We start from the raw sequence: 72,089 nt of genomic DNA on the forward strand, positions 1-72,089 counted from the left end.
GATGAAAAAGAAGATGTGGAAAAAACTAGGATGACCCTGTGAAGTCCACAGATCTTGAGATGACCCTGTGAAGTCCACAGATCTTGAGGTGTCAAGGCATTTACATCCCTGCACCAATTTAGGCATGCAAAATGCCTAGCACACAACTCTGGGCGTTCAACGCCCATTTGTTGCCCATTTCTGGCGTTGAACGCCAGAACCATGCTTGTTCTGGGCGTTCAGCGCCAGCTCTTCTCCAGGGTGCAATTCTGGCGTTCAGCACCCAGATGCTGCCCATTTTGGGTGTTCAGCGCCCAGATACTGCCCATTTTGGGCGTTCAGCGCCAGAAGCATGCTCTGTTCTGGCGTTGAATGCCAGACAGGTGCTTCCTCCAGGGTGTGATTTTTCTTCCACTGTTTTTGATTCCGTTTTCAATTTTTATATTTATTTTGTGACTCCACATGATCATGAACCTAATAAAACATGAAAAACAATGAAAATTAGATAAATAAACATTGGGTTGCCTCCCAACAAGCGCTTCTTTAATGTCAATAGCTTGACAGTGGGCTCTCATGGAGCCTCACAGATGTGCAGAGCATTGTTGAGACCTCCCAACACCAAACTCAGAGTTTGGATATGGGGGTTTGACACCAAACTTAGAGTTTGGTTGTGGCCTCCCAACACCAAACTTAGAGTCTAACTATGGGGGCTTTGGTTGACTCTGCTTTGAGAGAAGCTTTTTCTGCTTCCTCTCCATGGATACAGGGAGAGATCCTTGAGTTGTAAACACAAGGTTGTCCTTATTTAATTGAAGGATCAATTCTCCTCTGTCCACATCAATCACAGCTCTTGCTGTGGCTAGGAAAGGTCTTCCTAGGATAATGGATTCATCCTCTTCCTTTCCAGTATCCAGGACTATGAAATCAGCAGGGATGTAAAGGCCTTCAACCTTTACTAACACGTCCTCTACTTGTCCATAAGCCTGTTTTCTTGAATTGTCTGCCATCTCTAATGAGTTTCTAGCAGCTTGCACCCCATAGATTCCCAGTTTCTCTATTACAGAGAGAGGCATGGGGTTTATCCCTGAACCAAGGTCACACAGAGCCTTAAAGATCATGGTGCCTATGGTACAAGGTATTGTGAACTTTCCAGGATCCTGTTTCTTCTGAGGCAATGTCAGTTGATCCAGATCACTTAGTTCATTGGTGAACAAGGGAGGTTCATCTTCCCAGGTTTCAATGCCAAATAATTTGGCATTCAGCTTCATGATTGCACCAAGGAACTTGGCAGCTTGCTCTTCAGTAACATCCTCATTCTCTTCAGAAGAGGAATACTCATCAGAGCTCATGAATGGCATAAGGAGGTTCAATGGAATCTTTATGGTCTCTAGATGAGTCTCAGATTCCTTTGGTTCCTCAGAGGGAAACTCCTTATTGATCACTGGATGTCCCAGGAGGTCTTCCCCTTGGGATTCACATCCTCTCCTTCCCTTACAGGTTCGGCCATGGTGCTTATGTCAATGGCCTTGCACTCTCCTTTTGGATTCTCTTCTGTATTGCTTGGGAGAGTACTAGGAGGGATTTCAGTGATCCTTTTACTCAGCTGGCCCACTTGTGCTTCCAAATTTCTAATGGAAGACCTTGTTTCATTCATGAAACTTACAGTGGCCTTGGATAGATTAGAAAATAAGTTTGCTAAATTAGAAGTATTTTGTTCAGAGTTCTCTGTCTGTTGCTGAGTGGATGATGGAAAAGGTTTATTATTGTTAAACATGTTTCTTCCACCATTATTAAAGCCTTGTTGAGGCCTTTGATCCTTCCATGAGAGATTTGGATGATTTCTCCATGATGAGTTATAGGTGTTTCCATAAGGTTCACCTAAGTAATTCACCTCTGCTATTGTAGGGTTTTCAGGATCATAAACTTCTTCTGCATAAGAAGCCTCTTGAGTACTGTTGGATGCAGCTTGCATTCCATTCAGACTCTGAGAAATCATATTGACTTGCTGAGTCAATATTTTCTTCTGACCCAATATGGCATTCAGAGTATCAACTTCAAGAACTCCCTTCTTCATAGCCGTCCCATTACTCACAGGATTCCTCTCAGAAGTGTACATGAACTGGTTATTAGCAACCATGTCAATGAGTTCTTGAGCTTCTGCAGGCGTTTTCTTTAGGTGAATGGATCCACCTGCAGAAGTATCCAATGACATCTTTGATAGCTCAGATAAACCATCATAGAATATATCCAGGATGGTCCATTCTGAAAGCATGTCAGAAGGACACTTTTTGTTCAGCTGCTTCTATCTTTCCCAAGCTTCATAGAGGGATTCACCTTCTTTCTGTCTGAAGGTTTGAACATCAGCTCTAAGCTTGCTCAGCTTTTGAGGAGGAAAAAACTTGGCTAAGAAAGCTGTGACCAGCTTATCCCAAGAGTTCAGGCTATCTTTGGGTTGAGAGTCCAACCACACTCTAGCTCTGTCTCTTACAGCAAAAGGGAAAAGCATGAGCCTATAGACTTCAGAATCTACTCCATTAGTCTTAACAGTATCACAGATCTACAAGAATTTAGTTAAGAACTGAAAAGGATCTTCAGATGGAAGTCCATGAAACTTGCAGTTATGCTGCATCAGAGAAACTAGCTGAGGTTTCAGCTCAAAATTGTTTGCTCCAATGGTAGGAATGGAGATGCTTCTTCCATGTAAATTGGAATTAGGTGCAGTAAAGTCACCAAGCATCCTCCTTGCATTTTTGTTGTTGGGTTCGGCTGCCATCTCCTTTACTTGTTCGAAATTTTCAATAAGGTTGTCTCTGGATTGTTGTAATTTAGCTTCTCTTAGTTTTCTCTTCAGAGTCCTTTCAGGTTCTGGATCAGCTTCAACAAGAATGCCTTTTTCTCTGTCCCTGCTCATAAGAAAGAGAAGAGAAAAAGAAAAGAAGAGGAATCCTCTATGTCACAGTAAAGAGGTTCCTTATTGTTAGTAGAAGAAGAAAAGGAATAGGGGTGAAGAAGCATGAAGAATCCAAACACAAGGGTAAGGATAGCAGAGATGTGAGATGAGGAGATGTTAGTAGATGAATAAATAAATAGAAGGAGATGAGGAAGAAGGTGAATTTTCGAAAATATTTTTGAAAAAATGTTAGTGATTTTCGAAAATAGTTTTTGAAAAATATTAGTAATTTTTGAAAATTAAGATTTAAAATTTGAAATAATTAGTTAATTAAAAGGAAATTTTGAAAAAGAGGGAGATATTTTCGAAAATTAGAGAGAGAGTTAGTTAGGTGGTTTTGAAAAAGATAAGAAACAAACAAAAAGTTAGTTAGTTAGTTGAAACAAATTTTGAAAAGATAAGGAGTTAGGAAGTTAGAGAAGATATTTTGAAATCAAGTTTTTGAAAAAGATATGATAAGAAGATATTTTGAAAAGATATGTTTGAAATTAGTTTTTGAAAAAGATTTGATTTTTAAAATCACAATTAATGACTTGATTCACAAGAAATCACAAGATATGATTTTAGAACTCAAAGTTTGAATCTTTCTTAACAAGTAAGTAACAAACTTGAAATTTTTGAATCAAAACATTAATTGTTATTGTTATTTTCAAAAATTTGATATAAAAAAATAAGAAAAAGATTTTTGAAAAATATTTTTGGAATTTTCGAAAATAACTAAGAAAAATGAAAAGGATTTGATTTTTGAAAAAGATTTTGAAAAAGATAAGATTTTTAAATTGAAAATTTGATTTGACTCATGAAAACAACTAGATTTTAAAAATTTTTGAAAAAGTCAAATCTAATTTTCAAAATTTTAAGAGAGAAAAAGGGAAAGATATTTTTTTGATTTTTGGAATTTTTATGATGAGAGAGAAAAACAAGAAAAATGATGCAATGCATGAGAATTTTAGATCAAAACATGTTATGCATGCAAGAATGCTATGAATGTCAAGATGAACACCAAGAACACTATGAAGATCATGATGAACACCAAGAACATATTTTTGAAAAATTTTTAATGCAAAGAAAACATGCAAGACACCAAACTTAGAATTCTTTAATGCTTAGACACTAAGAATTCAAGAATGCATATGAAAAACAAGAAAAGACACAAAACATGCAAATGCAAAGATCAAACAAGAAGACTTACCAAGAACAACTTGAAGATCATAAAGAACACTATGAATGCATGAATTTTCGAAAAATGCAAGATGAATATGCAATTGACACCAAACTTATAACATGACTCAAGACTCAAACAAAAATTATTTTTGATTTTTATGATTTTCTAATTTTTTTGTATTTTTTTTCGAAAACAAATGAGAAAATTTTGAAAGAGTTTTGAAAAATTTTTGCAAAGAAAACAAAAAGAAAATTACCTAATCTGAGCAACAAGATGAACCGTTAGTTGTCCAAACTCGAACAATCCCCGGCAACGGCACCAAAAACTTGGTGCGCAGAAATTGTGATTACACTTTGATTATGTAAAATTCATTGCTCTTTCTTTCCCTGGCAATGGCACCAAAAACGCGATGCCAATACCATGGTTCACAACTTCGCACAACTAACCAGCAAGTGCACTGGGTCGTCCAAGTAATACCTTACGTGAGTAAGGGTCGAATCCCACGGAGATTGTTGGTATGAAGCAAGCTATGGTCACCTTGTAAATCTCAGTCAGGCGGATATAAAATAGTAATGGAGTTTTCGAAATTAATTAATAAAATAAGGATAGAAATACTTATGTAACTCATTGGTGAGAATTTCAGATAAGCGTATGGAGATGCATTCGTTCCTCTGAACCTCTGCTTTCCTGCTATCTTCATCCAATCAATCTTACTCCTTTCTATGGCTGGCTTTATGTAAGGATGTCATCGGTGCCAATGGCTACTTTCGATCTCTCTCAGGAAAATGATCCAAATGCTCTGTCACAGCACGGCTAATCGTCTGGAGGCATCACCCTTGCCGTTGGTTGCATCCTATTCCTCTCTGTGAAAATGGTCCGATGCGCTGTCACTGCATGGCTAATCATCTTGGAGGTTCTCGATCATACTGGAATAGGATTTACTATCCTTTTGCGCCTGTCACTATGCCCAGCACTCGCGAGTTTGGAGTTCGTCACAGTCATTCAATCCCAGAGTCCTACTCGGAATACCACGGACAAGGTTTAGACTTTCCGGACCCTCATGAATGCCGCCATCAATCTAGCTTATACCACGAAGATTCTGATTAAGAGATCTAAGAGATACTCATTCAATCTAATGTAGAACGGAAGTGGTTGTCAGGCACGCGTTCATAAGGAATGATGATGATTGTCACGTTCATCACATTCAGGTTGAAGTGCGAATGAATATCTTAGAAGCGAAATAAGATGAATTGAATAGAAAACAGTAGTACTTTGCATTAATCTTTGAGGAACAGCAGAGCTCCACACCTTAATCTATGGAGTGTAGAAACTCTACCGTTGAAAATACATAAGTGATAATGGAGTTCATTGGTTTCGGCCCCAGAGGGGAACCGGAGTAACCAAGACTCTGAATACAATGATAACAAGTTCTATTTATAATAAACTAGCTACTAGGGTTTACAGAAGTAAGTAATTGATGCATAAATCCACTTTCGGGGCCCACTTGGTGTGTGCTTGGGCTGAGCTTGAAGGTTACACGTGCAGAGGCTCTTTTTGGAGTTGAACGCCAGCTTTTGTGCCATTTTGGGCGTTGAACTCCACTTTGCAACTTGTTTCTAGCGCTGGACGCCTACTTTGCTGGAAAGCCCTGGATGTCTACTTTCCAACGCAATTGAAAGCGCGCCATTTCGAGTTCTGTAGCTCCAGAAACTCTACTTTGAGTGCAGCAAGGTCAGAATCCAACAGCATTAGCAGTCCTTCTTCAACCTCTGAATCTGATTTTTGCTCAAGTCCCTCAATTTCAGCCAGAAAAAACTTGAAATCACAGAAAAACACACAAACTCATAGTAAAGTCCAGAAATGTGAATTTAACATAAAAACTAATGAAAACATCCCTAAAAGTAGCTAGATCCTACTAAAAACATACTAAAAACAATGTCAAAAAGCGTATAAATTATCCGCTCATCAATATGCCTTGATATTGGTTATGTGAATATGTGAATATTGTAGATAGTTTACTTTCTTTCAACACTTAGCTATAGTTTAGATTTCTTTTGTATGTGTGCTATGACTCCCAAGTTTGATGACTCGGTCTCAACTGAATTCTAGCTTAGCCAAGTTTTACCTTGAGATTGAAAGAACCTTGTTACACACTCGGCAAGCTAGACGGCGGTTAGATTATACGGTTAGTACTTGAGGAACATACCAAATCACTAGACGGTACCGAGAGTGACTTGGACTCCGCTACTTCCTATTCTTCTGTTGGCACTACTAATACATGTTTGCATCCTACAGGTGAGCCATACAATGTGGAGCCACGACGGATCACTTTGCATGAGCAAGGAGCTCCGGATATCATACTTCAACCTTTGCAAGCAAGGTATCCCAACCTTGATCCAAACTTTGAGTTGAAGAGTAGCTTGATAAATCTACTTCCTAAGTATCATGGGTTGCTGGATCAAGACCCCATCCGACATCTAAGAGATTTTCAAGTTTCTTGTTCTACGGCTCGAAGGCATGGAGCCGATGAGTTGGCTATTATGGTTTTTGCCTTCCTTTCTCTCTTGAAGGGCAAGCAAAGACATGATTTTATTCACAACCGGATGAGATTGTGACCAATTGGAATTTCTTGAGGAGAGAGTTTCTAGATAAATTCTTCCCACCGGATAAGACTGACTACATCTGGAAAGAGATCTCGGGTATAATGAAAAAGGACCAAGAGAGTTTGTATGAGTATTTGACTCAGTTCAAGAGGCTATTGGAATCTTGTCCACACCATGGATTGGACACTCACTTGCTCATTAGTTACTTCACCAGAGGTCTTTGTGCGAAAGATAGAAGATTGCTCACCGCTTCTAGTGGCGGTTCCCTTTCAAAAAACAAGACGGAGGGAGAAGCTTGGAAATTGATAAATGATGTTGCCGAGGCTACACAACAAGGGTGAGAAGTAATCCTCTCAAGGGTGTGGTAGAACCGTCACCTTCCGAAGCAAGCTTAACTAAGGCGCTTGGGGACATGACCACTATCCTCACGCAAATACAAAAAGATCAAAAGGAATACTACTCCATCCAAGCCATCCAAGCCCCACCTCAAATTGCTTAACTTGAAGGCCCTCCTAGAATTTGTGGTAATACCACCGCTTTTGGTGTTCTATGATTCACCTCCGAATAATGAGTAGGTAGTTCGATCCTTTTTATTCTTCTCTTCATAGTAAACTTATGGGGGGGTGCGGACCTGTGCTCTAGCACCACACATTACATCGATCAATGCCATCAAATTCAAGAGGAGTATGCCCTTGTCGTGGCCAATATGAATTATAACAACCGTCCGCCCTATCCTTCTCAAGGCCAAAACAACTACTCTCATGGTAGTAATCAAAATCAAGGGTGGAGGGATAATGCACAAGGGAGCAATCAAAACCAAAGATGGAATAACTCTTCTTCTCATTACAACAATAACCAATCTTCATCTCAATACCACCACAACAACAACAACCACCAAGCCAACCAAAATCACCACAACCAAAACCAAAACAACTACACCAAATACCAAGCACCACACCTTAGACAACAATCCAACCAATCCTCTTCATCTTCCATCAATTAATTTGATGAGCTTAGGGCCACTATGGAGAAACGGGACGAGAGCTACAAGGCTCAATTCGATACCATGGGCGCTCAATTGACCAATCTTACCGACATGATTTCGAGGATGTCCATGTCCTCCTCCAATAACACCAACCAACCCTCAAGCTCTTCTAGCCTTCCTTTCCAACCCCTTCCAAACCCCAAGGGCGGTCTCAATGCCATCACTCTACGGTCGGCGACTACATTGGAGGAGATACATCCTAGGGTCATGGAAGACATTCATAAAGAAAAGGTGGTCGTTGAAGCTCCACATAAAGAGGAGGAGGTAGACAAAAGGCATGATGAAGAAGGAGTAAGCCTTAAGGAACCCAAGAGGAAAGCTATAGTGGATAAGTCCATTCCTATCCCATTCCCTTCATTGGTGAAGAAAGCAAAGAAGACTCCAGAATTTGATTTGAACGTGCTTCAAGTGTTCAAGAAAGTTGAGGTAACCATACCACTTCTTGATGCTATCCAACAAATTCCAAAGTATGCAAAATTTCTGAAAGCTTTGTGTACACACAAGGATAGGATAGGAGAGTTGGAGACATTATCCTTGGGTAGTTCAATTTCTTCCTTGATGGAACCTATTCCAAAGAAATGTGGTGACCCTGGACCTTGTTTGGTATCTTGTTGTATTGGTGGGCACACTTTTCATGACTATATGTGTGATCTAGGAGCTTGCGTAAGCATCATGCCACTTTCTATCTTTGTGCGGTTGAATTTAGCTCCATTAAAGAAGTCGGCGGCAAAGTTTGCCTTAGCCGATAAGAATGTGATCACTGTGATGGGAATAGCGGAAGATGTACTTGTGGCAATCAAGGACTTGGTCTTTCCGGTTGACTTTTACATCCTTGAAATGCCTCCAACAGAAAATAGAAGCTCGTCTTCCGTTCTACTTGGTAGACCCTTCCTTAAGACCTCTAAATTCAAGTTAGATGCCTTCACTGGCACATATTCCTTTGAGGTTGGAGACAAGACTATCAAGTTCAATTTGGAAGAAACCATAAAGCATCCTCCCGAAGAGCATTCCATTCTCCGATGTGATGTAATCGATGAAGTGTTAGCGGAAGTACGAGAAGAAGATCACAACAAGTTATGCTACCCTATTGTTGAAGAGATGGATGACCAAGAGGATGAACAAGAGAAAGTTGTTGAAAGTGAACTCCGTGAGCTGGATGAAAAGGAACCTCAGCTTGAGGCAAAGAGTGAATTGAAGCCTCTTCCATCTCATTTGAAGTATGCTTTCTTAGAGGACAACCAAAAGTTTTCGGTCATTATTGCTAGTGAGCTTTCTATTGAATAAGAAGAAAAGCTCCTAGATGTTCTAAGAAAGTACAATAAGGCAATTGGGTGGAGCCTAGCCGATATTGTGGGGATTGACCCCCGTAAGTGCTTGCATCGTATATTTCTCCAAGAGGGAGCTAGGCCGGTTAGGCAACCGCAAAGGAGGCTCAACCCAATCATCTTTGATGTGGTAAAGAAGGAGGTCACTAGACTACTTGATGCGGGTATCATATACCGAATTTTTGACAGTGAGTGGGTGAGCCCGATCCAGGTTGTTCCCAAGAAATCGGGCATCACTGCGGTTAAAAAGGATGATGGTGAAGTGGTCACCAAGAAATTACAAAATGCATGGCGAGTGTGCATCGATTATAGAAGGTTGAATGGCGCTACAAGGAAGGACCACTACCCTTTGCCCTTTATCGATCAAATGTTAGACCGTTTGGCAGGTAAATCTCATTATTGCTTTCTTGATGGATTCACTGGTTAATTCCAAATTCACATTGCTCCTGAGGATCAAGAAAAGACCACATTCACTTGCCCTTTTGGCACCTTTGCCTACAAAAGGATGCCATTTGGACTATGTAATGCACCTGCTACTTTTCAGCGGTGTATGACCAGTGTATTTTCTGATCTAATGGAGAATTGTCTGGAAGTTTTTATGGATGACTTCAGTGTTTATGGAACTTCATTTGATTGTTGCTTAGAGAACTTGGCCAAGGTCTTAGCTAGATGTGTTGACATTAACCTTGTCTTGAATTTTGAAAAATGTCACTTTATGGTAAGACAATGCATAATGTTAAGACATGTGGTATCTAGTGAAGGCATTTCTGTAGACCCAGCCAAGGTCGATGTTATCACCACTTTTCCTCACCCCTCATCTGTGAGGGAGCTCCGCTCGTTTTTAGGACATGCAGGATTCTACAGGCGCTTTATCAAAGATTTCAGCAAAATTGCTTTGCCATTGTCGCGCCTACTCCAAAAGGATGTGGACTTTGAGTTTGACAGTGCATGTGTGAAAGCGTTTGAAGATTTAAGGAGAGTTCTCACCACAGCACCGATTGTGCGAGGCCCCAACTGGACGCTGCCATTCGAGATAATGTGCGATGCGTCGAACCATGCTGTAGGTGCCGCGCTTGCAAAGCGCAATGGTAAACTCCCTTATGTCATTGCTTACTCTTTTAAAACATTGGATGTAGCACAATCCAACTATACCACTACAGAAAAGGAACTCCTAGCTATTGTTCATGCTTTATATAAGTTCAGATCTTATTTGCTAGGTCCAAGATAGTGGTATACACGGATCATGCAGCTTTGAAATACTTGTTGACAAAGAATGAGTCAAAACCTAGACTCATACGTTGGATCTTGCATTTGCAAGAATTCGACATTGAGATTAGGGATCGGAGTGGATCTTAAAACTTGGTTGCGGATCATTTAAGCCTCGTTGATAATTTAAAATTTGAGCCATTTCCGATCAATGACTCATTCCCATTGGATAGTTTGGATGCTGTGTCGGATAGCTTTCCTTGGTTTGCCCCAATGACAAACTACTTGGTTGCAAAAATCTTCCCTCCTAACTTTTCTGAAAACCAAGGGGACAAGTTAAGGAGTAACTCCAAATACTACATTTGGGATGACCCTCACTTGTGGAAGAGGGGAGTGGACCAAGTAATTCGAAGATGTGAGCCGGAATCTGAAATTCAACCTATTCTTAAAGCTTGCCATTTGTCCGAATGTGGTGGCCACTTTGGCCCACAAAGGACAGCAAAAAAGGTGTTGGATTGTGGATTATGGTGGCCAACCTTATTAAAGGATGCTAACCAGTTCTGTGTGTCTTGCCATCAGTGTCAGAAGTCGAGAAACATGTCCCAAAGGGATGAGATACCTCAGCAACCTATGTTGTTCTGTGAGATATTTGATGTATGGGTATTGACTTTATGGGACCGTTTTTCAACTCAAGTGGGTATCTATATATTCTGTTAGCGGTTGACTACGTGTCAAAGTGGGTAGAAGCAATACCTACCCACCTTGACGACGCCAATATCGTCATTTCTTTTATTAGAAATCACATTGTATGCCGTTATGGGTCACCACGAGCAATCGTGAGCGACCAATGATCTCACTTTTGTAACAGAAAAGTAGAGGCATTGCTCAAGTGCTATCGGGTATTGCATAAGATTGCCACTGCTTATCACCCACAGACCAACGGACAAGCGGAAGTGTCTAACCGGGAGATTAAGAGAATTTTAGAGAAAGTGGTAAATACACAAAGGAAGGATTGGAGCCTCTGACTAGGAGATGCACTATGGGTGTATAGGACGGCCCACAAGACTCCGTTAGGGATGAGTCCCTTCCAGATCGTCTATGGTAAGGCATGCCACCTTTCGGTGGAAATTGAGCATAGAGCCTATTGGGCGGTAAAGCAGTGTAACATGGATTTCACCAAGGCGGGTGTGGCCAGGAAATTACAAGTAGAGGAGCTCGAGTGCTTGAGGATGGAGGCATATGAGAATGCCCGGATATACAACGAGAAGACTATGGCCTTTCACGATCACCACATCCGAAGGAAAGATTTTCAAGAAGGTGATGAGGTTCTCCTCTACAACTCGAGGCTGCAATTTATGCGTGGCAAGCTCTGTTCTAGATGGGAAGGACCCTTCAAGGTGAAAGAGATAAAGCCCTATAGAGTGGTGGAATTGTTTGACCCTCAAAGTGACACGACTTTCAAAGAGAATGGACATAGAGTGAAGAAGTACCATGGCTACAAGTCACCAAGAGAAGTGGAAGTGCTCCTACTTGAGGATGCACCAAAAGGAGAGGAAGCTTAAGCGAAGGACTGTCCAACTTAAGGACGTTAAAGAAAAGTGCTTGGTGGGAGGCACCCCACCGTGGTAAGATCTTCCTTGTGTGTACCTTCTTGCTTTTAGCTTTAGATTCTTGTGAATTTTGTGACTTCTTGATGTTGTTTATTGCTTAGGAATGCTAGTTTTATTGATTTTGTTGGACAACTAGGATATTTAGATAGATTTCATCATTTTGGTATGGATGAATTGTTGAAGTAGAGAGAATGCTATGTTTTGAATAGTGCATGAATTTGTGAGTTTTTTCTTGACTACTAGCTTAAACACCTGCCAAGAATATGTTAGGATAGCCCTTTCTATGTTGTTTAAAAAAAAAACCAAGGAAAAAGGGCATCCGCGCGCGAGCACACTGTGCGCGCGCACCGGTGGTGCATTTCTTACTCTTGGGCCAAAAACCTGATAGTCATGCCCACCTTGTGCCCACTTCATGTCAGGCACCTACGCGCCAGCGTGCATGCCGCCTGTGCGCCCCTTGCAACTTGGCCATCGACGCGCAAGTGCACTGTGCGCGCGCGCACCGATTGTGCAATATGAACTCCCTGGTACAAAAACCAGAAAGTTATGCCATAACTGTGCCTATTCTGTGCCCGCACTCACGCACAGGCGTACTTGGCGCATCAGCGCCGGTCGCCAATTCGATCAGGCACGCGTTCGCGCACTGTGCGTGTCCGTGCCGCCTGTCCTGCATGCCACTCTGGTACAAGGAAACTGAGAGTTAGGCCTACTTTGTGCCAACTCTGTCCCAGGAGCCCAACTGACTTCACGCGTGCGCACCCTAGATGCGTACGCGTCCCTCGCACAACCCTCACCGACGCGCCAGCGCGCCGTGCGCGCACGCGTCGGTCGTACGAACTAGTTTTAAAGCTTGCACGCCCTGTTTCTTCCTTCTCTCACCCTCTTTCATGTTTCTTTCTTCTTCTTTCTCCATCACTTCTCTTCTCTTCTTCTTCTTCTTCCATACTTCACCACTGTCTCCGGCCACTCACCGGCAACCACCACCACCTCCGGTGGCCCTACATCTCTTCTATCTCTTTCTCATTTTCACAACAAGAAAATTTGACCTTGATTCTTTTACACTTCTCAAGGTTTTACTTCTTCTATATCCTTCCCTTACTTTCTTTGCATATCCTCATTTTCTAGTTAGATGTTTCTTGTTGATTCACTTATTTTCTCTTTTAGTTGCATGCTTATACTACTCACTTTTTGTTTGTTTACTTTTTCCTTCTTCTTTCTTTTCCATGGATGTTGAATTTGAGTTTTCATTTGCTTTAATAGATCTTCTTGATTGTTTTTCATTATCTTTGACAGTGGATGATGTTGTGTCATGATTGATATTTCATTTTGGGCTTCTAATTGGTTGAGTATCTCATAATTACTCATTGCTTGTTAACTGCACGCAAAGTGTTCGAGGAAATGCACATATGCCATTTTGGTTTATTCTAGTCATATATCTTCAATTTAGTGCTTCCTCCTCATTCACTTGCTCTCTTCTAAGTGCATTGAATCCACTTTGCTTATTACTTGCTAATTAGATACTCATTGAACATGACTTGATCTTTGCTTTGGATGCTTGAGATTATTCTTCTCATGCCATATTGCACACTTTACTCCCTTTTGCATCCCATGCCAAGTGTTGTGACCCATGTCTCTATGATTACTTTGTTGCAATATTTTTTTTTTGGGCACTATCTTTCACTTGCATGTTTTGTTGAGATGATACTTTGGATTTAATGCTTTCCTTCTTTCCCCTCCTCTTTCAGGATGGCCACCAAGAAAGGTAAGGAGAAAGCTTCAAGGAAACCAGCCACAAAGAGGACACCCCAAAAGTCAAACTCTAAGGCGCACTCTTCATTAGGAGCCAAACCCCTATCTAAGAAGGCGAAGGCACCCGCTCCTATTGATGAAATAGAGAAGAGCAAACTGGCAAGGGATTCTTCAAGGTTCCCCAACCGCTACTGTGAACTTGTGTTCCCCGCCATGGTTGAAAGGAACTATCATGCCGATCATCTACTCGCCCTGCCGGACAAGGTGGCTCTTTGTATTCTACCCCGCATTGAATGGCAAGGATGGAAGTTTCTTCTGAGTAAACCACAGGAGGTCAACCTCTCATGGGTGGTAGAATTCTACACTAACTACCATCTTCCCTCTCTTCAATCGGTATACGTACGCCGGAAGCAAGTCTCAGTTTTAGAAGAGGCTATTCAGCAAGTGCTTAATGTCTTACCAGTACCAAGTGACATGGATGGCTACCAAGAGGTCTTACATCAGCGAGAAAAGTTTGGGTTTGATTGGGACTCGATCCTCTAAGTCATGGCTGAACCAGAGACATTTTGGACCCATGGTCGACTCCGGATGAGGCCCAAGTGCATTGACGCACGTTTCCTCCCTGTAGAAGCTAGAGCTTGGGCCCAGATCCTATCCCACTATGTGCTACCTAGCACCCACAAGTTATCCTTCACGGCGGATCTCACTTTGCTTGTTTGGTGTGTTCTCACAGAAAGACCGGTGAACATTCTGCATCTTGTTAAGCAAGCGATGGGTCTAGTCCACGCCCGTGGTAATTTGTCATTTCCAGCATTGGTATCTGATTTAGTTGCTGCTGCGGGTGTTCCTTGGGAAGACATGAACACAAAGGCTATAATTCTGGCTAAGGGCGATGTGGTCCCAAGCGGAAAATACTTACATCTTCTCGTGAACAACCCAAGCCTTGACATAGCCCTTCCATCTACTATTCCTTCCACCTTATCGTCATAACCACGTCAAAGATCCACCCATCAAAGGATAGAAGATCTCCACTGGAAGATTGATAGATATGAGCGGCGCAACCAACACCGATACACTTACATCAAGAAGCTTCTACGTTGTGTTACCCCTAGCATGGAGGAACCCGAAATATTCACATCCACCTCAATCCCAAGTGATGGGAGCTCTGATGAAGGGGATAGTGAAAGTTCCGGTCCCGACCGTCTCTTGCGCATTGTTGGTAGCACGGAGGACTATGCTAAATTCTAAGTGTGGGGAGGTCATTCTACCGATCTCCATGGGTAACAATCTCTTCCTTTCAACACCCATGGATTTATCTTTTGCATAGTAGTTAGTACATTGCATGTGTAGTTAGTCTTGCTTGTAAATACTCCTTGCATGATAGTTAGTTTCTATAGAGTTACTTGGTCAAAATAATGACTTCTTCCCTAAGAAACTGTGATTTTGGGGTACCTACCAATTTTGAAAAATTTTTTACGGTTAACTTGCTTCAAGAATGTATTTTGGAACATAGTGATTGAGCTAAGAACACAAGCATGTGAGTTTTGAGCCTATTGTGTGGTTATAACTTCTAACCACTATCCCTCATTCTTGTGTGCATTATTCTCTCTCTATGATTGTAATCCTTGCTTTGTCTAATTCTATATGTCCGTTACTTTGTGTATGAATGCATTTACATGATTGAGGCCATCATTTCAATAGTCACTTCTCCCAAATGGCCTTAACCCTTTTATCTACCATTGGTAACCAATTTTGAGCCCATGATAAACCCCTTTTGTTCTTAAATAGAGCACATCAACAACCCTAAGTGAAAAACAATTAATGTCCCTAGATTTGGATCCTTGATTAGGTTAGGTAAGTGAAGGTGTGTATCGTTCAAATGGGAGGGTGTACTTGGAAACTTGGGGTAGATGTAAAGAGGTGTATTTGTAATTGTAATTAAAAATTCTGGGATTTGGGAACATACTCATGTATTGAATGATTGAACCATATGCATTGAAACTTTTGTACATGAAACCCCGAGAAAAAGGGGACCAAAAAGGAAAAAAAAATTTATGTGTATATATGAGTATGTAAGAAAAATAAATAGGAAAAAATAGAAGAAACAAAAATATGAAAAAAAAGAGAAAACAATGAAAGGGGACAAAAATGCCCCAAGACAAAGTAATAATAACAATCATATGGGATGTGAATTGAAAAGAATGCATGACTATGCAAAAGAAAAAGTGAAACCCATAGGTGGCTAGGTATTGTATTATAGTTGTATAGGTTGTTCTATGTGTCTAGTGGAATCTTAGGTTGATCAAGGATTCAAATTTTAAGCTCACTTGACCATATACATCCTTACCTTCACCCTAGCTCCGTTACAACCCATGAATAAGACCTCATGATACTTGTAAGCATGCATTAAGTAATTGTTGATTGTCAGATGAAAGACAAATCTTGGAAAGTATGATTAGGAGAGGATTGAGTGACTGATGCCAGGGCATTTTGGCCAGTTTCACTGACCTTTTCTTTACTGTTTTAGGGTAGTTTCATGCATTTTCTTAGGAAATAAGCAAGTTTTGGGTAGAATTTCACTTACATCTTGATTCAAGCAAACATTGTGCATTTTACATGATTTCATGAGAATTATGCAAGAATTGAATGACAAATTGGATAATGCATGTCTCATGATTTGGATTAGAACTTTGCTGCACTCTATTGCTTGATTTCAGGACAAAGGAAGCAAGGAAGAACCACGTTAGCAACCACGTTAGTCTAACTAACGTAACCACTAACGTGGGACGGGAGCTAGCTTGCAACGTTAATGAGAAAAGTAATCGCCAATAACGTCCTTGAAGACATCATAGCCCACGTTAAGAGTCACGTTAACTAAGTTAACGTGAACTCTAACGTGGAAAAAGAAAATGAAGCCAACGTTAGTGACACTCACCTTTGTCACTAACGTTGGACCAAGCTCATATCGGCCACGTTAAGAGCCACGTTAACTTAGTTAACGTGGACTCTAACATGGGGAAGCAAAAGAATGGCCAACGTTAGTGACACTCACCTTTGTCACTAACGTTGGACTAAGCCACTTTGAGCCACGTTAGTTGCCACGTTAACTTAGTTAATGTCGAAGCTAACGTGGAGGGAGTAAGAATTGCCAACGTTAGTGACACTCACCTTTGTCACTAACGTTGGAATGAGCCACTATGAGCAACGTTAACTCCCACATTAACTTAATTAACGTGGAAGCTAACGTGGATGAAAGAATGATGAACCAATGTTAGTAACACTCACCTTTGTCACTAACGTTGGAGATGGCTATCACCACCACGTTAGAAGCCACGTTAACCTAGTTAACGTGAACTCTAACGTGGGAAGTAGGGGCGTTTTGAAACATTAGTGACAAAGGTAAGTGTCACTAATGTTTTCGAAGATTTGGCAAGCCTATGTTAAAGGTCACGTTAGCCACACTAACGTGAACTCTAACGTAGGGGAAAGGGAGGATTCTCAACGTTATTGGAAAAGATAAGTCCCAATAACGTGTGCAAAGGACCAAGAGGCAACGTTAGTGGTAACGTTGGTGCCACTAACGTTGAAGTTAACGTGGATCATCCTTTGGTTAGGAACGTTAGTGAAAAAGGTGACTGCTACTAACGTTCTCGAACCCACACTTTCACTTAACGTTAACGCCACTAACGTCCTAAGCTAAAAGTCCCTGCCTACTTCACACTTTCTCTCTGCAAGTAAAGCTAAGCCCACTGAAGAGGATAACTGCTTCAAACTCAAGATCCAAAGGCCCATATCCAAGATTTGAAGAACCAACTAGAAGATCAGGAGAGTAGTATATATAGGGGTAGTTTTGAATCAAAAAAGGGGGTTGGAAATTTGAGAACTACTCTCTGTATAATTTTACTTTCTCTGCACTTCTAGTTTACTTTTCATAATGTATTTTCGATCTTTGTTTTCCATTTCCAGAGCTATGAACAACTAAACCCCTTTCATTGGGTTAGGGAGCTCTGTTGTAATTTGATGGATCAATATTAGTTTTCATTATTCTTCTTCTATCTTTTCTCTTGATTTTACTAGAAAGCTTTCAATCTTCATTCAATTGGGTAGTTATCTTGGAAAAGAAGCTATTCATACTTGGATCTCTTCGGAACTTTGGAAGAGGAATGAAGAGATCATGCTAGAAATGCTTTCTCATGTTGGACCAAATTGGGGTTTGGATGGATATAGTGACATATAATCCTACCAACACTTTGACTTGGAAATACATGTGGTATAATCAGTGACCATACTTCATCTCTTCTCATGAGCAATTGACCAAGGAATTGGCTATTGATCAAGATTTGAGAGATTGAATTACCAAGAAATTGGAATTCGATCACTTAAGATTGTTTAGGAGATCAATGAATGCATTGATTGAGGAAGAGATGAAAATGAACTTGATCCGGAGAATGCAACATCTCCTAAGCCCATTGAATTCCCCATTTCTGATCTTTCCAATTCTCTTTAAATTCTGCAATCTACTTTTATGAGCATCTTCCCCATTCCCATTTAAGATTCTGCAATTTACTTTCCGCTATTTACATTCAGCTCTTTATTTCCAGCATTTACGTTTTCTGCTGTTTACTTTCCTGCCATTTAATTTTCTGCAAATCTCAAATCCAATTCTGCTTAGTTCAACTAGAACATTCCTCTAATTAAAGTTGCTTGACCAATCAATCCCTGTGGGATTCGACCTCACTCTATTGTGAGTTTTTACTTGACGACAATTCGGTATACTTGCCGAAGGAAAATTGTTGAGAGACAAGTTTCCGTGCATCAAGTTTATGGCGCCGTTGCCGGGGATTGATTTTGTATCAACAATGATTAAATTAGAGGATAACTAGATTGAGCATTTTTCTTTTGTTTGATTTAAAATTCTGTTTGAGTAATTTACTTTCAGTTTTAGTTATTTTCTCCCCTTTCCCCTACTTTTTTTTAGTTGTTTACAATTCAGTCCACTAACCCACTAACTGTTTGATATATTACATCACTCACACTAATAGTAATTCTAACAGAAATACTTTCTGCATCTATTTCCTTGCTTGTACCTTGTTGGTTGTATGACAGGGAGAAGAAGCAGGGCTTCAACTTCCTTTGATTCTAAACCTGAGAGGACCTTCCTTAGATTAAGGAGGGAAGCAAGAGGAAAACGAGTAGTTGGTGCGGAGGAAGAAGAGGAGTATTTTAAACCAAACATGGATGAAAATATGGAGAACCATCATGAAGAAGATGCTCACAACCATGGCAGAGAAGGTCTAGCAAATCATGCTGGGCATTCAAAAGCCAACCATACATGCCAACAACTTTGAACTAAAACCACAGTTCATCACCCTTGTTCAGAACAACTGTTCATTCGGAGGAGGTGTCCAAGAAGACCCCAACCAACATTTAACCACCTTCCTGAGGATATGTGATACTATGAAGTCTAACAGTGTTCATCCTGACACCTATAGACTACTCTTATTTCCCTTCTCACTCAAGGACAAGGCCTCTAAATGGCTGGAGTCCTTCCTGAAGGAGAGCTTAACAACCTGGGAAGATGTGGTGAATAAATTCTTGGCAAGATTATATCTTCCTCAAAGAATCAACAGGTTGAGAGCTGAGGTTCAAACTTTCAGGCAACAAGATGATGAGATTCTCTACAAAGCATGGGAGAGGTTTAAGAACCTGATAAGAAGGTGTCCACCAGATATGTTCAATGAATGGGTGCAACTACACATTTTCTATGAAGGCCTCTCCTATGAATCAAAGAAGGCAGTAGACCACTCATCCGGGGGATCTCTGAACAAAAAGAAGACCATTGAGGAGGCGATAGATGTCATTAAGACTGTAGCAGAGAATGACTACTTCTATGCTTCTGAAAGACGCAACACTAGAGGAGTGATGGAGCTAAACAATGTGGATCCACTGCTGGCCCAAAACAAGCTTATTACCAAGCAGCTGGCTGACCTCACCAAGAAGATGGAGAGGAACCAAGTAGCAGCAATCACCACCTCATCAACGACCCAAGAGGGGGTGAATGCAGAGGCAGAAGGTGAGCATGAACAAGCCAACTACATTGGAGACTCACCCAGGCAGACCCATGATCCATACTCCAAGACCTACAACCCTGGTTGGAGGAATCACCCAAACTTTGGGTGGGGAAATCAACAAGATCAAGGCCAAGATCAGAGACGTCACAACCCCAACAACCATGCAGCTCAACAACATTCCACACAGAGATCATATCAACACCACCCATCAACACCTCTCCACATCCATACCAAAACCAAGATAACCCTTCTCATCCATCCAATCCCAACCCACCATCATCTGATGACAGACTCTCAAGGATTGAGACTCTACTTGAAGGCATATGCAAGGAGATTCAAGATAACAAGGTGTTCAAGGAGGAGGTGCGAGCCAATATCAAGAATCAGGGAGACACCATCAAGAGGCTGGAATTTCAAGTGGGATACCTCTCCGAGCAGATTCCCAAACCTACAGACAGCTTCCCAAGTGACATAGAGAAAAATTCGAGAGGTGAAGCAAAGAAAGTAAGATGGGAAGATTGCAAGATGGTCACTATAAGTGATAAGGAGACCGAGGATAAACCAAACAAACCATTAGAACAACCTGGAGATACATCAGCAGAGAAACAGGAAGAGGAGCACCAAGCACCCAAAATTTCACAGAAGGAGCTGATAAGACTCTATGCACCTTTTCCCCAATTACTAAATGGTGGTGTAGAGAAGAGAATATACTCAAGGTTTCTTGACATATTTGCATCTCTCCATGTAAACATACCATTCATCAAGGCCCTGCAACAAATGCCCTCATACATTAAGTATATGAAGGAGCTGCTGACCAGGAAAAGCTCACTCAAAGGAGGACAAACAATAGTGACGAATAAGGAGTGCAGTGCTCTCATTCAACCAAAGTTGCCAACAAAAAAGAAGGACCCAGGGAGTTTTCACATCCCCTGTGCCATAGGAGAAACAATGTTTGACAAAGGACTCTGTGATCTGGGAGCAAGCATCAACTTAATGCCTTTATCCCTTATGAAGAGGCTGCAAATCAATGAGCTGATGCCCACAGATGTAGTCATCAGGCTGGCTGACAAAACTCAAAAACAAGCAGTAGGAGTGGTTGAAAATGTGCTGTTGAAGGTTGGAAAATACTTGCTGCCCACAGACTTTGTCATATTGGACATGGAAGAGAGTCACCTCCACCCAATCAGATTGGGAAGACCATTCCTAGCTACAGCCAGAGCACTTATAGATGTGGAGCGAGCGGAGCTAATTTTGAGGATCCATGATGAACAACTCACTTTCAATGTTTTCAAGCCCACACAAGAAACATATCAAGAGAACAAAGAACCAAGGAAAGATCACAATGAGATACTGAAGGAAGAAACGAGCACTGAAGCACAACCAGCACATCTGGGAATCCCCTTGGTTGATGAACAAGGCAATCAGCAGCTGTCACAGCTCAAGAAAAATCAGGAGGAACCTAAACCACCAGAGTAATATGAGACCAGCAACAAAATCTCCTTGGAAGAAGAGGTCACAAAGAGCAAGGCAACATCAAAAGGAACAAAGAAAAAGGCACCTAGGAGGTGATGCCAAGGCATCTTAGGCTAGTTTCACTAGCATTTTTTATGTTATTTTTAGTTGTTTTATGCATTTTCTTGAGCCTTAAGTAATCATTTGGGCCAAATAGTCATGCTTGTCTTAAATCATTCAAACATGAAGATTTTTATGCAAATTCCATGAGTTTTTAGTTATATTCCTTGAATGCTATGAATGGAAGAATTCTCATGAATTTTAGCAAGACTTTGATGCAACTGTTTGGATGATTTCAGGGAAGAAGAGGCTAGGCAAGGAAGCAACAAAATCAATAAAGGAAGCTTGAATATCACATGTGGAGTTTAAGTTCCAGTTTAAGCCTAAACTGGAGCTTAAACGCCAAAAATCATGAAGGATAAGAAATGCTGGAAATGAAGTTTAACCTCCAGTTTGACCTCAAACTGGAGGTTAAACGCCAGAATGGGAAAAGCACCAGGGAGCCATTTCCACGTTTAAGCTCCAGTTTGACCTCAAACTGGAGCTTAAACGTGTTCGACCAAGTTTTCTCCTCCAGGGTTGCTCTCTCCATTTCCACGTTTAAGCTCCAGTTTGACCTCAAACTGGAGCTTAAACGTGTTCGACCTCCAGGGCTACCTTTTCCATTTCCACGTTTAAGCTTCAGTTTAACCTTAAACTGAAGCTTAAACGTGTTATATGGAACAGCTTGACCATGCCTTCTTCAAACATAAATAACTTGAGCTACAAAACTCCAAATGAGGTGATTCAAAATGCATTGGAAAGAAGACATCTAGAGCTTTCCAAGCATATATGGCATGCATGGTGGATACTAAAAAATTGAGGGGGGAATCCAGCCCCTGAGGGGGACTTTTTAGACTTTTACTTTCACTTTTAGCTAGTTTTCCTTTTCTTTGTAATTGAATTCAGAGCTATGATTCACTAAACCCCCTTTCATTGGGTTAGGGAGCTCTATTGTAATTCAATGAATCAATAATAGTTTATCTTCTTCTTCAATCTTTTCTCTTGAATTTTGTTAGAAAGCTTCTCGATCTAATTCCATTGAGTAGTTGTCTTGGGAAAGAAACTACTCATACTTGGAATCCTTCGGAGCCTTGGGAAAGGAATGGAGGATTCATGCTAGAGAAGCTTTCTCACAGTGGATTGGATTGGGGTTTGGATGGATATTGTGACATGTAATCCTACCAAATTGTGGTTCATGAAATTGTGTGGTATAATCAGTGATCAAGCATCATCTCTTCTTATGAACATTTAAACCAAGGGATTGGGAATTTGTTTGTTTTTAGAGAGCATTGGTGAGCCAAGGAATTGGGATCCAATCATATAAGATTGCCAAGCAAAATTCAATGAACGCATTGGTTGAGGAAGAGATAAACATGTTTTGATTCGGAGATCTCAATATCTCCTATAACCCAATGAATTCCCCAATTCTGATTTCCACTTTCTCTTTACATTCTGCTACTCAATTCATGCAATCACCCCCATTCCCTTTTAATTTCAGCAATTTAGTTTCTGCTCTTTAATTCATGCAATTTAAGATTCCGCCATTTCAATTTCTTGTCATTTACTTTTCCCGCCACTTTTACATTCCGCAATACTCATCTCAATCTTGATTCCGCTCAACTAGAACACACTTCTAATCCGAATTGCTCACTCAACCAATCCTTGTGGGATTCGACCTCACTCTATTGTGAGTTTTTACTTGACGATAACCAGTGCACTTGCCGGAAGGAATTTTGCCGATCGTGCAATTTCCTAAATCGTAGCATAACTAGTTTATGTGCATCAGGAGGTGGAGGAACAAGAAGATCCCTATAGAGGACTTTTCTCCAGGGGATAAAGTGATCTCAGCTTACTTCCCAGCTATCCCCCCTGATTTTCCCACCATCCCATCTCAGCTACCTAAAGTTTTTACCATCAACAGAGTTCTCTCCTTAGAACATGTGGAGATCCTTGATGAAGCCAATGGAGATAGATTTACTGCAAGAGGGGAGGACTTGAAGCACTACCAACCACCCTGACAAAGGAAAAACGTCAAGCTAGTGACGCTAAAAGAGCGCTTCATGGGAGGCAACCCATGTTTTATATGCTTTTAGAATAGTGAATAATGCAAGAGTTCATGAAATCAAAATCAAACTTTGACATGCTCTTAAATGTATCCTTGTATACAGCACATAGTGAAGAACAAGTTTGGTGTTCAAGGCATACTAAGAGAACATAAATGTAACCCATATTATGTCACTCTTAAGGCCTTGAACAAATCCTTTACACCACATGACACCAAACTAAGTTTGGTGTCACCAATGTTGCATACATGAACATTCAGTTAGTCAGTTGGTTTGTACTCATGAATAAGCAAAATTTTTTATTTTTTTGCCGTCACTATCCATACATTTAATAATCACATTTTTGTTATTTTGTAGAAAAATTGATGGGACAATTGAAAGGAGAAGTCTCGGCCACTTCATGAAGGGGGAGTACACACTTGTCTGCAAGGGGATTGCATTGGGAATTGTTGCCATGCAACATTGGAAAAAGAACAAGCTTGGAAACTGAACCAACACCATCATAAAGTTGATGATCCTTGTACTCATTCCATGCAAAACCCCAACCGCCCATCAAACAACCACTCCATCAATCCACACCTTTCATTCACTCACCACTTCCCTATATAAGTGATTTTAGTCCCCACTCCTTCCACATCCGAAATTTCCATCCTTTGTACTTCACATTCCAACAACCAGTTCTCCAAACTTCTCATTCTCGAATTCCCACACTCTTTATTTTCTCTATACCCTATCCTAACCAACCGAATTCCTCATCTAACCATACCTTCCACCTCCTTCACACATCAACTCCTACTCATGGCATCATCAAGCTCCAAGAGGCAAAAGTGGAAGGAACCGGTGGAGAGCATTCCTTTTGATGAGAGGAGATTCAAAACTGCATTCCATGAACTTGAATTTAAATGGATAAAGCTCAAGAAGATACTGCCTGAGTTAACATTCCAAATTGACGAGGATGAGTGCCCACAGATTCGAGAGAAGATCGAACAAAGGGGTTGGCAAAGGCTTACGAACCCAGAGGGGAAGATAAATGCAAACTTCATCAAAGAGTTCTATGCAAATGTGGTTAGAGAAGACAAAACCAAGGCCCCCACCTTCAAAAGTTACGTAAGAGAGAGAGAGGTGGATTTCAGCCCCAATGCTATAACAAGGACTCTTCAGTTGAAATCACCACATTTTGATGAGCCTAGTTATCATGCAAGAATAAGCAAGAGCCCTGACAATGATGAACTCACTGAAATCGTGACCGATATATGTGTTATAGTAGCTGACTGGGAGAGGTATGCAGATCAGAGACCCCGATTCATCAAGAGAGGAGACCTCAGCCCAGAAGCCAAGGGATGGTTTGAACTCGTGAGGAGGTCTATCCTCCCGGCCACAAACAATTCTGAGGTCAACGTTACTCGAGCCACCATGGTACATTGCTTAGTACAGGGTGGAGATATCAATGTGCATGAACTTATAGCTGAGGGATTCAAGAGTCAGCTGAGAAGATTGATTCGGGTGCCAGGCTTTAGTACCCCAGCACCATCCTCAGACTGTGTATGAAAGTCAAAGTAGTCTTCGAGGACAGCAATCCAGACTGGGTAAACCCTGGGAGGTTAATTACGCTTCAGCGTCTAACTTATACGACACCTGCTCAACAACAAAGAAGACCAAATAGGGAAGTGAAAGCCAAAAGAAGGACCTCACCAAGAAGAGTCTCATCAGGAAAAACACCAACAAAGAGAATATTATGACCCAACCAACATAAACCTGAATCACATTCACGGAGCCATTGAGGAGCTAGCAAGGAGTTATATGGAGGGACAAGAACAACAACTGCACATTCAAGCTCAAAGGATGGATCGTCAAGAAGAGATCCTTTCTAATTGGATGAATCAACATGTAGAATGGCAAAAACAGCAAATGGAACACTATTCCCAGCTTACTCAAGCCATAAATCAAGTGACTGAAAGACAAGAGCGATAAGACAAGCGCCTTCAAGAACTCAATCAACGATAGCTAGCTCAGGCGAAGGCATTCAATGAGTTCAGCGTACTGAATGAAGGACGGCAACTACATAGGGAGGAGTTCTACATAAACACTCAAGCCAAGTTGAACTATATGTCTAGTCATATGCATAATCTGAACTCTGCAATCCCCAGGTACGATGAAGTCCAAAAAGAGCTAACAGAACAAGAGGAAAGGAAGGTGAAACAGCAGAAGAAAACACTGAAGAAGAAGATGGAAGACGCTGGCTTCTGGAAGAAGTTGATTGGGAAAAGCAAGGGAAGTGGGAATGCAAGCACTCAAGAAAAACACAAAGAGGACAAACAAGAAGGAGAGCAGGAGCAACTCCATGAGTAAAAGGTGGTGGAGTTCCCTCATTGTCCCATCTTTTTCAAGTTTTAAATAAGGAAAATCATGTATGAAATAGAACATGCTTCCATGGTAGTTTAGAATTTTTAATTCTGCTTTTAGTATTCTCCTTGCTTAGGTCTATGATTGCTTGTCAAATTGCCTGTTTTCAATTCCATCTTGCTTATTGTATACTTGTCCTTTTTAAGCCAAATAAAAAGAGAATGTTTGTTATAAAAGACCAGAGTGGAGTTCATATTGTGGAGTAAGTTCCTAAGTTTGTGGTATGGTAATAGATTAGCTAAGTTGGTTCACCAATAAGGTAGGAAGGCAACTATCTATCCAGAATCATATGCTTGAAACACACCCATGAGACTAGCTAAATAACAAGATCCTAATAAGAAAAAGGGAAAGAGAAAATGAAAGTTGAGAAATAAAAGAAAAAGAGTAAGAAATAAGGCTAGGCACCAAGGGTTTGAATCTTGAGGCATGTGTCTGTGGTGCTCCTGTGTAAGGGATTTACTTGGATGAATAAGCTCTTAGGGGTGCCTTATCACTTGGTAACTTGGGTTAACTAACCCGGGATTATCAGCTGAAAGTCCACTATCAAGAGTAACCCTTACTACAGAACACTTAGTAACCCAAAGAGGTGCTGGACACCAAGGTCTCAAGAAAGAAAATAAACAAACCATGTGCCTGTGGTGTGTATGTATGGGGGAAAGAGACTTGAGGGAGTAAGTCCTTAGGGGTGTCTTAACACCTAGCACCTTGAACCAACTGGTTCGAGAGTGCTGGCTGAAAGCTTATCTTAAAGAGTTGCCCCCTCACAGAGCACTTAGCCTAAGAGCACAATCAAACCCTGAAAACAACAAAAGGATCAATGAATAAAAGTCTCATAGGGAGCAATCAAGTGAGTATTCCAGGACATGATAAAGGTCTGAAAGCCAGTGAAGGAACGAACCTAAGTTGCTATGCATGAAACCACCATAAAACAAGGGCATGACTTTGATGCCGGGGCATTTTGGCTAGTTTCACTGACCTTTTCTTTACTGTTTTTAGGGTAGTTTCATGCATTTCCTTAGGAAATAAGCTAGTTTTGGGTAGATATTCACTTACATCTTGATTCAAGCATACATTGTGCATTTTACATGATTTCATAAGGATTTTGCATGAATTTAAGGACAAATTGGACGTTGCATTTCCCATGACTTGGACTAGAACTTTGATGCACTTTATTGCTTAATTTCATGACAAAGGGAGCAAAGAAGAACCACATTAGTGGCTACGTTAGTTGTACTAACGTTAACACTAACGTGGAATGGGAGTAACTTGCAAAGTTAATGAGAAAAGTGATTGCCAATAACACTCTCGAAGCCATCATTGCCCACGTTAAGAAATAGAGCCAACGTTAGTGACACTTAACATTATCACTAACGTTGAACCAAGATCATGAGTGGCCACGTTAGAGTCCACGTTAACCTGGTTAACGTGGCCTCTAACGTTAAGAAGGAAGGGGGGAGCCAACGTTAGTGACACTCAACATTGTCACTAACGTTGGCCAAAGCACATTAAGCCACGTTAACTCCCACGTTAACCTAGTTAACGTGGAAGCTAACGTGAAGGAACAAAGTGGTCGACAACGTTAGTGACACCCAACATTGTCACTAACGTTGGAAGAACACAAGCCCCCATTGAGCCACGTTGACTCCCACGTTAACCTAGTTAACGTGGAAGCTAACGTGAAGAAAGAAGGTGATCGCCAACGTTAGTGACACCCAACATTGTCACTAAGGTTGGAAGGAGCCACACATGCCACCATGAGCCACGTTAACTCCCACGTTAACTTAGTTAACGTGGAAGCTAACGTGGATAAGGGAAGGATGAGCCAACGTTAGTGACACTCAACTTTGTCACTAACGTTGGAGATGGCTAGCAAGGCCACGTTAGAAGCCACGTTAACCTAGTTAACATGGACTCTAACATGGAAAATAGGGGCAATTTGGAACGTTAGTGACAATGGTAAGTGTCACTAACGTTCTCGAAGGATGGCAAGCCTACGTTAAAAGAGCCACGTTAACTAAGTTAACGTGGGCTCTAACGTAGGGAAGGGGGAGGCTTCTCAACGTTATTGGGAAAGTTGAGTCCCAATAACGTGTGCGAAGGACATAGTGGAAACGTTAGTGGCAACGTTTGTGCGACTAACGTTGAGGTTAACGTAGCCTTTAACTTTGGTGAGGAACGTTAGTAAAAAAGGTGATTGTCACTAACGTTCTCGAACCCATATTTTCACTGAATGTTAACACCACTAACTTCCTGAGCCAAAGCCCCTGCCCACTTCATACTTTCTCTCTGCAAGTAAAAGCTAAGCCCAATGAAGAAGAGAACTGCTTCCAACTCAAGATCCAAAGGCCCAAGACTTGAAGAATCAACTAGAAGAACAGAAGAGTAGTATATATAGGAGTATCTTTGAAATATTTTAGGGAGTTGGAAATTATAGGGAGACTCTTAGCATAGAACTACTCTCTGTATTTACTATCTCTGCACTTCTAAGTTTTCATCATGTATTCTCCATCTTTGTTTTCATTTTCTAGAGCTATGAACAACTAAACCCCTGTCATTGGGTTAGGGAGCTCTGTTGTAATTTGATGGATCAATACTAGTTTTCATTATTCTTCTTCTATCTTTTCTCTTGATTTTACTTGAAAGCTTTCGATCTTCATCCAATTGAGTAGTTATCTTGAAAAAGAAGCTATTCATACTTGGATCTCTTCTGAACCTTGAAAGAGGAATGAAGAGATCAAGCTAGAAATGCTTTCTCATGCTGGACCAAATTGGGTTTGGATGGATATGTGACTATAATCCTCTCAACACTTGGTTTGGGAAATGCATGTGGTATAATCAGTGACCATACTTCATCTCTTCTCATGAGCAATTGACAAAGGAATTGGCTATTGATCAAGATTTGAGAGATTAAATTACAAGAAATTGTAATTCAATCACTTAAGATTGCCAAGGAGATCAATGAGTGCATTGATTGAGGAAGAGATGAAAATGAAATTGATCCAGAGAATGCAACATCTCCTAAGCCCAATGAACTCCCCATTTCTGATCTTACCCATTCTCTTTAATTTCTGTTATTTACTTTAATGAGGAATTCCCCTATTCCCATTTACAATTCTGCAATTTACCTTCCGTCATTTACTTTCAGATCTATAATTCTAGCATTTACTTTCCTGTCAATTACCTTCCTACCATTTTATTTTCTGCAATTCTCAACTCAAATTCTGGATTCGCTCAACTAGAACAGTCCTCTAATTAAAGTTGCTTGATCAATCAATCCTTGTGGGATTCGACCTCACTCTATTGTGAGTTTTTACTTGACGAAAAATTCGGTACATTTGCCGAAGGGAATTTGTTGTGAGACAAGTTTTCCGTGCATCAAGTTTATGGCGCCGTTGCCGGGGATTGATTGTGCATCAACAATGATTAGATTGGAGGATAACTAGATTGAGCATTTTATTTTTGTTTGATTTAAATTTCTCTTTGAGTCATTTACTTTCTGTTTTAGATAACTTCTTTTCTTCCCCCTTACTTTTTCTTTGTTATTTACTATTCATCTCACTAACCCACTAACTGTTTGATATATTGCATCACTCACACTAACAGTAATTCTGACAAATATACTTTCTGCACCTATTCTCTTTGCTTGTACTTGTTGGTTGTATGACAAGGAGAAGAAGTGGGGCTTCAACTTCCTTTGATTCTGAATCTGAGAGAACCATCCTTAGACTAAGGAGGGAGGCAAGAGAAAAATGTGTAGTTGGTGGTGAAGAAGAGGAGGAACACTTTGAGGAATACTTTGAACCAAACATGGAAGAAAACTTGGAAAAACATCATGAAGAAGAGGCTCACAACCATGGCAGAGGAGGTGGAGCAAATCATGCTGGGGAGGATAGAAGAGTTTTAGGCTCTTACATCAATCCAAACCCAGGGAACTGTGGAAGTAGCATTCAAAAGCCAACCATCCATGCCAACAATTTTGAACTAAAGCCACAGCTCATCACCCTTGTTCAGAATAACTATTCGTTCGGAGGGAGTGTCCAAGAGGACCCTAATCAATATCTAACCACCTTCCTGAGAATATGTGACACAGTGAAGTCTAATGGTGTTCATCCTGACGCCTATAGTCTGCTCTTATTTCCATTCTCACTCAAGGATAAGGCAGCTAAGTGGCTGGAGTCTTTCCCAAGGGAGAGCTTGACAACTTGGGAAGACGTGGTGAACAAATTCTTAGCAAGATTTTACCCTCCTCAACGAATCAATAGACTAAGAGCTGAGGTCCAAACTTTCAGGCAACAAGATGGTGAAACTCTATATGAAGCATGGGAGAGGTTTAAAGACTTAACAAGGAGGTGCCCACCAGATATGTTCAACGAATGGGTGCAGCTGCACATTTTCTATGAAGGGCTCTCTTATGAGTCAAAGAAGGCCGTAGACCATTCATCCGGAGGATCTTTGAACAAGAAGAAGACTATTGAGGAAGCCATAGATGTCATTGAAATAGTAGCAGAGAACGAATACTTCTATGCTTCCGAAAGAGGGAACACAAGAGGAGTAATGGAGCTAAACAATGTAGATGCTCTGCTGGCCCAAAACAAGCTCATTACCCAGCAGCTGGCTGACCTCACCAAGAAGATGGAGAGGAACCAAGTAGCAACAGTCTCCACTTCATCAACAACCCAAGAAGGAGTGAATGAAGAAGCAGAGGGTAGTCAGGAGCAAGCCAACTACATTGGGAATTTACCTAGGCAAAACCATGATCCATACTCCAAGACCTACAACCCTGGATGGAGGAATCACCCAAACTTTGGGTGGGGAAATCAACAAGACCAAAGCCTTGATCAAAGACACCTAAATCCAAACAATGCAGCCACCCAACACTTCACATCTAGACCATATCAATACCCCCATAACAACACCTCTGATGAGCGGATATTTTATACGCTTTTTGGGGTTAATTTCATATAGTTTTTAGTATGTTTTAGTTAGTTTTTAGTTTATTTTCATTAGTTTTTAGGAAAAATTCATATTTCTGGACTTTACTATGAGTTGTGTGTTTTTCTGTAATTTCAGGTATTTTTCTGGCTGAAATTGAGGGAGCTGAGCAAAAATCTGATTCAGGCTGAAAAAGGACTGCTGATGCTGTTGGATTCTGACCTCCTTGCACTCAAAGTGGATTTTCTGGAGCTACAGAACTCGAAATGGCGTGCTTCCAATTGCGTTGGAAAGTAGACATCCAGGGCTTTCCAGAAATATATAATAGTCCATACTTTTCTCAAGGATAGATGACGTAAACTGGCGTTCAACGCCAGTTCTCTGCCCAATTATGGCGTCCAGCGCCAGAAAAGGATCAAAAGCTGGAGTTGAACGCCCAAACTGGCACATAAACTGGCGTTCAACTCCACAAATGGCCTCTGCACGTGACTTGCTTAAATCTCAGCCCCAACACACACCAAGTGGGCCCCAGAAGTGGATCTCTGCATCATCCATCATAGTCTACTCACTTTTTGTAAACCTAGGCTACTAGTTTAGTATTTAAACAACTTTTAGAGACTTATTTTGTATCTCATGACATTTTAGATTTAAACTTTGTACTCTTTGACGGCATGAGTCTCTAAACTCCATTGTTGGGGGTGAGGAGCTCTGCTGTGTCTCGATGAATTAATGCAAGTATTCCTATTTTCTATTCAAACATGCGTGTTCCTATCTAAGATATTCATTCGCACTTTAACATGAATGTGATGAACGTGACAATCATCATCATTTCCCCACGAACGCGTGCCTGACAACCACCTCCGTTCTACATCAGATTGAATGAATATCTCTTAGATTCCTTAATCAGAATCTCCGTGGTATAAGCTAGATTGATGGCGGCATTCGTGAGAATCCGGAAAGTCTAAACCTTGTCTATGGTATTCCGAGTAGGATTCAGGGATTGAATGACTGTGACGAGCTTCAAACTCGCGAGTGCTGGGCGTAGTGACAGACGCAAAAGGAGGGTGAATCCTATTCCAGCATGATCAGGAACCTCAGATGATTAGCCGTGCTGTGACAGAGCATTTGGACCATTTTCACAAGAGGATGGGATGTAACCATTGACAACGGTGATGCCCCAACACACAGATTGCCATAGAAGGACGTGCGTGCGTGAATCAGAGGACAGAGGAAAGCAGAGATTCAGAAGACAAAGCATCTCCAAAACTCCAACATATTCTCCATTACTGCATAACAAGTAACCTTTAACCCATGCTCTCTTGTTTATTCGTAATTCAACTGATAAATATAATTGACTTCCTGACTAAGAATTGCAAGATAATCATAGATTGCTTCAAACCAACAATCTCTGTGGGATTCGACCCTTACTCATGTAAGGTATTACTTGGACGACCCAGTGCACTTGCTGGTTAGTGGTACGAGTTGTGAAAAGTATGATTCACAATTCGTGCACCAAGTTTTTGGCGCTGTTGCCGGGGATTGTTCGTGTTTGGACAATGATGAGCGGATAATTTATACGCTTTTTGACATTGTTTTTAGTAAGTTTTTAGTAGGATCTAGTTACTTTTAGGGATGTTTTCATTATTTTTTATGTTAAATTCACACTTCTGGACTTTACTATGAGTTTGTGTGTTTTTCTGTGATTTCAGGTATTTTCTGACTGAAATTGAGGGACTTGAGCACAAATCAGATTCAGAGGTTGAAGAAGGACTGCTGATGCTGTTGGATTCTGACCTCCTTGCATACAAAGTGGATTTTCTGGAGCTACAGAACTCGAAATGGCACGCTTCCAATTGCGTTGGAAAGTAGACATCCAGGGCTTTCCAGCAATATATAATAGTCCATACTTTGGCCAAGAATAGACGACGTAAACTGGCGTTCAACGCCAGCTTTCTGCCCAAATCTGGCGTCCAACGCCAGAAAAGGATCCAAAACCAGAGTTGAACGCCCAAACTGGCACAAAAACTGGCGTACATCTCCACAAATGGCCTCTGCACGTGGAAAGTTAAGGCTCAGCCCAAACACACACCAAGTGGGCCCCGGAAGTAGATTTATGCATCAATTACTTACTCATGTAAACCCTAGTAGCTAGTTTATTATAAATAGGACCTTTTACTATTGTATTTGGCATCCTGGATTGTATTTTGATCCTGTGATCATGTTTTGGGGGCTGGCCATCTCAGCCATGCCTGGACCTTCACTTATGTATTTTCATACGGTAGAGTTTCTACACTCCATAGATTAAGGTGTGGAGCTCTGCTGTTCCTCAAAGATTAATGCAAAGTACTACTGTTTTCTATTCAATTCATCTTATTTCGCTTCTAAGATATCCATTCGCACCCAAGAATGTGATGAAGGTGATGATTATGTGTGACGCTCATCACCATTCTCCCCTATGAACACGTGCCTGACAAACACTTCCGTTCTACATGAAATAAGCTAGAATGAATATCGCTTAGATCTCCTAACAAGAATCTTCGTGGCGTAAGCTAGAATGATGGCGGCATTCAAGAGAATCCGGAAAGTCTAAACCTTGTCTGTGGTATTCCGAGTAGGATTCAATGATTGAATGACTATGACAAGCTTCAAACTCACGATTGCTGGGCGTTAGTGACAGACGCAAAAGGAGGGTGAATCCTATTCCAGCATGATCGAGAACCGACAGATGAATAGCCGTGTCGTGACAGGGTGCGTGAGCATATTATTCACTGAGAGGAGGGGATGTAGCCACTGACAACGGTGATGCCCTTGCATAAAGCCAGCCATAGAAAGGAGTAAGACTGACTGGATGAAGATAACAGGAAAGCAGAGGTTCAGAGGAACGAAAGCATCTCCATTCGCTTATCTGAAATTCCTACCAATGATTTACATAAGTATCTCTATCCCTATTCTATTATTTAGTATTCAAAAACATCATTATCAATTTATATCTGCCTAACTGAGATTTGCAAGGTGACCATAGCTTGCTTCATACTAACAATCTCCGTGGGATTCGACCCTTACTCACGTAAGGTATTACTTGGACGACCCAATGCACTTGCTGGTTAGTTGTATCGAAGTTGTGAACCATGGTATTGGCACCATGTTCTTGGCGCCATTGCCAGGGAAAGAAAGAGCCATGAATTTTACATAATTAAAGTGTAATCACGATTACGCGTACCAAGTTGCTCACGTAACCAGGGATTGTTCGAGCCTAGACATCACAATTTCGTGCACCAAGTTTTTGGCACCGTTGCCGGGGATTGTTCGAGTTTGGACAACTGACGGTTCATCTTGTTGCTTAGATTAGGGTTCATCTTTCAAAAATTTTCTCCTTTGTTTTCGAAAAAAAAATGTTTTCAAGAATCTATTTTTCTTCAGAATTTTTAAGAATGAATTCTAGTGTTTCATGAAGCATGTTGAAGCCTGGCTGGCTGTAAAGCCATGTCTAAATTCTTTTGGACTGAAGTTTTGGCTTAAAATTGAATGAATTACACTCATATTTTGACTAAAGCTTGGCTGGCTATTAAGCCATGCCTGACCCTTTGATTGGAGCTTTAGACTAACATGGCAAGATTCTTGGAATTCATATTAAAAATTTTGGAATCCTTATTTTTCTTTTTCAAATGATTTTTGAAAAAATTAAAAGCAAATACAAAAAAATCATAAAATCATAAAAATCAAAAATATTTTTATGTTTCTTGTTTGAGTCTTGAGTCATGTTATAAGTTTGGTGTCAATTGCATGTGCATCTTGCATTTTTTTCGAAAATTCATGCATTCATAGTGTTCTTCATGATCTTCAAGTTGTTCTTGGTAAGTCTTCTTGTTTGATCTTTGCATTTGCATGTTCTGTGTCTTTTCATGTTTATCATATGCATTCTTGAATTCTTAGTGCGTAAGCATTAAAGAATTCTAAGTTTGGTGTCTTGCATGTTTTCTTTGCATTAAAAATTTTTCAAAATTGTGTCTATGATGTTCATCTTGACATTCATAGTGTTCTTGGTGTTCATCTTGACATTCATAGCATTCTTGCATGCATCACATGTTTTGATCTAAAAATTTCATGCATTGCATCTTTTTAGTATTTTTCTCTCTCATCACAAAAATTAAAAAAATAAAAAAAATATCTTTCCCTTTTTTTCTCATCAAATTCGAAAATTTGAGTTGACTTTTTCAAAAATTTTTAAAATCAAATTGTTTCTCATAAGTCAAATCAAATTTTCAATTTGAAAATCTTATCTTTTTCAAAATCTTTTTTCAAAAATCAAATCTTTTTCAAAATTCTTAGTTATTTTCGAAAATTTTAAAAATATTTTTCAAAAATCTTTTTCTTATTTTGATATCAAATTTTCGAAAATAACATAATCAATTAATGTTTTGATTCAAAAATTTGAAGTTTGTTACGTGCTTGTTAAGAAACTTTAAGTTCTAGAATCATATCTTGTGATTTCTTATGAATCAAGTCATTAATTGAGATTTTAAAAATCAAATCTTTTTCAAAACTAATTTCAAAAATATCTTCTTATCTTATTTTTTTCTAAAATATCTTTTCAAAATATCTTTTCTAACTTCCTAACTTCTTATCTTTTCAAAATTTGTTTCAACTAACTAACTAACTTTTTGTTTGTTTCTTAACTTTTTCAAAACTACCTAACTAACTCTCTCTCTCTAATTTTCGAAAATATATTCCCTCTTTTTCAAAAATTTCTTTTTAATTAACTAATTATTTTTATTTTTTATTTTTGATTTCAAAAAAATTTTCGAAAATTACTAACATTTTTCAAAAACCATTTTCGAAAATCACTAACTCTTTTTCAAAAATATTTTCGAAAATTCTCCCTCTCCCATCTCATTCTATTTATTCATTCATATCCTAACATCTCATCTCACATATCTAGCCTCCTCACAGTTGTGCTTCTTCCATTATATTACATTCTTTGTCTCCCCCTCTTCTTCTACTCACACAGGGATCCCTATACTGTGGTATAAAGGATCTCTATTATTATTATTATTTTTTTTTCTGTGCCTTCTTCTTTGTCATATGAGCAGGAGCAAGGATAAGAACATTCTTGTGGAAGCAGATCCAGAACCTGAAAGGACTCTGAAGAGAAAATTAAGAGAAGCTAAATTACAACAATCCGGAGATAACCTTTCAGAAATTTTCGAACAGGAAGAGGAGATGGCAGCCGAAAATAATAATAATGCAAGGAGAATGCTTGGTGACTTTACTGCATCTAATACCAATTTACATGGAAGAAGCATCTCCATTCCTGCCATTGGAGCAAACAACTTTGAGCTGAAACCTCAATTAATTTCTCTGATGCAGCAGAACTGCAAGTTTCATGGACTTCCATCTGAAGATCCTTTTCAGTTCTTAACTGAATTCTTGCAGATATGTGATACTGTTAAGACTAATGGAGTAGATCCTGAAGTCTACAGGCTCATGCTTTTCCCTTTTGCTGTAAGAGACAGAGCTAGAGTGTGGTTAGATTCTCAACCCAAGGATAGCCTGAACTCTTGGGATAAGCTGGTCAAGGCTTTCTTAGCCAAGTTCCTTCCTCCTCAAAAGCTGAGCAAGCTTAGAGTGGATGTTCAAACCTTCAGACAGAAAGAAGGTGAATCCCTCTATGAAGCTTGGGAAAGATACAAAGGACTGACCAAAAAGTGTCCTTCTGACATGCTTTCAGAATGGACCATCCTGGATATATTCTATGATGGTCTGTCTGAGTTATCTAAGATGTCATTGGATACCTCTACAGGTGGATCCATTCACCTGAAGAAAACACCTGCAGAAGCTCAAGAACTCATTGACATGGTTGCAAATAACCAGTTCATGTACACTTCTGAAAGGAATCCTGTGAATAATGGGACGCCTATGAAGAAGGGAGTTCTTGAGATTGATACTCTGAATACCATATTGGCTCATAATAAAATATTGACTCAGCAAGTCAATATGATTTCTCAGAGTCTGAATGGAATGCAAGTTGCATCCAACAGTACTCAAGAGGCTTCTTATGCAGAAGAAGCTTATGATCCTGAGAACCCTGCAATAGCAGAGGTAAATTATTTAGGTGAACCTTATGGAAACACCTATAACTCATCATGGAAAAATCATCCAAATTTCTCATGGAAGGATCAAAAGCCTCAACAAGGCTTTAATAATGGTGGAAGAAACAGGTTTAGCAATGGCAAGCCTTTTCCATCATCCACTCAGCAACAGACAGAGAATTCTGAGCAGAACCCATCTAGCTTAGCAAACTTAGTCTCTGATCTGTCCAAGGCCACTGTGAGTTTCATGAATGAAACAATGTCTTCCATTAGAAATTTGGAAGCACAAGTGGGCCAGCTGAGTAAAAGGATCACTGAAATCCCTCCCAGTACTCTCCCAAGCAATACAGAAGAGAATCCAAAAGGAGAGTGCAAGGCCATTGACATAAGCAAAATGGCCGAACCCAATGAGGGAGAGGAGGACGTGAATCCCAAGGAGGAAGACCTCCTGGGACGTCCAGTGACCAATAAGGAGCTTCCCTCTGAGGAACCAAAGGACTCTGAGGCTCATCTAGAGACCATAGAGATTTCATTGAACCTCCTTATGCCCTTCATGAGCTCTGATGAATATTCCTCTTCTGAAGAGAATGAGGATGTTACAGAAGAGCAAACTACTAAGTTTCTTGGTGCAATCATGAAGCTGAATGCCAAATTATTTGGCATTGATACTTGGGAAGTTGAACCTCCCTTGTTCATCAATGAACTAAGTGATCCGGATCAACTAACATTGCCTCAGAAGAGACAGGATCCTGGAAAGTTCATAATACCTTGTACTATAGGCACCATGATCTTTAAGGCTCTGTCCCTCTCTGTAATAGAGAAACTGGGAATCTATGGGGTGCAAGCTGCTAAAATCTCATTAGAGATGGCAGACAATTCAAGAAAACAGGCATATGGACAAGTAGAGGACGTGTTAATAAAGGTTGAAGGCCTTTACATCCCTGCTGATTTCATAGTCCTGGATACTGGAAAGGAAGAGGATGAATCCATCATCTTAGGAAGACCTTTCCTGGCCACAGCAAGAGCTGTGATTGATGTTGACAGAGGTGAACTAGTCCTTCAATGTAATGAGGACTCCCTTGTGTTTAAAACTCAAGGATCTCCCTCTGCAACCATGGAGAGGAAGCATGAAAAGCTTCTCTCAAAGCAGAGTCAACTCAAGCCCCCACAATCAAACTCTAAGTTTGGTGTTGGGAGGCCACAACCAAATTCTGTGTTTGGTGTTGAACTCCCATATCCAAACTCTAAGTTTGGTGTTGGAGAGTCTCAACAATGCTCTGAACATCTGTGAGGCTCCATGAGAGCCCACTGTCAAGCTATTGACATTAAAGAAGCGCTTGTTGGGAGGCAACCCAATTTTTATTTATCTAACAATATTTTTCTTAGTTATATGTCTTTATAGGTTCATGATCATGTGGAGTCACAAAATAAATATAAAAATTGAAAACGGAATCAAAAAATAGCAGAAGAAAAATCACACCCTGGAAGAGCATCTACCTGGCATTCAACGCCAGAACAAAGCATGGTTCTGGCGCTGAACGCCCAAAATGGGCAGCATCCTGGCGCTGAACGCCCAGAACAAGCATGGTTCTGGCGTTCAACGCCAGAAATGGCTACAAATGGGCGTTGAACGCCCAAAATGGGCACCAACCTGGTGCTGAACGCCCAGAGTTGTGTGCAAGGGCATTTTACATGCCTAAATTGGTGCAGGGATGTAAATGCCTTGACACCTCAGGATCTGTGGACCCCGCAGAATCATCTCAGGATCTGTGGACCCCACAGGATCCCCACCTACCTCATCATCTCTCTTTCCATTCATGATCATCCCTTCTGTTTTCCATTTACCACTCACATCCATACACCCACTACCTTCAAAATTCAACATCTCTCTCCCACCCAATCCCACCCATATGGCCGAATACACACATCCATCCATCTCCTCCATATCTTCTTCTTCTTCTTCTATTCTTTCTTCTTTTGCTCGAGGGCGAGCAACATTCTAAGTTTGGTGTGGTAAAAGCATAGCTTTTTTGTTTTTTCCATAACCATTGATGGCACCTAAGAAAGAGAGATCAAAAGCTTAACATGAATTAATGCAAGTATTCCTGTTTTCTATTCAAACATGCGTGTTCCTATCTAAGATATTCATTCACACTTTAACATGAATGTGATGAACGTGACAATCATCATCATTCCCCCACAAATGCGTGCCTGACAACCACCTCCGTTCTACATCAAATTGAATGAATATCTCTTAGATTCCTTAATCAGAATCTCCGTGGTATAAGCTAGATTGATGGCGGCATTCATGAGAATCCGGAAAGTCTAAACCTTGTCTGTGGTATTCCGAGTAGGATTCAGGGATTGAATGACTGTGATGAGCTTCAAACTCGCGAGTGCTGGGCGTAGTGACAGACGCAAAAGGAGGGTGAATCCTATTCCAGCATGATCGGGAACCTCAGATGATTAGCCGTGGTGTGACAGAGCATTTGGACCATTTTCACAAGAGGATAGGATGTAACCATTGATAACGGTGATGCCCCAACACACAGATTGCCATAGAAGGACGTGCGTGCGTGAATCAGAGGACAGAGGAAAGCAGAGATTCAGAAGACAAAGCATCTCCAAAACTCCAACATATTCTCCATTACTGCATAACAAGTAACCTTTAACCCATGCTCTCTTGTTTATTCGTAATTCAACTGATAAATATAATTGACTTCCTGACTAAGAATTGCAAGATAATCATAGATTGCTTCAAACCAACAATCACTGTGGGATTCGACCCTTACTCATGTAAGGTATTACTTGGACGACCCAGTGCACTTGCTGGTTAGTGGTACGAGTTGTGAAAAGTGTGATTCACAATTCGTGCACCAAGTTTTTGGCGCCGTTGCCGGGGATTGTTCGTGTTTGGACAACTAACGGTTTATTTTGTTGCTTAGATTAGGAAAAATTTCTCTTTTTGTTTAGAGTCTCGTATTATTGTTGTGTTAGAATCTTAGAATCCTTATTTTTTTTAAAAAATCTTTTTCAAAAAAAAAATAATTTTTCTATTGAATCCTATGCCAAACTTTAAGTTTGGTGTTTTCTTGTTGATTTTTCTGTGTTTTTCGAAAATTTATTTTGGTTTTCTAAAAATTTTAAGTTTGGTGTTCTTCCTTTGTGTTCTAGTGTTCTTGTGAATCTTCAAAGTGTTCTTAAGTTTTCCTTGTGTCTTGATCTTAAAATTTTTAAGTTTGGTGTTCCTTGGTGTTTTTCCCTCCCCATGATTTTCGAAAATAAGAAACCTCAGATCTAAAAATTTTAAATCCTGTGTGTCTTATTGTTTTTCTCTCTCCTTTAAAAATTCAGATTTTTATTTCAAAATCTCCTAACCACTTTCTCTCTCCTCACTTTTTCGAAAATCTTTTCCTCGTTTTTATTTATTTTATTTTGATTTATTTTATTTTCGAAATAAATTAATAAATAAATAAATAAAAATATTTTCTCTATTTTACATCATCTCCCCTTTCTCCATCATGGACCTAAGTGGAAATGAACAGTCCAGGAGGACTCTGGGGTCATATTCTAACCCCTCTACTGCTTCATATGGGAGTAGTATCTGCATATTCTCCATCGGAATCAGTAGCTTTGAGTTGAATCCTCAGCTCATTATCATGGTGCAGCAAAGTTGCCAGTATTCCGGTCTTCCACAGGAGGAACCTACAGAGTTTTTGGCACAATTTTTACAAATTGCTGACACAGTACATGATAAGGAAATAGATCAGGATGTCTACAGACTATTACTGTTTTCATTTGCTGTAAAAGATCAAGCTAAGAGGTGGTTAAATAACCAACCTAAGGCCAGCATAAGGACATGGAAACAGCTGACAGAAAAGTTTCTGAATCAATATTTCCCTCCAAAAAGGATGACACAGCTAAGGCTGGACATCCAAGGCTTTAAACAAGGAGATAATGAATCTCTTTATGATGCCTGGGAGAGATACAGAGAGATGCTACGAAAATGCCCCTCTGAAATGTTTTCAGAGTGGGTTCAGTTAGACATCTTCTACTATGGGCTTGCAGAAGGAGCTCAGATGTCTCTAGATTACTCAGCTGGTGGATCTATCCACATGAGAAAGACAATTGAAGAGGCTCAAGAGCTCATTGATACAGTTGCCAGGAATCAGCATCTGTACCTAAGCAGCAACCCTTCCATGAATGAAGAGGTTAAAACAGTAACTGCTGAACTCAGTCCTGTAAAACAAGCTGCTGAATTCAATCAGCAATTGAACTTTCTAACAAAGCAGCTAGCCGAATTTAAAGACAGGTTACAAGAGACAAGGATGGCTAATATACATATGGACGAACAGTTTAAGCAAACAAAGCAGTAGCTGTCAAGGCAAATAGCAGAAGAATGCCAAGCAGTTCAACTAAGAAGTGGGAGAACATTAAAGACCCCACCTCAAGGCAGCAAAAAGCTAAGAAATGAGCAAACCATCCAAAATTCACCTGAGGACAGTAAGAGCCCAGGGAAAAATATTTCTGGCGCTAAAACGCCAGAAAATTGGTGGAAGGCTGGCGCTGAACGCCCAGACCATGGCCAAAACTGGCGTTCAACTCCAGAAACAAAGCAGGACTGGCGTTCAACGCCAGAAATGGGCAAGGATCTGGCGTTGAATGCCCAAAAAGGGCAGGATTATGGTGTTCAAATGCCAGGAACAGACAAGGAGTTGGCTTCTCACGTCACTCCAGCTTCTGACTCTGGCACTCAATTGCCAGTGAGGGATCAGACACACACAAATGCTAATAACAACCCCTCTAAAAAGGCTTCTTCAACCACTTCTGTAGGCAATAAACCTGCAGCAACTAAGGTTGAAGAATATAAAGCCAAGATACCTTATCCTCAAAAACTCCGGAAAGAGGAGCAGGATAAGCAATTTGCTCGCTTTGCAGATTATCTCAGGACTCTTGAAATAAAGATTCCATTTGCAGAAGCACTTGAGCAAAAACCCTCTTATGCCAAGTTCATGAAAGAGATCTTGAGTCATAAGAAGGATTGGAGAGAAACAGAAAGAGTTCTCCTCACTGAAGAATGCAGTGCAGTCATTCTGAAGAGCTTTCCTGAAAAGCTTAAAGACCCTGGGAGCTTTCTGATACCATGCATATTAGAAGGTAATTGCACCAAGATAGCTTTATGCGATCTTGGGGCAAGCATCAACCTAATACCTGCATCCACTATCAGGAAGCTTGGCTTAACTGAAGAAGTTAAACCAACCCGGATATGTCTCCAACTTGCTGATGGTTCCACTAAATACCCATCAGGCGTGATTGAAGACATGATTGTCAGAGTTGGGCCATTCGCCTTTCCCACTGACTTTGTTGTGCTGGAAATGGAGGAGCACAAGAGTGCTACTCTCATTCTAGGAAGACCCTTCCTAGCAACTGGAAGATCCCTCATTGACGTCCAACAGGGGGAAATAACCCTGAGAGTCAATGATGATGAATTCAAGTTGAACGCTGTCAAAGCCATGCAGCATCCAGACACATCAAAAGACTGCATGAAAGTTGATCCTATTGATTCTTTGGTAGAAGAGATCAACATGGCTGAGAGTCTTGAATCAGAGTTGGAAAACATCTTTAAAGATGTTCAGCCTGATTTAGAGGATTCAGAGGACATGAAAGAGCCTCTGAAATTTCTTCTGAAAGAGGAAAAACCTCCTAAACCCGAGCTCAAACCATTACCACCATCCTTGAAATATGCGTTTCTGGGAGAAGGTGACACTTTTCCAGTGATCATAAGCTCTGCTTTAAATTCACAGGAAGAGGAGGCACTTATTCAAGTGCTAAGGACACACAAGACAGCTCTTGGGTGGTCCATAGGTGACCTTAAGGGCATAAGCCCAGCTAGATGCATGCACAAAATCTTATTGGAAGATAATGCCAAACCAGTGGTTCAACCACAGAGGCAGCTAAATCCAGCCATGAAAGAAGTGGTGCAGAAAGAGGTCACCAAATTACTAGAGGCTGGGATTATTTATCCTATTTCTGATAGCCCCTGGGTGAGCCCTGTTCAAGTTGTCCCAAAAAAGGGAGGCATGACAGTGATTCATAATGAAAAAAATGAACTGGTTCCTACAAGAACAGTTACAGGGTGGCGCATGTGTATTGACTATAGAAGGCTCAATACAGCCACCAGAAAGGATCATTTTCCTTTACCATTCATAGACCAGATGCTAGAAAGACTAGCAGGTCATGATTATTACTGCTTTTTGGATGGCTACTCAGGCTATAACCAGATTGCAGTAGATCCCCAGGATCAAGAGAAAACAGCATTCACATGTCCATCCGGAGTGTTTGCTTACAGAAGGATGCCATTTGGGCTATGTAATGCGCCTGCAACCTTCCAGAGATGCATGCTCTCTATTTTCTCTGATATGGTGGAAAAATTTCTGGAAGTCTTCACGGATGACTTCTCAGTATATGGAGACTCATTCAGCTCCTGTCTTGATCACCTGAAACTTGTTCTGAAAAGATGCCAAGAGACCAACCTAGTTTTAAACTGGGAAAAGTGTCACTTCATGGTGACTGAAGGAATTTTTCTTGGGCATAAAATCTCAAACAAGGGAATAGAGGTGGATCAAGCAAAAATAGAGGTAATTGAAAAATTACCACCACCTGCCAATGTTAAGGCAATCAGAAGCTTTCTGGGGCATGCAGGATTCTATAGGAGGTTTATAAAGGATTTTTCAAAAATCGCAAAACCTCTAAGCAATCTGCTAGCTGCTGACACGCCATTTGTGTTTGACACAGAGTGCCTGCAGGCGTTTGAAACGCTGAAAGCTAAGCTGGTCACAGCACCAGTAATTTCTGCACCAGACTGGACATTACCATTTGAGCTAATGTGTGATGCCAATGATCATGCCCTTGGTGCAGTATTGGGACAGAGGCATGACAAGCTTCTGCATGTCATTTATTATGCCAGTTGCGTTCTAAATGATGCCCAGAAAAATTACACAACCACAGAAAAAGAATTACTTGCAGTGGTTTACGCCATTGACAAGTTCAGATCATACTTAGTAGGATCAAAAGTGATTGTGTATACTGACCATGCTGCGCTTAAATATCTACTCACAAAGCAGGATTCAAAACCCGGGCTCATCAGATGGGTATTGCTTCTGCAAGAGTTTAATATAGAAATAAGAGACAGAACAGGGACAGAAAACCAAGGGGCTGATTGATGAGCGGATAATTTATACGCTTTTTGACATTGTTTTTAGTATGTTTTTAGTAGGACCTAGTTACTTTTAGGGATGTTTTCATTAGTTTTTATGTTAAATTCACATTTCTGGACTTTACTATGAGTTTGTGTGTTTTTCTGTGATTTCAGGTATTTTCTGGCTGAAATTGAGGGACTTGAGCAGAAATCAGATTCAGAGGTTGAAAAAGGACTACTGATGCTGTTGGATTCTGACCTCGCTGCACTCAAAGTGGATTTTCTGGAGCTACAGAACTCGAAATGGCGCGCTTCAAATTGCTTTGGAAAGTAGACATCCAGGGCTTTCCAGCAATATATAATAGTCTATACTTTGGCCAAGAATAAAGGATGTAAACTGGCGTTCAACGCCAGCTCTCTGCCCAAATCTGGCGTCCAGCACCAGAAAAGGAGCCAAAACCAGAGTTGAACGCCCAAACTGGCACAAAAGCTGGCATTCAACTCCACAAATGGCCTCTGCACGTGCAACACTCAAGCTTAGCCCAAACACACACCAAGTGGGCCTAGGAAGTGGATTTATGCATCAATGACTTACTGATGTAAACCCTAGTGACTAGTTTATTATAAATAGGACCTTTTACTAGTCTTTTTGACATCTTTGGTCTCAGTTTTAATCCATTGTTCATCTTAGGGGACTATTGATCACGTTTAGGGGGCTGGCCATCTCGGCCATGCCTGGACCTTCACTTATGTATTTTCATACGGTAGAGTTTCTACACTCCATAGTTTAAGGTGTGGAGCTCTGCTGTTCCTCAAAGATTAATGCAAAGTACTACTGTTTTCTATTCAATTCTTCTTATTTCTCTTCTAAGATATCCATTCGCACCCAAGAACGTGATGAAGGTGATGATTATGTGTGACGCTCATCATCCTTCTCCCTTATGAACGCGTGCCTGACAAACACTTCTGTTCTACATGAAATAAGCCATAATGAATATCTCTTAGATCTCCTAACCAGAATCTTCGTGGCGTAAGCTAGAATGATGGCGGCATTCAAGAGAATCCGGAAAGTCTAAACCTTGTCTGTGGTATTCCGAGTAGGATTCAATGATTGAATGACTGTGACGAGCTCCTAACTCGCGATTGCAGGGCGTTAGTGACAGACGCAAAAGGATAGTAAATCCTATTCCAGCATGATCCAGAACCGACAGATGAATAGCCATGCTGTGACAGGGTGCGTGGGCATATTATTCACTGAGAGGATAAGATGAAGCCATTGACAAGGGTGATGCCTCCAGACGATTAGCCGTGCCGTGACATGGCATTGGATCATTTTCCCGAGAGATGACCGAAAGTAGCCATTGACAGTGGTGATGTATCACATAAAGCCAGCCATGGAAAGGAGTAAGACTGATTGGATGAAGATAGCAGGAAAGCAGAGGTTCAGAAGAACGAAAAGCATCTCCATTCGCTTATCTGAAATTCCTACCAATGATTTACATAAGTACCTCTATCCCTATTCTATTATTTATTATTCGAAAACACCATTATCCATTTATATCTGCCTAACTGAGATTTGCAAGGTGACCATAGCTTGCTTCATACCAACAATCTCCGTGGGATTCGACCCTTACTCACGTAACGTATTACTTGGACGACCCAGTGCACTTGCTGGTTAGTTGTATCGAAGTTGTGAACCATGGTATTGGCACCATGTTCTTGGCGCCATTGCCAGGGAAAGAAAGAGCCATGAATTTTACATCATTAAAGTGTAATCACGATTATGCGTACCAAGTTGCTCACGTTGCCAGGGATTGTTCGAGCCTGGACATCACAATTTCGTGCACCAAGTTTTTGGCACCGTTGCCGGGGATTGTTTGAGTTTGGACATCTGACGGCTCATCTTGTTGCTCAGATTAGGTAATTTTCTTTTCGTTTTGTTTTCAAAAATCTTTCAAAAATATTTTCAAAAATCTCTCATCTGTTTTGAAAAAAAATAAAAATGTTTTCAAAAATTTTATTCAAGATTTTTTAGAATGAATTCTAGTGTTTCATGAAGCATGTGAAGCCTGGCTGGCTGTAAAGCCATGTCTAAATTCTTTTGGACTGAGGCTTCCAAACCATCAGAGGTAAGTTACATACTTGATAAATGATGAGCAGCAATTTGTTATCAAGAGCAATATACTCTGGTGTTACATGCTAAAGCTTGGCTGGCCATTGGCCATGTCTAGTGTTTTGGACTGGAGCTTTCATTGAAAGCTTGGCTGGCTAGTGAGCCATGTCTAATTCCTGGACTGAAGCTTTAGACTAAGAATGCAAGATTCCTGGAATTCATGTTAAAAATTTTGGAATCCTTATTTTTTCTTTTTCATATAATTTTCAAAAAAAATCCAAAAAAATTAGAAAATCAAAAAAAAAATCAAAAATATTTTTGTGTTTCTTGTTTGAGTTTTGAGTCATATCATAAGTTTGGTGTCAATTGCATGTGCATCTTGCATTTTTCGAAAATTTCATGCATTCATAGTGTTCTTCATGATCTTCAAGTTGTTCTTGGTAAGTCTTCTTGTTTGATCTTGATGATTTTTTGTTTTGTGTCTTTTCATGTTTATCATATGCATTCTTGAATTCTTAGTGCGTAAGCATTAAAGAATTCTAAGTTTGGTGTCTTGCATGTTTTCTTTGCATTAAAAATTTTTCAAAATTATGTCTATGATGTTCATCTTGACATTCATAGTGTTCTTGGTGTTCATCTTGACATTCATAGCATTCTTGCACGCATTCATTGTTTTGATCTAAAAATTTCATGCATTGCATCATTTTTCTTGTTTTTCTCTTGCATCATAAAAATTCAAAAATAAAAAAAAATATCTTTCCCTTTTTCTCTCATCAAATTCGAAAATTTGAGTTGACTTTTCAAAAATTTTTAAAATCAAGTTGTTTCTTATGAGTCAAATCAAATTTTCAATTTAAAAATCTTATCTTTTTCAAAATCTTTTTCAAAAATCAAATCTTTTTCAAATTTCTTAGTTATTTTCGAAAATTCTAAAAATATTTTTCAAAAATATTTTTCTTATTTTTATATCAAATTTTCGAAAATAACATAATCAATTAATGTTTTGATTCAAAAATTTGAAGTTTGTTACTTGCTTGTGATTTCTTATGAATCAAGTCATTAATTGTGATTTTAAAAATCAAATCTTTTTCAAAACTAATTTCAATCATATCTTTTCAAAATATCTTCTTATCCTATCTTTTTCAAAAATTTGATTTCAAAATATCTTTTCTAACTTCCTAACTTCTTATCTTTTCAAAATTTGTTTCAACCAACTAACTAACTTTTTGTTTGTTTCTTAACTTTTTCAAAACCACCTAACTAACTCTCTCTCTCATTTTCGAAAATATCTTCCCCCTTTTTCAAAATTTCTTTTTAATTTATTAATTATTTTAATTTTTAAATCTTAATTTTCGAAAATTACTAACATTTTTCAAAAACTATTTTCAAAAATCACTAACTCTTTTTCAAAATAATTTTCGAAAATTATCCCTCCCCCATCTTATTCTATTTATTCATTCATATCCTAACATCTCATCTCACATCTCTGCCATCCTCACAGTTGTGTTTCTTCCATTATATTACATTCTTTGTCTCCCCCTCTTCTTCTACTCACACAGGGATCCCTATACTGTGGCATAAAGGGTCTCTATTATTATTATTATTTTTTCTGTGCCCTCTTCTTTGTCATATGAGCAGGAGCAAGGACAAGAACATTCTTGTTGAAGCAGATCCAGAACCTGAAAGGACTCTGAAAAGGAAACTAAGAGAAGCTAAAATACAACAATCCAGAGATAACCTTTCAGAAATTTTCGAACAGGAAGAGGAGATCGCAGCCGAAAATAATAATAATGTAAGGAAGATGCTTGGTGACTTTACTGCACCTAATTCCAATTTACATGGAAGAAGCATTTCCATTCCTGCCATTGGAGCAAACAACTTTGAGCTGAAACCTCAATTAGTTTCTCTGATGCAGCAGAACTGCAAGTTTCATGGACTTCCATCTGAAGATCCTTTTCAGTTCTTAACTGAATTCTTGCAGATATGTGATACTGTTAAGACTAATGGAGTAGATCCTGAAGTCTACAGGCTCATGCTTTTCCCTTTTGCTGTAAGAGACAGAGCTAGATTATGGTTGGATTCTCAACCCAAAGACAGCCTGAACTCTTGGGATAAGCTAGTCACGGCTTTCTTAGCCAAGTACTTTCCTCCTCAAAAGCTGAGCAAGCTTAGAGCTGATGTTCAAACCTTCAGACAGAAAGAAGGTGAATCCCTCTATGAAGCTTGGGAAAGATACAAACAGTTGACCAAAAAGTGTCCTTCTGACATACTTTCAGAATGGACCATTCTGGATATATTCTATGATGGTTTATCTGAGCTATCTAAAATGTCACTGGACACTTCTGCAGGTGGATCCATTCACCTAAAGAAAACGCCTGCAGAAGCTCAAGAACTCATTGACATGGTTGCTAATAACCAGTTCATGTACACTTCTGAAAGGAATCCTGTGAGTAATGGGACGCCTATGAAGAAGGGAGTTCTTGAAGTTGATACTCTGAATACCATATTGGCTCAGAATAAAATATTGACTCAGCAAGTCAATATGATCTCTCAGAGTCTGCATGGAATGCAAGCTGCATCCAACAGTACTCAAGAGGCTTCTTATGAAGAAGAAGCTCATGATCCTGAGAACCCTGCAATAGCAGAGGTGAGTTACTTAGGTGAACCTTATGGAAACACCGATAACTCATCATGGAGAAATCATCCAAATTTCTCATGGAAGGATCAAAAGCCTCAACAAGGCTTTAATAATGGTGGAAGAAACAGGTTTAACAATAATAAACCTTTTTCATCATCCACTCAGCAACAGATAGAGAACTCTGAACAAAATGCTTCTAATTTAGCAAATCTAGTCTCTGATCTATCCAAGGCCACTGTGAGTTTCATGAATGAAACAAGGTCTTCCATTAGAAATTTGGAAGCACAAGTGGGCCAGCTGAGTAAAAGGATCACTGAAATCCCTCCTAGTACTTTCCCAAGCAATACAGAAGAGAACCCAAATGGAGAGTGCAAGGCCATTGACATAAGCACCATGGCCGAACCTGTGAGGAGAGGAGCGGACATGAATCCCAAGGAGGAAGACCTCCTGGGACGTCCAGTGATCAATAAGGAGATTCCCTCTGAGGAACCAAAGGAATCTGAGGCTCATCTAGAGACCATAGAGATTCCACTAAACCTCCTTATGCCCTTCATGAGCTGTGATGAGTACTCCTCTTCTGAAGAGAATGAGGATGTTATTGAGGAGCAAACTGCCAAGTTTCTTGGTGCAATCATGAAGCTGAATGCCAAATTATTTGGCATTGATAGTTGGGAAGTTGAACCTCCCTTGTTCATCAATGAACTAAGTGATCTGGATCAACTGACATTGCCTCAGAAGAGACAGGATCCTGGAAAGTTCATGATACCCTGTACCATAGGCACTATGATCTTTAAAGCTCTCTGTGACCTTGGTTCAGGAATAAACCTCATGCCCCTCTCTGTAATAGAGAAACTGGGAATCTATGGGGTGCAAGCTGCTAAAATCTCACTAGAGATGGCAGACAGCTCAAGAAAACAGGCTTATGGACAAGTAGAAGATGTATTAGTAAAGGTTGAGGGCCTTTACATACCTACTGATTTCATAATCCTGGATACTGAAAAGGAAGAGGATGAATCCATCATCCTAGGAGGACCTTTCCTGGCCACTGCAAGAGCTGTGATTGATGTTGACAGAGGTGAAATAGTCCTTCAATGGAATGAGGACTCCCTTGCGTTTAAAACTCAAGAACCTCCCTCTGCAACCATGGAGAGGAAGCAGAAAAAGCTTCTCTCAAAGCAGAGTCAACCAGAGCCCCCACAGTCAAACTCTAAGTTTGGTGTTGGGAGGCCACAACCAAACTCTAAGTTTGGTGTTGAACTCCCATATCCAAACTCTAAGTTTGGTGTTGGAGAGTCTCAACAAAGCTCTGCACATCTGTGAGGCTCCATGAGAGCCCACTGTCAAGCTATTGACATTAAAGAAGCGCTTGTTGGGAGGCAACCCAATGTTTATCTAAGTCTTATTTTTATTGTTTTTCATGTTTTCTTAGGGTCATGATCATGTGGAGTCACAAAATAAATATAAAAATTGAAAACGGAATCAAAAATAGCAGAAGAAAAATCACACCCTGGAGGAGCATCTGTCTGGCGTTCAGCGCCAGAACAGAGCATGGTTCTGGCGCTGAACGCCCAAAATGGGCAACTTCTGGGCGCTGAACGCCAGAACAGGCATGGTTCTGGCGTTCAACGCCAGAAATGGCACACAAATGGGCGCTAAATGCCCAAAATGGCCACCAACCTGGCGCTGAACGCCCAGAGTTGGGTACAAAGGCATTTTTACATGCCTAATGGGTGTAGGGATGTAAATCCTTGAACACCTCAGGATCTGTGGATCCCACAGGATCCACTCAGGATCTGTGGACCCCACAGGATCCCCACCTACCTCCACTCACTCTCTTCTCTCTTCTCAATCATCCTCTATTCCCAATAAACACTATTCCCTATCAACCCTTTACCACTCACATCCATACACCCACTTACCTTCAAAATTCAACATCTCTTTCCCACCCAATCCCACCCATATGGCCGAATACACACTCCCATCCATCTCCTCCATATCTTCTTCTTATTCTTCTATTCTTTCTTCTTTTGCTCGAGGGCGAGCAACATTCTAAGTTTGGTGTGGTAAAAGCATAGCTTTTTTTGTTTTATCCATAACCATTGATGGCACCTAAGGCCAGAGAAACCTCTAGAAAGTGGAAAGGGAAGACAAAAGCTTCCATCAAGGGTCTATAGCTCAGTGGTAGAACATTTGACTGCAAATCAAGAGATCCCTGAGATACCTCAGGGGATACATTTTCTTCCACACAATTATTGGAAGCAACTAAGGGTGGAACATCAAGAGCACTCCATCATGCTTCATGAAATAAGAGAAGATCAAAAAGCAATGAGGGAGGAGCAACAAAGACAAGGAAGAGACATAGAAGAGCTCAAGGACATCATTGGTTCCTCAAGAAGGAAACGCCACCATCACTAAGGTGGATTCATTCGTTGTTCTTATTTCTTCTGTTTTTCGTTTTCTATGTTATGTGCTTATCTGTGTTTGTGTCTTCATTACATGATCATTAGTAGTAGTAACTATGTCTTAAAGTTATAAATGTCCTATGAATCCATCACCTTTCTTAAATAAAAAATGTTTTAATTCCAAAGAACAAGAAGTACATGAGTTTCGAATTTATCCTTGAACTTAGCTTAATTATATTGATGTGGTGACAATGCTTCTTGTTTTCTGAATGTATGCTTGAACAGTGCATATGTCTTTTGAAGTTGTTGTTTAAGAATGTTAAATATGTTGGCTCTTGAAAGAATGATGACTAGGAGACATGTTATTTGATAATCTGAAAAATCATAAAAATGATTCTTGAAGCAAGAAAAAGCAGCAAAGAACAAAGCTTGCAGAAAAAAAATATATAAAATAGGCGAAAAAAAATAGAAAAAAAAATAGAAAGAAAAAGAAAAAGCAAGCAGAAAAAGCCAAAAGCTCTTAAAACCAAGAGGCAAGAGCAAAAAGCCAATAACCCTTAAAACCAAAAGGCAAGGGTAAATAAAAAGGATCCCAAGGCTTTGAGCATCAGTGGATAGGAGGGCCTAAAGGAATAAAATCCTGGTCTAAGCGGCTAAACCAAGCTGTCCCTAACCTTGTGCTTGTGGCGTGTAGGTGTCAAGTGAAAACTTGAGACTGAGCGGTTAAAGTCAAGGTCCAAAGTAAAAGAAGAGTGTGCTTAAGAACCCTGGACACCACGGCCAAGACTCATAAAGAAGCTGTGTTCAAAAATCATCATACTGAACTAGGAGAGTCAATAACACTATTCGAAATCTGAAGTTCCTATAGATGCCAATCATTCTGAACCTCAATGGATAAAGTGAGATGCCAAAACTATTCAAGAGGCAAAAAGCTATAAGTCCCGCTCATATGATTGAAGCTCTGTTTCATTGATAGTTTGGAATTTGTAGTATATTCTCTTCTTTTTATCCTATTTGATTTTCAGTTGCTTGGGGACAAGCAACAATTTAAGTTTGGTGTTGTGATGAGCGGATAATTTATACGCTTTTTGACATTGTTTTTAGTATGTTTTTAGTAGGACCTAGTTACTTTTAGGGATGTTTTCATTAGTTTTTATGTTAAATTCACATTTCTGGACTTTACTATGAGTTTGTGTGTTTTTCTGTGATTTCAGGTATTTTCTGGCTGAAATTGAGGGACTTGAGCAGAAATCAGATTCAGAGGTTGAAAAAGGACTGCTGATGTTGTTGGATTCTGACCTCCCTGCACTCAAAGTGAATTTTCTGGAGCTACAGAACTCGAAATGGCGCGCTTCCAATTGCTTTGGAAAGTAGACATCCAGGGCTTTCCAGCCATATATAATAGTCCATACTTTGGCCAAGAATAGACGACGTAAACTGGCGTTCAACGCCAGCTCTCTGCCCAAATCTGGCGTCCAGCGCCAGAAAAGGAGCCAAAACCAGAGTTGAACGCCCAAACTGGCACAAAAGCTGGCGTTCAACTCCACAAATGGCCTCTGCACGTGCAACACTCAAGCTCAGCCCAAACACACACCAAGTGGGCCCAGGAAGTGGATTTATGCATCAATGACTTACTCATGTAAACCCTAGTGACTAGTTTATTATAAATAGGACCTTTTACTAGTCTTTTTGACATCTTTGGTCTCAGTTTTAATCCATTGTTCATCTTAGGAGACTATTGATCACGTTTAGGGGGCTGGCCATCTCGGCCATGCCTAGACCTTCACTTATGTATTTTCATACGGTAGAGTTTCTACACTTCATAGATTAAGGTGTGGAGCTCTGCTGTTCCTCAAAGATTAATGCAAAGTACTACTGTTTTCTATTCAATTCTTCTTATTTCTCTTCTAAGATATCCATTCGCACCCAAGAACGTGATGAAGTTGATGATTATGTGTGACGCTCATCATCCTTCTCCCTTATGAACGCGTGCCTGACAAACACTTCTGTTCTACATGAAATAAGCCAGAATGAATATCTCTTAGATCTCCTAACCAGAATCTTCGTGGCGTAAGCTAGAATGATGGCGGCATTCAAGAGAATCCGGAAAGTCTAAACCTTGTCTGTGGTATTCCGAGTAGGATTCAATGATTGAATGACTGTGACGAGCTCCTAACTCGCGATTGCAGGGCGTTAGTGACAGACGCAAAAGGATAGTAAATCCTATTCCAGCATGATCGAGAACCGACAGATGAATAGTCGTGCCGTGACAGGGTGCGTGAGCATATTATTCACTGAGAGGATAAGATGAAGCCATTGACAAGGGTGATGCCTCCAGACGATTAGCCGTGCCGTGACAGGGCATTGGATCATTTTCCCGAGAGATGACCGAAAGTAGCCATTGACAGTGGTGATGTATCACATAAAGCCAGCCATGGAAAGGAGTAAGACTGATTGGATGAAGATAGCAGGAAAGCAGAGGTTCAGAGGAACGAAAAGCATCTCCATTCGCTTATCTGAAATTCCTACCAATGATTTACATAAGTACCTCTATCCCTATTCTATTATTTATTATTCGAAAACACCATTATCCATTTATATCTGCCTAACTGAGACTTGCAAGGTGACCATAGCTTGCTTCATACCAACAATCTCCGTGGGATTCGACCCTTACTCACGTAAGGTATTACTTGGACGACCCAGTGCACTTGCTGGTTAGTTGTATCGAAGTTGTGAACCGTGGTATTGGCACCATGTTATTGGCGCCATTGCCAGGGAAAGAAAGAGCCATGAATTTTACATCATTAAAGTGTAATCACGATTACGCGTACCAAGTTGCTCACGTTGCCAGGGATTGTTCGAGCCTGGACATCACAATTTCGTGCACCACTGATCATCTGTCCCGAATAGAGCCAATGGAAGGGACGTCCCTCCCCTTTCTTGAGATCTCTGAGACGTTTCCTGATGAGCATTTATTTGCCATTCAGGAAGCACCATGGTTTGCCGATATTGCAAACTATAAAGCTGCAAGGTTCATACCCAAGGAGTACAACAGGATACAAAAGAAGAAGTTAATTACTGATGCAAAGTACTACCTGTGGGATGAACCTTATCTCTTTAAGAGATGTGCAGACGGAATTATCCGTAGGTGTGTGCCTAGAGAAGAAGCACAGAGGATCCTGTGGCATTGCCACGGATCTCAATATGGAGGCCATTTCGGAGGCGAGCGAACAGCCACCAAGGTCCTCCAATGTGGCTTCTATTGGCCCACACTCTATAAAGATTCCCGAGAGTTTGTACGTAATTGTGACAGTTGCCAAAGAGCTGGTAATCTGCCTCATGGTTACGCCATGCCTCAATAAGGAATCTTGGAAATTGAGTTGTTTGACGTATGGGGAATTGACTTCATGGGACCTTTCCCACCATCATACTCAAACACTTATATTTTGGTGGCAGTTGACTATGTATCAAAATGGGTTGAGGCTATTGCCACACCCACCAATGATACTAAAACAGTGCTGAAGTTCCTCTAGAAACATATCTTTAGCAGGTTTGGTGTCCCTAGAGTACTAATCAGTGATGGGGGCACTCACTTCTGCAATAAACAGCTTTACTCTGCCATGGTTCGGTATGGAATTCGCCACAAGGTGGCCACTCCATATCATCCACAAACCAATGGGCAAGCTGAAGTCTCTAACAGAGAATTAAAGAGAATCCTGGAACGGACAGTAAATACCCGTAGAAAGGATTGGGCACGGAGCTTGGATGATGCTCTGTGGGCTTACAGGACAGCATTCAAGACCCCCATAGGGACATCTCCACACCAACTCGTGTATGGTAAGGCATGTCACCTGCCCGTGGAACTGGAACATAAGGCCTACTGGGCAACCAGATTCCTAAACTTTGATGCCAAATTAGCAGGAGAAAAATGATTGCTCCAGCTAAATGAGCTAGAGGAATTCAGATTCACAGCTTTCAAAAATGCCAAGCTTTATAAAGAAAAATTAAAAAAATGGCATGACAGAAAGCTGTCATTTAGAATCTTTGAACCAGGACAGAAGGTCCTGTTGTTTAACTCTAGACTCAGGCTATTCCCCGGGAAACTGAAATCCCGGTGGAGGGGACCATACGTGATTACAAGTGTATCACCATATGGTTATGTGGAGCTTCAAGATATTGATTCTGATAAGAAGTTCATTGTCAATGGACAGAGAATCAAGCATTATCTTGAAGGCAACATTGAGCAAGAATGCTCAAGGCTGAAGCTAGATTAAAAGCTCAGCAAGGTCCAGCTAAAGACAATAAAGAAGCGCTTGCTGGGAGGCAACCCAGCCGTGGGGCAACAATCCTCTAAGCATTTTGCCCTATTTCTATTTTTATTTTTATTTGTTTATATAGAGTTCATTGACAACAAGGTAAATAATCATTTACAGAAGACCTCGGCACACAAAACAGAGAAAAAGAGCTCACTGGCAAGAAAACGCCAGTAAAAGTATATTTTGGGCGTTCAAACGCCCAAAATGGGCATCCACTGGGCGTTGAACGCCAGTAATGGTAGCAATCTGGGCGTTCAACGCCAGAAAGGGGCACCCACTGGGCGTTGAACGCCAATAATGGCAGCAGCTGGGCGTTGAACGCCCAGGAGAGGAGCATTTGGGCGCTCAACGCCCAAAACAGGCAGTGTTTGGGCGTTCAAACGCCAGGAAGGTAGGGAGGAGCCAAATTCATTTTTTCCACACGTATTTCCATTCTAATTTCAAATTTTATGTTTCAATGCATGATTTTTACATGAACATGTTAAGAACCCTGATTTCTAAAATCCTTAATTTCTAAAAATCCCTCTTTCCAAATTCAATCCAACTCTTTTCAAATCTTTTCTGAAAACAAATCTATCTTTTTCACTTTAAAATCTTTTCAACTAATCCATATCTTTTTCAAATCTCCATATTATCTTTTTCAAAATTCAGATTTATCTTTTTCAAAAAATCTATCATATCTCTTCAAAATTAAACTATATCTTCTATCTTATCTTTTTTCAACTCAATCTTTTTATCTTATCTTTTCCAATTTTTCGAAAACCCACCCCCCCATCCCTTTAAATTTGGGTTCGGCCTCCCTCCTCCTCCATCAACAATTGCACCAAGCTCTCCTTCTATCCCTCTCCTTTCTTTTCTTTTGCTTGAGGACAAGCAAACCTCTAAGTTTGGTGTGTTTATCCGAGATCACTAAGATCATGGCTCCTAAAGGAAAACAACCCACTCCAAGAGGCAAGAAAGAAAGCGTTCCAAAACTACTTTGGAATCAAGGGAAGTTCTTATCTAAAGAACATTCAGACCATTATCTTAAAATAATGGGTCTGAGATCAGTGATCCCGAAAGTTAGATTCAATCTAAAAGAAGATGAATATCCGGAGATCCAGGAGCAAATTCGAATCAGGAACTGGGAAGTCCTAGCTAATCCTGAAACGGAAGTAGGAAGGAACATGGTCCAGGAGTTCTATGCTAATATGTGGCAGACTGACAAGCAAAAACTATCTGGAACTGCCTTCTATGAATTTCGGACCATGGTCAGAGGAAAGATTGTTCATACCACCCCTGACAAGATCAGAGAGATCTTAAAGCTACCTCAGCTAAAGGATGATCCAGACTCCTTCAACAGGAGGATGATGAGAGCGGACATTAACCTGGATAAGATTCTAGAGGACATATGTATCCCTGGAGCCAGGTGGACCACCAACACAAAGGGTGTCCCAAATCAACTCAAGAGAGAGGATCTCAAACCAGTCGCCAGAGGATGGTTAGACTTCATTGGGCGTTCTCTGTTGCCTACTAGCAACCGTTCTGAAATCACAGTTAAAAGAGCAGTGATGATCCATTGCATCATAATGGGAAAGGAAGTGGAGGTTCATCAGCTGATTTCAGCTGAACTCTACAAAATTGCTAACAAAAATTCTAAAAAGGCCAGGTTGGCTTATCCAAGCGTGATTTCTCTGCTCTGCAAGGACGCTGGAGTGAGGATGGGAATAACTGAGTATATCTCAATTGAGAAGCCAATCACTAAAGCATCAATGGAAAAATAACAAGCACAGGATGATCCCATCAAGAAGAGAGCACAGGAATTCCTCCCAGAGATCCCTCAATCTGAATACTGGGAGTATCTTGAGACGTCTGTTACCAAGATACGGGAAGCTATGGAGCAAATAATAAAAGAACAGAAGGAACACAGTCAAATGCTGACCTATATGTTTAAAGAACAAGAGGAGCAAGGGCGTGACTTAAGGGAATTGAAGCGCCAAAAGTCTTCTCTTGTAGGACCAAGCACCCCAAGGATTAGAGGAACCCCCGTTCCCCCAGAATAAAGGTTGTTAATTTCCAATTTCTGCCTTAACTCTGTGACAGTGTCCTTATAGAAGTTTACCTTAGGAGTCATATAGTAGTAATTAGTATCTATTTTGATTTTATCTACAATTAAGCCATAGTTTATTTTTCTCATCATCAGCAAACATGAATAAAATAGTAGATCTTTTGAATAAGAAGAAATAAAATTTCGAGTTTTAATAAGAGAAATTCTAATTAGTAACATGTGGTGGCAATACTTTCTGTCTTCTGAATGAATGCTTGAACAGTGCATATGTCTTTTGAATTTGTTGTTTAAGACTGTTAAATATGTTGGCTCTGGAAAGAATGATGAACATGAGACATGTTATTGATAATCTGAAAAATCATAAAAATGATTCTTGAAGCAAGAAAAAGCAGCAAAAAAAAAAAAGAAGAATAAGAAGAGAGAGAGAGAAAGAGCCAATAGCCCTTAAAACCAAAAGGCAAGGGTAATAAAAAGGATCCCAAGGCTTTGAGCATCAGTGGATAGGAGGGCCTAAGGGAATAAAATCCTGGCCTAAGCGGCTAAACCAAGCTGTCCCTAACCATGTGCTTGTGGCGTGAAGGTGTCAAGTGAAAACTTGAGACTGAGCGGTTAAAGTCAAGGTCCAAAGCAGAAAGAAGAGTGTGCTTAAGAACTCTGGACACCTCTAATTGGGGACTTTAGCAAAGCTGAGTCACAATCCAAAGGGTTCACCCAATTATGTGTCTCTAGCATTTATGTATCCGGTGGTAATACTGGAAAACAAAGTGCTTAGGGCCACGGCCAAGACTCATGAAATAGCTGTGTTCAAGAATCATCATACTGAAATAGGAGAATCAATAACACTATCTGAATTCTAAGTTCCTATAGATGCCAATCACTCTGAGCTTCAATGGATAAAGTGAGATGCCAAAACTGTTCGGAAGCAAAAACCTACTAGTCCCGCTCATCTAATTAGAATCTGAGCTTCACTCAAAAAAATCTGAGATATTATAGCTTCTCAACCTATTAGTCTTCTATTTTATTTGTCTAGTTGCTTGAGGACAAGCAACAGTTTAAGTTTGGTGTTGTGATGAGCGGATATTTTATACGCTTTTTGGGGTTAATTTCATATAGTTTTTAGTATGTTTTAGTTAGTTTTTAGTTTATTTTCATTAGTTTTTAGGAAAAATTCATATTTCTGGACTTTACTATGAGTTGTGTGTTTTTCTGTAATTTCAGGTATTTTTCTGGCTGAAATTGAGGGAGCTGAGCAAAAATCTGATTCAGGCTGAAAAAGGACTGCTGATACTGTTGGATTCTGACCTCCCTGCACTCAAAGTGGATTTTCTGGAGCTACAGAACTCAAAATGGCGTGCTTCTAATTGCGTTGGAAAGTAGACATCCAGGGCTTTCCAGCAATATATAATAGTCTATACTTTTCTCAAGGATAGACGATGTAAACTGGCGTTCAACACCAGTTCTCTGCCCAATTCTGGCGTCCAGCGCCAGAAAAGGATCAAAAGCTGGAGTTGAACGCCCAAACTGGCACATAAACTGGCGTTCAACTCCACAAATAGACTCTGCACGTGACTTGCTTAAATCTCAGCCCCAGCACACACCAAGTGGGCCCCAGAAGTGGATCTCTGCATCATCCATCATAGTCTACTCACTTTTTGTAAACCTAGGGTACTAGTTTAGTATTTAAACAACTTTTAGAGACTTATTTTGTATCTCATGACATTTTAGATCTAAACTTTGTACTCTTTGACGGCATGAGTCTCTAAACTCCATTGTTGGGGGTGAGGAGCTCTGCTGTGTCTCGATGAATTAATGCTAGTATTCCTGTTTTCTATTCAAACATGCGTGTTCCTATCTAAGATATTCATTCGCACTTTAACATGAATGTGATGAACGTGACAATCATAATCATTCCCCCACGAACGCGTGCCTGACAACCACCTCCGTTCTACATCAGATTGAATGAATATCTCTTAGATTCCTTAATCAGAATCTCCGTGGTATAAGCTAGATTGATGGCGGCATTCATGAGAATCCGGAAAGTCTAAACCTTGTCTGTGGTATTCCGAGTAGGATTCAGGGATTAAATGACTGTGACGAGCTTCAAACTCGCGAGTGCTGGGCGTAGTGACAGACGCAAAAGGAGGGTGAATCCTGTTCCAGCATGATCGGGAACCTCAGATGATTAGTCGTGCTGTGACAGAGCATTTGGACCATTTTCACAAGAGGATGGGATGTAACCATTGACAACGGTGATGCCCCAACACACAGATTGCCATAGAAGGACGTGCGTGCGTGAATCAGAGGACAGAGGAAAGCAGAGATTCAGATGACAAAGCATCTCCAAAACTCCAACATATTCTCCATTACTGCATAACAAGTAACCTTTAACCCATGCTCTATTGTTTATTCGTAATTCAATTGATAAATATAATTGACTTCCTGACTAAGAATTGCAAGATAACCATAGATTGCTTCAAACCAACAATCTCTGTGGGATTCGACCCTTACTCACGTAAGGTATTACTTGGATGAGCCAGTGCACTTGCTGGTTAGTGGTACGAGTTGTGAAAAGTGTGATTCACAATTCGTGCACCAACCTCCCCACATTCATATCAAGGCCAGAATAACCCTACTCAGCCTGACCTGTCATCAATTGATGAAAGAATCTCAAGGATTGAGAATCTACTTGAAGGCCTAAGCAAAGAGATTCAAGACAACAAGGTCTTCAAGGAGGAAGTGCGAGCCAGTTTCAAGAACCAGGGAGACACAATCAAGAGGTTGGAATCTCAAGTCGGATATCTCTCTGAGCAAATTCCCATAATCCACAGATGGATTACCAAGTGACACAGAGAAGAATCCGAGAGGTGAAACAAAGAGGGTAAGATGGGAAGATTGCAAGATGGTCACTATAAGTGATAAGGAGACTGTGGACAAGCCAAGCAAGCTGTCAGAACAACCTGAAGATACCTTAGTAGAGGAGGTGGAAAAAGATTACCAAGAACCAGAAATCTCAAAACAGGAGTTGCTGAGACTCTATGCACTTTTTCCCCAACTGCTCAAGGGAGCTGTGGAGAGGAGAATATACTCAAGATTTCTTGACTTATTTGCATCTCTGCATGTGAACATACCATTCATCAAGACTATCCAACAAATGCCTGCATTCATCAAGTACATGAAGGAATTGCTTCCCAGGAAAAGCTCACTCAAGGGAGGCCAAACTATAGTGATGAACAAGGAGTGCAGTGCCCTTATTCAACCGCAGTTGCCTACAAAAAGAAAAGATCCAGGGAGTTTTCATGTCCCCTATGCCATAGGAGAAACAATGTTTGATAGAGCACTCTGCGATTTGGGAGCAAGCATCAACTTAATGCCTCTATCCCTGGTGAAGAGGCTGCAGATCAATGAGATATTGCCCACAGATGTAGTCATCAGGCTGGCTAACAAAACTCAAAAACAAGCAAGAGGGGTGGTGGAAAACGTGTTGTTAAAGGTGGGGAAATACTTTCTTCCCACAGACTTTGTCATCTTGGACATGGAAGAGAGTCACACTCACCCAATCATATTGGGAAGACCATTCCTAGCTACAGCCAGAGCACTCATAGACGTGGAGCGAGGGGAGCTAATATTGAGGATCCATGATGAACAACTCAGCTTCAATGTCTTCAAACTCTCCCAAGAAACTGACCAAGAAAACAAAGAACCAACCAATGATCATAACGGGATGCTGACAGAGGAAACAAGAACAAAGGCACCACCAACACATCTGAGAACCCCACTGAATGATGAACAAGGCAAACAGCAATCGTCACAGCTCAAGGAGAAGCTGGAGGAACCTAAACCACCAGAGGCATGTGAAGACAACAACAAGATTCACTTAAAAGAAGAAGTTGCCAAGAACAGGGAAGCATCAAAAGGGACAAAGAAGAAGGTACCAAGGGGGTGGAGGAACAAAAAGATCCCTACGGAAGGCCTCTCTCCAGGAGATAAAGTGATTTCAGCTTACTTCCCAGATATCCCCCCTAATCTCCCCACTGTACCATCTCAGTTACCTAAGGTCTTCACTATCAACAGAGTTCTTTCCTTGGAACATGTAGAGATTATTGATACAACCAATGGATATAAGTCCAAGGCAAGATGGGAGGACTTGAAGCATTATCAACCACCATAATGAAGGAGAAGCGTCAAGCTAGTGACGCTAAAGAAGTGCTTCATGGGAGGCAACCCATGTTTTATTAGCTTTTACTAGTGAATAAGTCAATATTCATAAATTCCAACCCAAACTTGGTGAAGTCCTTATATTGCAGTATATAGTGAAGAACAAGTTTGGTGTTCAAAGCATACCAAGAAAGCATGAATGCAACAGAGAGCATTCTAGTCTTGGAGCTTTGAACAGAACTTTTCATCACAATGCTTCAAACTAAGTTTGGTGTCACCCCATGGTGCCACCAAAATGCATAAAGGGATACACAGTTAGTTAGTTAGTTGGAATTCATGAATAAACAATCTAATCTTTTCTTCTCTTTATTATTTTAGCCGTAAAAATCTAAATTGATTTTTTTTTATGATATTTCTTACTTTTCTTATTTGATCTTTATAGGGAAAGGAAAGGATCATTAAAAGAGATAGATTGGACAATTAAAGGAAGAAGGTTTGGACACCACAAAAGGAAGGACTATACACTTGTTCTAAAAAGGGAAGTCATTGGAAAATGTTGCCATGCAACATTGAAAAAAATGGGACCCTTGAAGACCGAGCAATCTCCATCATAAAGTGATGATCCTTGTCCTTTCTACATGCACAACCCCAACCGTCCATCAAACAACCACTCCATTAATCCACACCCTCCATTCACTCACAATCTTCAGTAGGAACCTTCTTGTTCCTCCAGTCTTTGGTTACTTTCTTCTTGAGCTCTCCTCCTTCAATTGTGGGTGGTAAATTCCCAACACCAAACTTAGGTTTAATGTCAATGGGCTCTGTATGGCTTTCCACTGATACAGAAGGTTGAACACTAAGTGTTGTATGTTAGTACCTCCTTTATTTGAGAGAGATTGAGGTTTGGGCATTCTAAACATTATATGGTCCTCCCATAACCTCAGAACAAACTCTCCTCTCTCGACATCAATCAAGGCCTTCCCAGTAGCTAAGAAGGGCCTTCCTAGGATGATGGAGTCATTTTTGTCTTCAACCTTTACAACGACGTTCTCCATGGTTCGCAAAATTAGAATTCGCACAACTGAACCAGAAAGTGCACCGGGTCATCCAAGTAAAACCTCAGGTGAGTTAGGGTCGATCCCATGAGGATTGTTGGATCGAGCGAGCTGTGGTTATCCAGCAAATTTTAGTCAGGTGAATAGAATAAGTGGTCATACTCTCGTTCCACCTCATATTCATAAAGATGAAGAACAACAATACATCATAAAATGGAATCAAACATGTATTAAAGTAGAGAAGTAATAATATAAATCCATGGGAATGAGCATAGCTCCTATCCTTAACCTAGGAGGTCTAGTGATGAGCGGATAATTTATACGCTTTTTGGCATTATTTTTAGTATGTTTTTAGTAGGATCTAGTTACTTTTAGGGATGTTTTTATTAGTTTTTATGTTAAATTCACATTTCTAGACTTTACTATGAGTTTGTGTATTTTTCTATGATTTTAGGTATTTTCTGGCTGAAATTGAGGGACTTGAGCAAAAATCAGATGCAGAGGTAGAAGAAGGACTGCTGATGCTGTTGGATTCTGACATCCCTGCACGCAAAGTGGATTTTTCGGAGCTACAGAACTCAAAATGGCGCGCTTCCAATTGCGTTGAAAAGTAGACATCCAGGGCTTTCCAGCAATATATAATAGTCCATACTTTGGCCGAGTTTAGAACATGCAAAAGGGCGCTGAACGCCAGTTCTACGCTGTAGTCTGGAGTTAAATGCCAGAAACACGTCACAAACCAGAGTTGAACGCCAGAAACACGTTACAAACTGGAGTTCAACTCCAAGAATGACCTCTCCACGTGTAAACTTCAAGCTCAGCCCAAGCACACACCAAGTGGGCCCCGAAAGTGGATTTATGCATCAATTACTTACTTCTGTAAACCCTAGTAACTAGTTTAGTATAAATAGGACTTTTTACTATTGTATTAGACATCTAATGATTTTTAGTTCATCTTTGGATGATCTTTTGATCTATTAATCACATTTGGGGGCTGGCCATTCGGCCATGCCTGAACCTTCATTACTTGTGTATTTTCAACGGTAGAGTTTCTGCACTCCATAGATTAAGGTGTGGAGCTCTGCTGTTCCTCATGATTTAATGCAAAGTACTACTGTTTTTCTATTCAATTCAACTTATTCCGCTTCTAAGATATCCATTCGTACCCAAGAACATGATGAATGTGATGATTATGTGACGCTCATCATCATTCTCACTTATGAACGCGTGCCTGACAAATACTTTCGTTCTACATGCAAACAAGCTAGAATGAATATCTCTTGGATATCTAATACAGGGGACCGAGTCCGAGTTATTAGTGTCTTCGTGGTATATGTTAGAACCCATGGATGGCCATTCCTGAGATCCGGAAAGTCTAAACCTTGTCTGTGGTATTCCGAGAAGGATCTGGGAAGGGATGGCTGTGACGAACTTCAAACTCACGAGTGCTGGGCGTAGTGACAGACGCAAAAGGATAGTAAATCCTATTCCAGTATGATCGAGAACCTCCAGATGATTAGCCATGCTGTGACAGAGCATTTGGACCATTTTCACAAGAGAGGATATGATGTAGCCATTGACAACGGTGATGCCCTTACAGAAAGCTTGCCATGAAAAGGAGTAAGACTGATTGGATGAAGACAGCAGGAAAGCAGAGATTCAGAGGAACGAAAGCATCTCTATACGCTTATCTGAAATTCTCACCAATGATATACATAAGTATTTCTATCTTTATTTTCTGTTTATTTAAAAACTCCATAACCATTTAATATCCGCCTGACTGAGATTTACAAGATGACCATAGCTTGCTTCATACCAACAATCTCCGTGGGATCGACCCTTACTCACGTAAGGTTTTATTACTTGGACGACCTAGTGCACTTGCTGGTTAGTTATGCGAAGTTGTGAAGTTATGTTTGGACCATGGTATTGTGCACCAGTTTTTTGGCGCCATTGCCAGGGAGAGAATGAACAACAAATTTTACAACCTGAGTAACAATTTCGCATACCAAGTTTTTGGCGCCGTTGCTGGGGATTGTTCGAGTTTGGACAACTGACGGTTCATCTTGTTGCTCAGATTAGGTAATTTTCTTTTTGTTTTATTTTCAAAAAAAAAAATTTTTTCAAAAATCTTTCAAAAATTTCTCATCTGTTTTCGAAAATTATTTCAGAATTTTTAAGAATGAATTCTAGTGTTTCATGAATCATGTTGAAACCTAGCTGGCTGTAAAGCCAGGTCTAATTCTTTTGGATAGGGGCTTCCAACCATCAGCATAGAGGCAAGTTAATTGGAATATCAGCTGTTATATGCCTGATTTGTATCTTCTAAAGCTTGGCTGGCTAGTAAGCCATGCCTAACCCTCAGATTGGAGCTTTAGACTAAGAGTACAAGATTCCTGGAATTCATATTAAAAATTTTGGAATCCTTATTTTTCTTTTTCACATTAATTTTCAAAAAATCCAAAGAAAAAAAAATCATAAAATCATAAAAATAAAAAATATTTTGTGTTTCTTGTTTGAGTTTTGAGTCAATTTCAAGTTTGGTGTCAATTGCATTTTTCTAAAAAAATTCTTTGCATTTTTCAAAAATTCATGCATTCATAGTATTCTTCATGATCTTCAAGTTATTCTTGGCCAGTCTTCTTGTTTGATCTTCATATTTTCTTGTTGTGTGTCTTTTCTTGTTTTCCATATGCATTCTTGCATTCATAGTGTCTATACATGAAAAATTTCTAAGTTTGGTGTCTTGCATGTTTTCTTTTCTTGAAAATTTTTCAAAAATAAGTTTTTGGTGTTCATCTTGACATTCAAAGTGTTCTTGGTGTTCATCTTGACATTCATGGTGTTCTTGCATGCATCACATGTTTAGATCCAAAATTTTCATGCATTGCATCATTTTCATGTTTTTCTCTTTCATCATTAAAAACTCAAAATTCAAAAAAAAATATCTTTCCCTTTTTCACTCATAAAATTTCGATAATTTGGATTGACTTTTTCAAAAGTTTTTAAAATTTAGTTGTTTCTTATGAGTCAAATCAAATTTTCAATTTAAAAATCTTATCTTTTTCAAAATCTTTTTCAAAAATCAAATTTTTTTCATTTTTTCTTATTTTCAAAAATTATAAAAATATTTTTCAAAAATCTTTTTTTATTTTATCTCATAATTTTCGAAAATATTATCAACAATTAATGTTTTGATTCAAAAAATTTCAAGTTTGTTACTTACTTGTTAAGAAAGATTCAAACTTTAAGTTCTAGAATCATATCTTGTGATTTCTTGTGAATCAAGTCATTAATTGTGATTTTAAAAATCAAATCTTTTTCAAAACTAATTTCAATCATATTTTTTCAAAAAAAAATATATCTTTTTATCTTATCTTTTTCAAAATCATATCTTTTTCAAAAACAAAATTTGATTTTAAAAATATCTTTTCTAACTTCTTATGTTCTTATCTTTTCAAAAATTGATTTTCAAAATTTGTTTCAACTAACTAACTAACTTTTTGTTTGTTTCCTATCTCTTTCAAAACTACCTAACTAACTTTCCCTCTCTAATTTTCGAAAATACCTCCCTCTTTTTCAAAAATTCTTTTTAATTAACTAATTGCTTCAATTTTTAATTTTAATTTGATTTCATTCCTAATTTTCGAAAATCACTAACCCCTTTTCAAAATTTTATTTTCGAAAATCCTCCTTCTCTCTCATCTCCTTCTATTTATTTATTCATCTACTAACACTTCATCTCACCTAAATTCGAACCCCCTCTTCCATCTGTGTTCGAATTTTCTCTTCTTCCCTTCTTTACATTACATTCTTTTCTTCTTCTACTCACACATGGGAACCTCTATACCTGGGTAAAAAGGATCCCTATTATTATTATTTTTCTATTCCCTCTTTTTCATATGAGCAGGAGCAAGGACAAAAACATTCTTGTTGAAGCAAATCCTGAACCTGAAAGGACTCTGAAGAGGAAACTAAGAGAAGCTACAATACAACAATCCAGAGAAAACCTTACGGAAATTTTTGAACAGGAAGAGGAGATGGCAGCCGAAAATAATAATAATGCAAGGAGGATGCTTGGTGACTTCACTGCACCTAATTCCAATTTACATGGAAGAAGCATCTCAATTCCTACCATTGGAGCAAACAATTTTGAGCTTAAACCTCAATTAGTTTCTCTGATGCAGCAGAACTACAAGTTTCATGGACTTCCATCTGAAGATCCTTTTCAGTTCTTAACTGAATTCTTGCAGATCTGTGATATTGTTAAGACCAATGGAGTAGATCCTGAAGTCTACAAGCTCATGCTTTTCCCTTTTGTTGTAAGAGACAGAGCTAGAATATGGTTGGATTCTCAACCCAAAGATAGCCTGAACTCTTGGGATAAGCTGGTCAAGTCTTTCTTAGTCAAGTTCTTTCCTCCTCAAAAGCTGAGTAAGCTTAGAGTGGATGTTCAAACCTTCAGACAGAAGGAAGGTGAATCCCTCTATGAAGCTTGGGAGAGATACAAGCAACTGACCAAAAAGTGTCCTTCTGACATGCTTTCAGAATGGACCATCCTGGATATATTCTATGATGGTCTGTCTGAATTAGCTAAGATGTCATTCGATACTTCTGCAGGTGGATCCATTCACCTAAAGAAAACACCTGCAGAAGCTCAATAACTCATTGACATGGTTGCTAATAACCAGTTCATGTACACTTCTGAGAGGAATCCTGTGAGTAATGGGACGCCTCAGAAGAAGGGAGTTCTTGAAATTGATACTCTGAATGCCATATTGGCCCAGAATAAAATATTGACTCAGCAAGTCAATATGATTTCTCAGAGTCTGAATGGAATGCAAGCTGCATCCAACAGTACTCAAGAGGCATCTTCTGAAGAAGAAGCTTATGATCCTGAAAACCCTGCAATAGCAGAAATGAATTACATGGGTGAACCATATGAAAACACCTATAATCCTTCATGGAGAAGTCACCCAAATTTCTCATGGAAGGATCAACAAAAGCCTCAACAAGGCTTTAATAATGGTGGAAGAAACAAGTTTAGCAATAGCAAGCCTTTTCCATCATCCACTCAGCAACAGACAGAGAACTCTGAACAAAATACCTCTAATTTAGCAAACTTAGTCTCTGATCTATCTAAGGCCACTGTGAGTTTCATGAATGAAACAAGGTCCTCCATTAGAAATTTGGAGGAACAAGTGGGACAGCTGAGTAAGAAAATTACTGAAACCCCTCCTAGTGCTCTCCCAAGCAATACAGAAGAAAATCCAAAAGGAGAGTGCAAGGCCATTGACATAGTCAACACGGCCGAACCTAGAGAGGAAGGGGAGGACGTGAATCCCAAGGAGGAAGACCTCCTGGGACATCCAATGATCAATAAGGAGTATCCCTTTGAGGAACCAAAGGACTCTGAGGCTCATCTAGAGACCATAGAGATTCCATTAAACTTCCTTATGCCATTCATGAGTTCTGATGAGTATTCTTCTTCTGAAGAGAATGAGGATGTCACTGAAGAACAAGTTGCCAAGTTCCTTGGTTCAATCATGAAGCTAAATGCCAATTTATTTGATAATGAGACTTGGGGAGATGAACCTCCCCTGTTCACCAATGAACTAAATGTATTGGATCAACTGAGATTGCCTCAGAAGAAACAGGATCCTGGAAAGTTCCTAATACCTTGTACCATAGGCACCATGACCTTTGAGAAGGCTCTATGTGATCTTGGGTCAGGAATAAACCTCATGCCACTCTCTGTAATGGAGAAACTGGGAATCTTTGAGGTACAAGCTGCTAAAATCTCATTAGAGATGGCAGACAATTCCAGAAAACAGGCTTATGGACAAGTAGAGGACATATTAGTAAAGCTTGAAGGCCTTTACATCCCTGCTGATTTCATAATCCTAGATACTGGGAAGGATGAGGATGAATCCATCATCCTTGGAAGACCCTTCCTAGCCACAGCAAGAGCTGTGATTGATGTTGACAGAGGTGAATTAGTCCTTCAATTGAATGAGGACTCCCTTGTGTTTACAACTCAAGTTTATCCTTCTGTAAACATGAAAAAGGGGCACAGTAAGCTTCTCCCACTGCAGAGTCAACCAGAGCCCCCACAGGCAAACTCTAAGTTTGGTGTTGGGAGGCCACAACCAAACTCTAAGTTTGGTGTTGAACTCCCATATCCAAACTCTAAGTTTGGTGTTGGGAAGTCTCAACAATGCTCTGAACATCTGTGAGGCTCCATGAAAGCCCACTGTCAAGCTATTGACATTAAAAAAAGCATTTGTTGGGAGGCAACCCAATTTTTATTTATCTAATTTTAATTTATTTTTATTGTTATTTCATGTTTTATTAGGTTCATGATCATGTGGAGTCACAAAATAAATATAAAAATTGAAAACGGAATCAAAAACAGCAGAAGAAAAATCACATCCTGGAGCATGGATCTGGCATTGAACGCCAGAAACAAGCAGCATCCTGGCGTTCAGACGCCAGAAATGCACACTAAGGAAGAGCTGGCGCTGAACGCCAGAAACAAGCATCTGGCTGGCGTTCAACGCCAGAAATATGCTGCATCTGGGCACTAAACGCCCAGAACAAGCATCAATTCGGCGTTTAAACGCCATAATTGCATGCAAAGGCATTTTACATGCCTAATTGGTGCAGGGATGCAATTCCTTGATACCTCAGCATCTGTAGACCCCACAGGATCCCCACCTACCACCACTCATTCTCTTCCCTCTTCTCAATATTCATCCTCTCTTCCCAATAAACACTCTTCTCCAAAACTCTTCACCAATCACCTCAATCTCTCTTCCCTATCACCACTTCCCCACTCACATCCATCCACTCATCCCCATAAACCTACCTCATAAACTCCACCTACCTTCAAAATTCAAAACCAATTTCCCACCCAAACCCACCCTATATGGCCGAACCTTAACCCCCTCCCTTCCCTATATAAAGCCCTCCACTCTTTTTCATTTTCACACAACACAACCCTCTCTTCTCCTTCTTGGCTGAATACACCTCTCCCTCATCTCCTCCATATTTTTTTCTTGTTCTTCATCTATTCTTTCTTCTCTTGCTCGAGGGCGAGCAATATTCTAAGTTTGGTATGGTAAAAGCATAAGCTTTTTGTTTTTCCATTACCATTGATGGCACCTAAGATCGGAGAATCCTCTAGAAAAGGGAAAGGGAAGACAAAAGCTTCCACCTCCGAGTCATAGGAGATGGAAAGATTCATCTCCAAAGCTCATCAAGACCACTTCTATGATGTTGTGGCCAAGAAGAAGGTGATCCCCGAGGTCCCTTTCAAGCTCAAAAGAAATGAGTATCCGGAGATCCGACATGAAATCCAAAGAAGAGGTTGGGAAGTTCTAACAAACCCCATCCAACAAGTCGACATCCTAATGGTTCAAGAGTTCTATACCAATGCATGGATCACTAGGAACCATGATCAAAGTAAGAACCCGAATCCAAAGAATTATCTCACCATGGTTCGGGGGAAATACTTAGATTTTAGTCCGGAAAATGTGAGGTTGGCATTTAACTTGCCTATGATGCAAGGAGATGCACGCCCCTACACTAGATGGGTCAACTTTGATCAAAGGTTGGACCAAGTCCTCATGGACATATGTGTGAAAGGAGTTCAATGGAAGATTGACTCAAAAGGCAAACCGATTCAACTTAGAAGACTGGACCTCAAGCCTGTGGCTAGAGGATGGTTGGAATTCATCCAACGCTCCATTATCCCCACTAGCAACCGATCTGAAGTTACTGTGGATCGGGCCATCATGATTCATAGCATCATGATTGGTGAGGAAGTAGAAGTTCACGAAGTCATCTCCCTTGAACTCTACAAAATAGCCAAAAAGTCTTCCCCTTGGCAAGGCTAGCTTTCCCTCATCTTATTTGCCATCTATGTTACTCAGCTAGAGCTTTCATAGAAGGAGACATTCCCATTGAGGAAGAGAAGCCCATCACTAAGAAAAGGATGGAGCAAACAAGAGAGCCCACTTATGGAGCTCAAGAAACACGTGAGGAAGCTCATCATCAAGAAATCCCTGAGATACCTCAAGGGATGCACTTTCCTCCACAGAACTTTTGGGAGCAAATAAACACCTTCCTAGGAGAATTAAGTTCCAACATGGGACAATTAAGGGTGGAACATCAAGAGCACTCCATCATTCTTCATGAAATTAGAGAAGATCAAAGAGCTATGAGGGAGGAGCAACAAAGACAAGGAAGTGACATAGAAGAGCTCAAGGACATCATTGGTTCCTCAAGGAGAAAATGCCACCATCACTAAGGTGGACTCATTCCTTGTTCTTAAACTTTCTGTTTTTCGTTTTCTTATGTTAAATGTTTATCAATGTTTGTGTCTTTATTACATGATCATTAGTGTCTAAGTCTCTATGCCTTAAAGTAGTGAATATGAATCCATCACCTCTCTTAAATGGAAAAATGTTTTAATTACAAAAGAACAAGAAGTACATGAGTTTCGAATTTATCCTTGAACTTAGTTTAATTATTTTGATGTGGAGACAATACTTTTTGTTTTCTGAATGAATGCTTGAACAGTGCATATGTCTTTTGAATTTGGTGTTTTAGAATGTTAAATATGTTGGCTCTTGAAAGAATTATGAACAGGAGACATGTTATTTGATAATCTGAAAAATCATAAAAATGATTCTTGAAGCAAGAAAAAACAATGAATACAAAAGCTTGCAGAAAAAAAAAGAAAAAAAATGGCGAAAAAAAATAGAAAAAGAAAAAGCAAGCAGAAAAAGCCAATAGCTCTTAAAACCAAAAGGCACGGGTAAGAAAAAGGATCCCAAGGCTTTGAGCATCAGTGGATAGGAGGGCTTAAAGGAATAAAATCCTGGCCTAAGCGGCTAAACCAAGCTGTCCCTAACCATGTGCTTGTGGCGTGAAGGTGTCAAGTGAAAACTTGAGACTGAGCGGTTAAAGTCAAGGTCCAAAGCAAAAGAAGAGTGTGCTTAAGAACCCTGGACACCTCTAATTGGGGACATTAGCAAAGCTGAGTCACAATTTGAAAAGGTTCACCCAATTATGTGTCTGTGGCATTTATGTATCCGGTGGTAATACTGGAAAACAAAGTGCTTAGGGCTACGACCAAGACTCATAAAGTAGCTGTGTTCAAGAATCAACATACTGAACTAGGATAATCAATAACACTATTTGAACTCTGAGTTCCTATAGATGCCAATCATTCTGAACCTCAATGGGTAGAGTGAGATGCCAAAACTATTCAAGAGGCAAAAAGCTACAAGTGCCGCTCATCTGATTGGAGCTATGTTTCATTGATATTTTGGAATTTATAGTATATTCTCTTCTTTTTATCCTATTTGATTTTTAGTTGCTTGGGGACAAGCAACAATTTAAGTTTGGTGTTGTG

At 40.1% G+C, this 72,089-nt stretch overlaps 4 non-coding genes across 4 annotated transcripts; all 4 read right to left on the reverse strand.

Moving 5' to 3' along the window:
• Positions 1 to 29,983: 29,983 nt before the first annotated feature.
• Positions 29,984 to 30,091, reverse strand: LOC148545815 (small nucleolar RNA R71). The gene has a single exon (XR_015902020.1). It is a non-coding gene; the product is annotated as a small nucleolar RNA R71 (small nucleolar RNA).
• Positions 30,092 to 36,271: 6,180 nt separating this feature from the next.
• Positions 36,272 to 36,379, reverse strand: LOC148545816 (small nucleolar RNA R71). The gene has a single exon (XR_015900315.1). It is a non-coding gene; the product is annotated as a small nucleolar RNA R71 (small nucleolar RNA).
• An 11,840-nt stretch (positions 36,380 to 48,219) lies between these two features.
• On the reverse strand, positions 48,220 to 48,323 carry LOC148545817 (small nucleolar RNA R71). Its single transcript, XR_015901069.1, has one exon. It is a non-coding gene; the product is annotated as a small nucleolar RNA R71 (small nucleolar RNA).
• An 18,781-nt stretch (positions 48,324 to 67,104) lies between these two features.
• Positions 67,105 to 67,212, reverse strand: LOC148545818 (small nucleolar RNA R71). Its single transcript, XR_015900601.1, has one exon. It is a non-coding gene; the product is annotated as a small nucleolar RNA R71 (small nucleolar RNA).
• Between the last annotated feature and the right edge of the window lie 4,877 nt (positions 67,213 to 72,089).

The sequence above is a fragment of the Arachis ipaensis genome, chromosome B9 (assembly GCF_059453495.1).
Source record: "Arachis ipaensis isolate K30076 ecotype BB chromosome B9, ASM5945349v1, whole genome shotgun sequence".
NCBI classification, from domain to species: domain Eukaryota; kingdom Viridiplantae; phylum Streptophyta; class Magnoliopsida; order Fabales; family Fabaceae; genus Arachis; species Arachis ipaensis.